This window comes from Diceros bicornis, chromosome 7 (assembly GCF_020826845.1).
Source record: "Diceros bicornis minor isolate mBicDic1 chromosome 7, mDicBic1.mat.cur, whole genome shotgun sequence".
Lineage (NCBI taxonomy): Eukaryota > Metazoa > Chordata > Mammalia > Perissodactyla > Rhinocerotidae > Diceros > Diceros bicornis.
Window position 1 is genome coordinate 69,332,304 of NC_080746.1, and position 72,089 is coordinate 69,404,392.

General features: G+C 42.1%; 1 protein-coding gene across 2 annotated transcripts; it reads right to left on the minus strand.

Moving 5' to 3' along the window:
- Positions 1 to 4,349: 4,349 nt before the first annotated feature.
- ZBED5 (zinc finger BED-type containing 5) lies at positions 4,350 to 9,824 on the minus strand. Of its 2 annotated transcripts, XM_058545983.1 has the most exons (3): positions 9,640 to 9,824; positions 7,739 to 7,853; positions 4,350 to 6,671 (listed from the first exon to the last, which is right to left on the minus strand). In XM_058545983.1, exon 3 carries the CDS (start codon positions 6,496 to 6,498, stop codon positions 4,417 to 4,419), a length of 2,082 nt encoding a protein of 693 aa, XP_058401966.1. In that variant the 5' UTR covers positions 6,499 to 6,671; positions 7,739 to 7,853; positions 9,640 to 9,824; the 3' UTR covers positions 4,350 to 4,416. The 2 variants fall into 2 exon arrangements, with proteins under 2 accessions (XP_058401966.1, XP_058401967.1); XM_058545984.1 differs by having other exon boundaries at positions 4,350 to 6,639; positions 7,739 to 9,824.
- Positions 9,825 to 72,089: the final 62,265 nt, after the last annotated feature.

Below are 72,089 nucleotides of genomic sequence, written 5' to 3' on the forward strand. Positions count from 1 at the left end.
TCCAATATAGTTATAACCAAACATATTTTAGTTTTCGCAATGCTTGCTAAATTTCAAAGTGCATCTCCATTCCAAAAAAGCACTCCATTACTTCCATCCAATGAATATCCATGATGGGGCAATTTATAAATTTTGTCATTTAGCTGGGGGCAAGTATTGTGGTAAAAGACTCATTGAAATAGCTTGGCTTCTAGGGGAAAAAAACATATATTTCAAGTAACTGAGCACATCTTACCAGTACCTTAAACTTTATTTAGGTTTAAATTTTGATCTTATCTGACAACAACTTTAGAGCTCATTCTAGTTCAACCCCTTTCATTTAATAAGTGAAGAAACTAAGGCCTAGAGAGGAGAATGACCTAAGGCACTTAGTTGCAGAACACAAGTCTCTTGACACCTGCTTCAGAATGCTTTCCACTGTACTAATTAACAGTGGTTATACCAACTTTAAAAAGTGAAAGTAAATAACAAACATGCATAAGTTCCAGAGGCACCTAATTTACAAAGCCAATGGATTCTTTCAAGAGTTGTAGGTGAATTATGTTTTGGGGAATAAAATTGCATTTTTAAGGCAACAGGGGAGTTTATTAAAGAAATACTGCTCTTGAAGTCTTTAAAGGACAAAGAAAAGTTACCACCTTATTTAAGTGAGGCTAAGGATTTTAAAGCTAATTTTCATGTTACAGTATGAATTGTATTTCACCTTAATATTTTACCTTTTAAGCTAGAGAATTCAATTCATTGAGTACTTTTTGTATGATTAGAAATTTGCTAAGTTCTATGAGTTCTTCCTAAAGAGGTCTTAGCTCCAAGAGATTACAGTTTGTGTCTTTACGTATGCAAGGTACTAGAGCAAGACTGACATAGGAACAATCCTCACTAAGAAATGAAGGCGGGGCCGGCCCCGTGGCTTAGTGGTTAAGTGTGCACAACCCACTACTGGTGGCCCAGGTTGGGATCCTGGGCGCGCACCAACGCAATGCTTGTCCAGCCATGCTGAGGCAGCGTCCCACATACAGCAACTAGAAGGATGTGCAACTACGACATACAACTATCTACTGGGGCTTTGGGGAGAAAAATGGGGGAAAAAAAAAAGAAATGAAGGCAATTTCAATTACTTGAAATTTAGGGATTAAAAGCGGGAAAGTCCTTTCGGGCTGGATATATTGGGGGAACTTTACTATTTTGTGCACATGCAGGAAGGGGAGCTTTCATTTGACGGTGCTATATTATTTAGTTCCCGAATACCTCTTCCATTATAAAGTAGAATGCCACCTATTTCCTCCTTTAAGAGCTGTTTTCTCTTTTGTGTGAAAAGGTTTGTCAACCTGGAGCCTTAGGGAGTACCAGCAGAAGGGTAACCAAAGGGTTTTGGAAGTACAAAAGAAAGGGAGTCTGACAGTGCTCAAGACTAACTTTGTTTGCTTTGGTTTTATTTAAGGAGGGCTGGTTCTGAAGGGTAAGTAGGGTTTAAACATAATAGAAAAGAATCTTCTCTTTTGGGGTTCAGTCCTGGTAAGTACAGTAGGTTAGTCTAATATAGAAGTTGCTGTCTGGAACTAGACTTGCCTATCATCCAGCAGGTATCAGAACCACCTAGTCCATTCTTACTAGCCAGGCACAGTATCCATAAACCTGATACGTTGTAGAACAAGTGAGCAGTTACCATCAAGAACCAAGTGGGGTAGTGTTGGCATTAAAGAGGTCTAGTAGCCCATAGCAGGGTCCCAGTCAACAGATGGGTTTAAATGCAAGAATCTAGACTCGCAGAGCAGGTTAGGGGTAAAGGATTGGAAAGCAAGAGGTCTTATTTTCAAGAGGCTGATATCGTGGACAAATGACCTAATCAAGCGCTCAGGTTCAGTAATCACATGAGTCTAGATATCAGACTTAGGGGATCAGCCAGACTTAGACATTATGACACTGTACATGCTTCTCAAACTAGGCAGATTTTTCTGGGATTAACTGACAAAAAGTATTGCATGTATGAGTAATCACGATGAATCTTTTTGGAGAGTTAATTTTACTTGATAGCAATTTAATCCCTATTTTCACATATTTTTATATTAAAATAAGCAGTCATACTTTGAAGTAGATGGCTAATTTTGGATGAATCTAAAGAAAACAGGATTTCAAAGAAACGTCGATTTTAGTAGGGAGTTTTAGCTATATTCCCAAGTCACTGATGCTCTTAGAAAAGTCTGAAAGGCAATGAGTGCAAAAAGTAGTCTTTGGAAAAGACCTGTTTTAAACTAAATTCTGCTGCTTATTGTGTGACTTTGCGCAGATTCAAAAATTACCTAATCCCATAAGATTGTTGTAAAGATTACTGATAACATACAAGCATGTAGTAAGGTACCTGACAGATAAATAGGTACGTAACAATGGGACAAAGAGGAAAAAACCTGGGCTAGAAATCCCTTATCTCACCGCCTCAGATTAGGTCAGATCCTACGGCCTGGAGAGCTATTGAGCCTCTAGAGAGAATAAACACTCGGTCTACAAGTGTGAGTGCGGGGTGAAGTTTAATTGGAACATGCCTGGATATGGCAGGGAACTAATATGTCGCATATCTATTCCTATCACCTATATTAGAAGAGTTTTATATACATACTCATTTAATCTTAATAATAACCCTTTAAAGGCATAATTATAATCTTACAGATGAGATAACTGAGGTGCAGGAAGGCTCCAATTGCCCAACGTTAAATAGCCAGTTAAGCAGTGGTGCAGGTACCTGAACCTAGTCATTCTACCACATTGCCTTAGTGAGGGGAAGTACTCCTACCCCCCAAAATGGGAGATAGGTTTGAATAAGTGAGATTAAAGCAATAGCGGCTTTCTACAGTAACTCTTGCCTACCGGAATAACAAAATATTTGACACTGAGTTGGTGACCTGTGCTGTGTGATGTGACATGAGAAGCCCAGAGACAGGAAGGTCAGAATTCTTTCATAGTATCTAAGAATAAATTGATAGGGGTTTCAAGTCTAATCATCTTCAAGTACACTAAGGACTCATTAATTTAGATTACGGTACATGGAATTTGCAATAAAGTATATAGGAAACGAGAAACAAAGAAAATATTTGAAATTGTTCTTCAAACTTCCTCCCCTCTCCTCCAGTAGTTCAGCTTGAATAAAAGCTGCGGCATTCCTTGGTGACTTCTGCCTAACGGCCACACTGAATTCTAGTTAATAGAATAACTGAGCCCAAAACACAAAGGGTAGCATACCACATACAAGCAGAATTTACAAATAAAAGTCACCATGCCCTAGAGGGACAGACTGAAGGTGGTTAGGGGCAACTGAGCACATCCCCACCCCCTGCATTTCCATCTCTTCCTGGCTCTTCCCCCTTTGGGAGTCTGTGAGCTCAGGGGAGTACCAAGGAGGGGGCCCGAGAGGGTGGAAAATTTGGAGACCTCGTCTTTATTTGCATGAATTCATACAGACTCACTAGGGCCCCTGGGTCTCCAGACTACCCCCAGCAATTTTTCTTTCTTAATGAAAATCAATGACAACACAATGACAAGTTTCAAAATATATTTAGTTTAGTGTGTCTGTGTGTTTAAAGTAAGAAAATTGTGTGCATAAATGCAATGTGCTTTTTCTTTTTAAGCTTATATTAAAATAATCTCATTTCTTGCTTTCTTTAGAACCTTTGTTCATGTTCTTCATGCTCCAGATAGCCAATAAATAGCACAGACAATGCGGGGGGGGCGGGAGCCCCCATGCCCTATTCCATTTTTTGTTGGTTCACCTTCACCAACACTTTTTCCTTTATTGAGCATCTACTTTAGGAAGGCCTTTTGCCAAATAATAGAGACACAGAGCTGGATAAGACCATAGAAGAGCTCAGTCCAACTAACACTGGGAATCACGAGACCACCACACAGGTCAGTTGAGACAGGCACAAAAAATAACGCCTAAATAGAAATAGAAAGATATAGGGAATGAAAGTACCCCAGATAAATTAAGTCCAAGTGTTGAAAAGCAAATAGGAGTCTGTTAGAAAGCAAGGGAAACAAATAATTTTGTGAGACCTAAAGCATGAAAGAGTGTGATATGTTTAGGGAATGACAAGAAGTTCCACGTGACTGGAGAGCTGCAGAGTAGGCATGGCTAGAAAGACTGGTAGTCATTAGATCCTGAAGAGCTATGTTATGCTAAGGAACCGGGGCTTTATCTTGTGGATCAACATTTCCCAGCTATGACCATAGAGCCCTTTGAAATTACAATGTGAAGAAGAAATACCAACAATACACGTTTAAATTTTTGATACTTTAGCTTTCTTATATAAGTATAAAAAATTTGAATCATTTTATTTAAAACCCCAGTATACCAGAGATGAAGTAAATCACCTTTTATTTTCCTCTTATATTTGGTTATTAAGAGACATGCAAAACCCTCCAATTTCAATGAGAACAGTGTTTTTGTGTCTTTTTATCACATATCCGCTTAATATTAGGTGTAATGTTGCTAAGTCGGATCCGCATATGAGGTGCAGCATCAAGTCTTTTCCTATATTTCGTTTTTGTTGCAGCATAATATGAAAATCCTGTTTCACACAGGTGCATTGTAGCAAAAGGAAGAAGTACACGAACTGCACGCCTTGCAATGCTTGGGTACTCTTGAATTAGGCTACTCCAAAAATCATTTAGTGAAAGTTCACTGAAATTTTGTTTCACCTGAGAATCAGACGTTAAATCAATCAGGCTCTCATAGTCCCGTGCTACTAATGACGCTGGCTTAACAGTTACCGTAAATGGATTTCTAACCCAAGCATTATTGTCATTTGTTACAGGAAAATATTTTAACAGAGTAGAGCGCAAACCCCTTAGGTGCTGCACAATGGCACTGCAAATATCTTTATCAACTGTAGAATTAATTTCAGTCAAAAAGTCACTGAGCGTAGGAAAACAATCAAAGTTTTCTTCTTCTACAGATGAAGCCCAAAATTCCAATTTTCTTAACAATGATGACATTTTATCAAATACTGTAAAAACTGTCACATTTTTCCCTTGCATTGACAGATTAACCTCATTTAATTTAGTAAAAATATCTGCAAGATATGCAAGTCTTAGCAGCCAAGATGAATTTGTTAAACAATCAGATAGTCGAAAAGCAGAATCCATGAAAACCAATAGTTCACGACGAAGCTCAAAAAGTCTTACAAGAACTTTACCTCGAGAAAGCCACCTCACCTCTGTATTTAGAAGAAGTGCTGTGTGCTGGGCACCCATTTCTTCACATAAAATTTTTAGTAGTCTGGATTGATGTGGTCGAGCTTTAATATAATTGATGATCTGTACTGCCTGATCTAGCACATTTTTCAGAGATGTAGGCATTATTTTAACTGCTAGTGCATGTCTATATAATAGGCAGTGACTACTGGTGCTTTCAGGAGCCACATATTTTATCAAGGTGACAGCCTCAGCAATTTTCCCATCCACTGCCCTAGAAGCATCAGTACAAACATCAACACATTTTTCCCATTCAATTTCATGTTTCTGCATAAAACTGTTGATGCAGTTGAAAATCTCTTCCCCAGTAGCATTACTTTGCAAAGATTCACATAAGAGTAGGTCTTCCTCAATAGACTTATTAAACCTATAACGAACAAACACAAGCAGCACAGCAAGTCCTGAAACATCAGCTGATTCATCTAGTTGCAGTGAAAAACCATCACAAATTTTCAGTCTACAAACAAGCTCTTCTTCAATGTCAGCAGCTAGATCCTTAATTCGACGTGCAACGGTACTGTTAGATAGTTGAACTGCATCTATTTTTTTACTATATTGTTCATCAAACATGCGCATCACGACATCTTTCGCACAAGGCTTGATAAGCAATTCTCCAATAGTATGAGCCTCTCCACTCAGGGCTATATGATAACTTACATTGTATGATGCCTCTGTAGCACTTTCATTATCTGTATTGACAATTTTAGGTGTTGGGGGTTTATTATTTTCAGGTGAATCAAGATGTTGCTTGAAAAAGCTGATGTCTTTGTCTTTATATGCAGCATGTTTAGTTTCCAAATGTCTTCGAAGCTTACTAGGGGCCAAAGAGCTATTTGATAAAATTTTCTTACATAACACACACTGAGCATGAGGTGCATCTCTATTTCCAAAGTAAGTAAATCCAAAAGACAAATAACTTTCATCATATTTTCTTCTTTTTGGTTTCTTACTAAAGGTTATTTTGTTGGAACTGGACATAAATTTGACCCTGGAAAGCTCACCTTGTGATTTTTTAGAAACTGAAGGCTGCAATTGTTCATCTTCACTTTGTAATATTCCAACCTTTTGATCATTCGATTCAGACACAATTTGATAACAAAAAGATTCTACTTCTTGTTTAAGACTTCCTTGTTTCAGCAACAGATCCATAGGCAATGTATTTGTGGTACAAAACATGGTTAATTTAGAATAAACATTGAGTATCACAAATGTGTTGAAATTATAAGACAGGATACATAGAAGATGAGCAATCATCAAAGAGATGATATATAGCAACACATCAGTTAATTTGTAAATGCTGCCTATGCATCAATGCGCAGATGGAACATCACACGTTCGTCTATCAGGTGATCTCTCACGCGACTTCCTGGTGCTCTCAGGTATGGCACACCTTTTCTTAAAGGTAGATTATCGCATAAAAATAGAAGCTATAGAAATGAGTTTAGTAGTCTTAAACTTCTATTTTAAAATAAACTATAAAGAAAAATTATTGTTAGCATTGATCTTTTTCTCAGAACACATCAACTTAGAGAATATTAATATTCTATAACACACAATTTGGGAACCATTGGGCTAAGAAGTAATGAATTGATAAGTGTATTTCTAAGAAAGGAACCTTGAGGAGCAAGTCCCATGGCAGGGGTTGGCAAACTTTTTCTGTAAAGGGCCATACAGAAAATTTTTTTACATAAAGTAAATATTTTTAACTTTATGGGCCATGTAGTCTCTGTTGCAACTGCTCAACTCTGTGGTTGTAGCATGGCAGCAGCCATACATAATACGTAGAAGAATGGACACAGCTGTGTTCCAATAAATCTCTGTTTACAAAAACAAACAACATGGGCCATCATTACCAAGCCCTTCTCATGGTATATAGGACCTTGGAAATCTCTTTTAGCTTTCTAACACCTACTGCCATTAGAGACATTCATTGTTGATACTCTTACAAATGCCAAGGCTCCTTCCAGAGCTAGCAACTATTGTGAGGAGCCATATTAAAAACACAGAAACACAACTCAAAGTTTTAAAAGACACAGAAATCTGTTGTATCCTAAATACTGTGTGTTAACATTGAAAATAAACCGCAGACCAAAAGTTAGTTACTATCCTCTGGAGTTAAAATTACATAAATATTTATATTATCCAAATTAAGACTCATTCAAAGTAATGTATATTTTACTGTTTACTCTGCACCCCATTATAGTATAGGTGAAGACTTAACCAAGACCTAAAGAGAACATAAACTCTCATTTTAACAGATTTATTCCTCATATAATTAAAAAAAACATAATTAAAAGGGAAGGGTAATGCAAATTTTAGGACCTCTAAAGGCTACTAATAGCTTTATAAGTTAAGGCATACAAATTTAGCATCTATCCAAATACATCCACTTTTGATTTAAACCTCATGATTGGGCTACAGAGTAAGCTTTGTATTTTCAGGTTAGATTCTGAATCAAAATGGTTTTCCTATTAACAGCTGGGGGGTAAGATACCTGAAACGATGAGTACTCCCTTCTGCAATCACATTCTCCACCTTGACAGCTTGAAACGCAGACTCTTCAAAAGAATAAAATTAAGGGATGGGGTGGAAGGGGAGTAACCAAAGGCCTAGAATGAGAAAAATTAGAATTAGACGCTGCAAAAGCAGAACTACAAACCTCTAAGGTGACCTTTCATTACAATTTATTTTAGATCCAGGCAGTGCAAATGATTCTCCACTGCAGTGCAGATCTTGGACTGAAACAGAAGATACCTAGCATAGTAAAAATGCTAAAATCTCATCTTGTTTAATACACTGGTAATTTCATTGTTGTGAGATGCTCTCTTGCCCACTGACTTCATAGAAATACATTAAAAACTTGCAAAAGCTAAACCTCTTAAATTTTTTTATCGATGTCATAATAGTTTTATAACAATGTGAGATTTCAATTGTAGATTATTATTTGTCAGTCACCATATAGATGCACCCATTCACCCCTTGTGCCCACCCCCCAACTCCTTTCCCTCAGGTGACCACCAAACTGTTCTGTGTGTTAGCTAAACCTAACTTTTAAAAGTACAGCCACATCTTAATGTCTCTAAAACTAAGCATTGAAAGTAATCTAAAATGGAATCACACATGGAAATGTTACATAAAACATGTCTTTTTGCTATAACCATTTTTGTCCCCTCAATAACCAATCTCCTAAGGTTACTAATGTTTTATTGAGTGATCATTGTTTACTATGTGCCAATAACTGTTAAATCCCTTATAGATTATCTCATTTAATCCTCAAAACAAACCTGAGAGTCCGGGACTATTAATAACCCCACTTGAGAGATGAACAGAAAGACAATGAGGTTAAGTCACCTGCTAAGTGACATCTTGTAAGGGAAGAACTAACAACAGAACCCAAAAAGTTCGACTGCAGAGCCCATGTGCCTAGCCATTACTTGTGTGTTCCTGAACACTCTTTTAATTTCCCAAGCCCTAAAAAATCTGGTATGAGGAGCTGGGCGGTGCAGAAAGAAATGGATTACAATGGGTTACAACTGGCATCAGCAGACAGTCCTACTTCTCCATTATTGGGAGCAAAAGAGCAGCAGATTCTCCTTCCACAATCCCGATTTGGATTTAGCCAGAGAACTTCCTGGAGCTGCTGGTTGACCTAAGAGATCAGGATCCGTCTCCCTTGCTGCCAGAGAAGGACACAACAGAGAAGGAAGCTTTGTTTCCAGGAAGGAGGGCCTCATCCCCATCTCTCTTAGAGGTGCTTCCTCGCATCTCTCGAGGACAAAGAGTCTGGACTCCCTTTAGAGTAAAGTTTCTTTTCCACTCCCCGAAAAGGGCTGGTGGGGGGCACCCTCATCTTGCCTCTGCCTCCAGTTAAAGTGACAGGGGACACAACCCATCCACCCCCACCCTCGGGTGGTTCCAACTTTGAACAATACCCTCAAAGGCAGGAGGGCTGGGCGGGAGTGCAGTCCAGTCAGCAAGGCTAGGCAGGAGGTGGGTAAGGACACCCCTTCCAGGTCTGAAATGCTTTTTTCACCGGGTCCCTCGATGTGCGGCCCGGGCCGGCTCTCCCGCAGCTCTGGTCACAGGTGCGCGCTGCCCCCAGACCGCCACGTCGGGGGCTCGCTCCCCGTGGGCGGCCGCCCTCGCCTACACAACTCTTCTCTCGCGTCCCCGGGCCGTCGCCTCACCTAACTACCCCATGAACTCAACTCAGCACCCAACACTATCCTTCTCCTCCAGCTCCATCAGTGATGGAGAGCGCGGTCTCCGCTGCGGCTAGGCTGCAGAGCAGCGCCGCGGTCCCCGGCTGAGCCTGCGGCCGCCATTTTAAACAGCTCAAGGCAGCGGCCATTTCAGAGCGCACCACTCAGCCGCCGTGGCGGCTCTGGTCCTCACCTTCACCGAGGCCTGAACAGGGTCAAGAGCCAGTCGTCGCGGACTGGAGGGGACAGGGAGGAGGGAGGAATGAAAAACAAAACAGAGGAAAGAAGGATTCAGGGACAGGGTGATGCTCTCAGCTCAGGGATACCGCCTATACCACCTCCACAGAGATCCGATTCGCGGCTGGCGCGGTCGCTCGTCTGAAGATAAATTTAGCACCCCGAGGCACCCGAACTTACTGTCTTCGCGAGCGACTCCTCCGCTGCCCAATCAGCGCCAGAGTTTCTCCCCGCCACCAATCCGCGCTGAGCAGCAGGGCGGGACCGAAAGAAAGGACCAAGCTCGGTTGAGGCGCGGCCCAGCCTCGCCGCCGCGCTGGAGTCGTGCGAGCTGTGAGTCCAGGCTGGTGCCACACGAGAAGCGATTGTTTTCAAACTTTCCTGGGCCTGAGGCAGCCCGGGCTTTTGGGTAAAATGCAGATTCCTGGGTGCCACCAGATAGCGTTTGTGATCCTGTAGGGCTGGACTGGACTCCAGAATCTGCATGCACCTGAACACGGGCGCTCTGCGCAGGCGGCGGCGATTTGAGTGCATTCGCGGTGCCTCGGCTGCCGATGCTTTCACGACCTCTTTGTTCCCCGAGCCGCACCGCAGGCCCAGGCCACTGCCTCCTCTTTTCCTTGTTTTCCCACTGGAATCGGGGCAGAAAACGCCCTCTCTCTTCCCTGCCTCTCCCGTGCGCTGGCCGGGCCGAGAGCTGAGCCTGAGAGCGCTGCTCCGGCCCGAGCTCTCGGTGACCCTAGGTGGGGTCGGGGAACGCCGTGTGGGAGGATGTAGGGATAGCGGCGTCTCCGCAGTGTCAAGGGGAGGGATGCGAGTCCGCCTCCTCTGTCTTTGCTCCTCTTACAAGGGGCACCCTCCCCGAAGGCGCGCCCGGCCCCCTGCACCGAACGGCCAACCCTCTGCAATACTCTGTTTATTAGCTGCCGCATTCGGGTGTTTTAAGCCTAGTTCTCCTACGCCGCTCCCCTCTTTTTAAAAACAACACAACAGAAGGCTGCGAGCTGTGTACTTCCATTTGTGTGAGATCCGTCCTGGAGACCTAGAGTCGGTTTTTCCAAACTGGTACTTTGAAATATATACACTTCTCGGAGGTAATTTGTTAAAGTACGACTACCATTAAACAGTAGGTCCCGTTCTTTGCAGTATTTTAGCCTTTCGAGGCCCCGTGGAAATAGCTCAATGAAAATTGGATCATGTTTTCAGGCACTGCGTCAATGAGCAAGTCCCCAACTTGTGGTCAAAAGCAAGGGCAGCTTTTGTTTTTCTTAAACATGCTTCTTGGATGTGTGAACAAATCTCTTAGGCGTTGAAAGAAACCTAACTCTTAATTTAACAATTTTCGGGAGGGCTGCCTAGACGATTTCCTAGGACTGATAAATCGAAGCCAACGTTTGGTCATAAATGTATTAAAGTCATTTCAACATGTTCAGATCTTTGCCCTATAGTAGGCTATCCGCATGTCTTTATTATTTTTACGTTATTCCTATTAAATCAGTTTCAGTTGAACTTTAACCACAAAGGTGGAAATCATTTTTGGAAAAGGGGTGCAGTTTTACTTGAAGAGCAAAGATTTTCATTTTGTGATTGCAGGAGTCGGCTAGCTTCCTAATAATATTGGAATAATATCACATATTTTTATATGTTTTATATTTCAGAAAAAAACTTTTACATATATGTTCCTAGTTTAATCTTCACACATCTAGTTTACATCTTCATGAATTGGGAAAATCCAAAACATTCAACTGATGGGAAGAACAGTGTTTGAACAAGTTCAGCTAAAGTCAAGTCTAGGATTTAACCTAAGTCCTAAAAATCTGAAGAGTCTGGTAATTAAGGGTCATGAAACATAAGAACTTTTTCTGTAATTGTTTAGTCCATAATTTATTATAGAATGTTGGTTGATGAGACAGATAAGACAATATATAGACAATGTAGAACTCAGGCAGACCAACAATGATAATAGCTAGCTAGCATTTATTGAATACACAGTATGGGCCAAGGGCTGTTGTACATGCTATTTAATGTATTAGCTCATTTATTCTTCACAACAACCCTATCAGATGATTGTTCCTATTTTACAGATACGGAAATTGAGCACAGACTGGTAAATAACTTGCCCAAGTTCCCAAAGCTAATTGGTGGTGGAACCTAGATGAGGTGTGATGCTGATTGTGGGAACTGCAAGCCATATGTATCAGGGTGGGGTATCTGTGTGTGTATGTATGTGTTTGTGTGTATGTGTGTGTGCACGGGCGCACGCAAACATATTAGGTTGAACACTATTGTCAATAAGATTACAATACTATGTTGAGTAAGCAGGTAGAGCCTCATCATTAGAAAGGAACTCGGTTTGTTACCTGGGGCTCAAGCAAAATCATCATTGGAAGCACTGACAAGAATTTCGACTGATATCCTGAATTTGCAGCCTCAGTTGCTGTAAGAGGTCTGAGATGGCAACTCACGTTGGTTGCGTGAGTTAATTTGCATTGCAGTTAGGTTTGCCAGAACAGATGATGAGACAGGGAGCACTAGAGGCAGTATTGTAGGTCAGAGTGTCCCACCCCTGCCCTTTATATTCCTCCATCCCTCAGTTTATGTTGGCTGCCCTGGGAAGAGCAGGACTGCAGCCGAAGCAGACCCTGAATAAGCTGACAGCTGGGGGCCATGTGCTGATCATGCTATTAGTCCCTGAAAGGGCTGCAAGTCTTTTCTTGAAGAAGGATCTGAGTGGCACATCTCCATGTCTGCCATAATGTGTAACCTTTAATATAAAGGTGGCAAATTAATACAGTTTTCATTATTTCTCTGAAAGTTATCTTTATTGTGGTATCATATGCTTTGTCAACTTTTAAGATGTATGAAACATTTAAGAGAATTTTGTGACCACATGTATGAGATTGATTTATTGGTATTAGATTTACAAGAGTTGCATAAGTGCTTATAAAGATTTCACTGGCTAGATGTTAGATATATTACATTTGTAATTATAGTTTAAAATAACTAAGAAAATTTGATTGAGTATGCAAATGATGTTAAATATTTAAGAAATATTTAGTCTGTTAAGCTTGTGAATTTATTAAATCATAGTCAGAGAATAAGTAAAAGTGATTGTCCATATTTTTGTGCAAAGATTATGAGATTTATAAATAGACTAACAAGATTTATAAATTGAGCTTAAATGCTTAAGAAACACAAGTTTACAATTTTAACATATTTTTGCTATTAATAAACAAACTAATCATGTCAATTATCAATGTTTATTGTAGCTTTTATTCACTCCTAGGACTTTCACTATTCCCATTACGTTCAGTGATTCTCAAAAATATAACATGAGCCCTGACTTCGCACTTGAACTTCAGTTCCATGTTTTCAAGTCTGTGGACTTTCTATTTCAACATATACTAACACCTCAGACTCAGCATGTTCAAAACTTTATTAATGCTCTCCGAATACTTGTACTTTCCCAATGACCTTATTTTTGTTAAAGATTTTTTCATTCTTTTGATATCCCAAACTAGCAAACTTGAAGTCAATGGTTACTCTTGACTCATCTTCATATCCACGTATATAGGCATCAAATTGTTACTTACTCTAATGTCTCTTAGATTCATCCCCTTCCCTCCATCACTCTTGCATGTTTTCTAGACTAGGCTCAAGAAATGTTCCTTCTAAATTATTGCTACAGTCTTGCTAGCTTCCAGTCTCTTCCCGTTTAATTGGTTTTGCATACCAGCCTTCCATATTTTACAACCTTCAGTGACTCACTACTTCCTCCGTGTCATGGCATAGAATCATAAAAGTTTAGAGCTGAATAAAATATTTAGAAAATAATACAACGTAATCCCCTTTTTCCTCAGTTTTATAGAAGAAAGAATCAATCCCAGAGCTATTGCATGACTTTGACGTCACATTGATAATTGATGACAAAACTGGAATAGACCTCAAGGTGTATGGGGCATGTCTTAGAATTCCTTTTTATCTCCCATTGTACTAGAGATTAAACTGTGCGTTTGGCAGATACACTGCAGATATTGGTTGATATGTAAATTAAGCCATCTTAGACTCTCTGTTAATAAATCCTTTCTGTTGCAAATGATAGAAATACAATCCATAAGCAAAAAGTTAATTTCTTGGCTCACGTTACTAAAAAGTCCATTGGTACAGGTATGGATGGGTTCAATGGTTCAAATGATATTGTCAGGGCTCTGTTTGACTCTCTGTCTTGATAGGCCGTCTCTGAATGGCAGTGTGATGGCCTCTGTCATCCCAAAGCTTCTGGTGAAAGAGCATCTTCCCCAATAGCATTGGGAGAAAGGTTCCCAGAAAGCTCTTTCCTTCAGTTTGGGTTATGCCTGTGAACCAAACATATATCCCAAAGAAGGAGTCCTCTAAGCCGTCAGCTTGGGACACATACCTCCTTTAGTTTTGAGAATGTGCGTTTACTCTGATTCACCACCAGATCTCATGGAATGGGTGAGGAGTGGTCCCAAAAAAGGAAGAGATTCTGGAAAAGCGGAAGATACTCACTAAATTTACTCTTTCCTTGCCCCTCATATCTGATCAGCTACCAAGAGTCCTCTATTGTTCTATCTCTTTGTCCAAGCTTTTCTCTCCAATTCCACTGCCATCACTTTAGTCCAGGATCCTCTTATTAAACTCCTAACCAATCTCCTGGCTACCTTCAATCTCTATCAAATTTATTCTGGACACAGATAAGTACTCTATTTACACACATTGAAGTTACTCCCTTACTTGAAGCTATCCCTGTTGCTGGGGTGATCAACTCCTTGGCTTGGTATTCAAGGTTTTCACTAAATTGGTTTTGATTTTTAAGTTATTTTTTCAATTTTACAGCAGTGGAGGTGCTAGGTGGGAAGTGAGGCAAGTAAGGGCTGGATTGTCTGGAGCTCCCTCTCTTCAGCTAATGGTCATGTGACATGTAGGTTAGTTGTTCTGGCTTAAAGGCCCAAGTTTGGGGTATTCATTTTGTTGTTTTCCTTTTAATTTTAAAATTAAAATATTACTAAAAGGATTATAAACAACAAGAGAAATTCCTTGGCCCCTTCTTCAGATGCAATCACTTGTAACATTTTAGGCCATATTTTTTGGTATTTACCTTCATATTTCTCAATGAATATTGTGTATAGTGCTATTTGCTTACACATGACCCATCATCCTTCTGACTCCAAATCTACTTAACCTAGAATCTAAAAGTCCCCATTTCATTGGCTCAATGCTTCAGTGTCTCAATCCCAAAATCCTGAGAGAATAATTGGTCCCAAGTTATTTATTTATTTATTTTGGTGAAGAAGATCAGCCCTGAGCTAACATCTGTTGCCAATCCTCCTCTTTTTTCTGAGGAAGATTGGCTGTGGGCTAACATTTGTGCCCATCTTCCTCTACTTTATATATGGGACGCCTGCCACAGCATGGCTTGATAAGCAGTGTGTAGGTCTGTGCCCGGGATCCAAACCTGCGAACCACAGGCCGCCAAAGCAGAGCATGTGAACTTAACCACTATGCCACCAGGCTGGCCCCTCAAGTTATGTTTTTTCATCAGGTCAGCTACAACTGGCCAATCTTTGAGTGGAGTGCCCTTTAGTGGAGTCCCTACTCTAAACTGTTGCTAGGGGTGGAAGAAGATGGGTGGTTGCTCTATGCTGGCAATAATTTGGTGTCTGATTGTAGCTGACATCACAGATTGATGCACTCAACTCAATTACAACTCCCTTCTAGCAAGTCTTACTGCTTGAGGCTGGAAACCTAGAGACTACATTTCCCAGAAGTCCTTACAGCTTGGATTCATGAAACCTAGTTTCTATGAAACAAATGTACCCTAGCAAGATATGGAAGTTAAAGGTGAACATTCTGAAGTGGAGGATGTATTTCTGCCTCTTCTGTTATTTCCACTGGCAGATGTTGGTTTTTCTGAGACAGCTAGAGTGGAGGTCCTAGAGTTCAGTCCCTAAAATTCATGGGTGATGAGAGACAGGGAGCAAGGCATCCATTTTGCTGATTCAGATCATGTCAGAGTCAGCGCTATGGAGATGGCTTCCTGATTCTCCAGCTCTATGGGGATGGTGGAAGCATGGTGTCCATGTTGGGGCAGTTCTGTAAGGGTGTTCTGGAAGTCGTTCCTGAAAACTCAGGCTCAACTATGTTCCACTAGCCCTTCTAGTCATTTTTTGAATCCCTAATTCCTCCTAGTAAATTCCTTTCTGTTTAAATTAGCTAGAGTGAGATGTGTTATTCACAATTGAATTCTAACTGATGCGCCTTTCAAAAGTGTTCTTTAAGTATTTGTTCAACACTTATTTGATGGGGTTAAGAAACGTAATTTTCAATCAGTTAAAATTATAGACAGGTCCCTAAGCAGTGTCAATATTTTGAAGCAACTTGGCATATATTTCACTTTTTAAAAAATAGTTTCTATTCTTTTCTTCACTTTTCTTTTGCAATTTTTCTGAAGCAGACACATTCTTTGAAGACATATTAAAAAGTTTTAAGTTTGTAATCTAACATTGATCACTGGTTCCTGGCCAGCAGCACTATCCATGAATTATTTGGTTTCAGATTTAGTCTGCCTGATTAATTTCATCTAATTATTCCTGCATAAATATGACAGACTTAGCTGGACTTGGGGAGGGCTGTGACGCATAGTAAGTGCAGGACCTGGGGAAAGATCAGTTTCAAACTGCACCTCCACTGTTTGCTACTTGTGCGGTCTTGGGCATATCTCAATTTTCTCACCTGAAAAATAGGTTTAAAAACAATAAGATACAATCACTGCTGGGTTTAAGTGAAATCATACATGTAAGGCACTTGGTATGGGGCCTGATATGTAATAATCATCCAATAAACGTTAGATTAATACTATTGTTTTTTGTTTCCATTTCCCTGTACTGTCTTTCAAGCAGGGGCAAGTTTATATTCCTCCACCCATGTAAGAATTTGCCTGTGGAATCTTCATTGTTTCTATAGTTACTAATTATTCTGGTGTTATTTCAGTCCCCTTGAAGAATAGTGATTTGGGCAACTGCCCAACTGCCCACCTTTAATCCAGCTCTGGTTAAGGAAGGCTCATGTGAGCAGCAGAAGCTGAAGGAGGCGGCAGTTCACTCAGAAAAGGACTATGGCAGATATTGCACTGAGTAACATCTCTAGCATAATCCTCTTTAATTTATAAAAGGCTTAAGTCACTTTGTCATGTTAAATCATGTCATACCTCACAAATAAATGCTACACACTCCTTTTCTAGACACTGCAGTTGAGACCTGAAGGTCTAGAAAAAATAGATTATTCAGCCCCAAATTAAGAGGCTTGAATATGGCAAATCAGATGTCTTCTCACATTCTGATGGGACAGGAAGTATACTTGTATCAAGAACTCAGCTTTCATACATTGGTGATAATTTACCTGGAACTTCATACTTTACAGAGCACCTTCACAATCTCTCTTATTTGAACTTCGGGACAACCCATTTAGTTAAGCAGGGAAGTATTCTTATTTCCATTTTACAGATGAGGAATCTGAGGTTCAGAGGAGTTTTGGAGTTACGTGTGGTCACATGTATGGTCATTGGCTGCAGCGGTGTTTAGATCAGTTTTCCTGATTCAGATCAGTGTCTTTTATGCATCCTTTTCTTTAGAAGGTTTTCAGAATCAGGGTAACGCAGCTATAGAATACTTCTGCTAGGTTATTGATCTTAGGCTAAATAATATGATCTGAGCCACCCTTTGGAAAAGTACTACGTTCTTCCAGGGCTGTCCTCTTATAGAAGGTGAAAACTAATCTTCCTCTCTCACTTTCTTTGTAAGGGTGATGTTAAACTTTTAAAAGCCATTCCTTTAAAAATAGTGCTAGACATAGGCGATTTTTAAAGCCAAAGTGAAGGTGTGCAAGTCATTTAAACACTCAATTACTTGGGGAGAGACTGAAATGCCAGGCGATGGGGTTATTTATGGTGCTGTGGGGAGAGCCAGTATATATATTTATTTGTACCAGAGTGGAATCCTGGCTCTGCATCATTTCCTGCCTTGTTTGAAAATCTGGACAAGTCATTTATTATGTCGGTATTGTGGAGTTATAGCCTTGCTTCAAAAGTGTGCTCTGTGAATAAATGAACCTCTATTTGTAATCCTGTTCAAATTTCTCTGATGAAAGCATATCAGTGTTGATAGTTGTGAAGGGTAAGGACACTGACAATAATAACAATGATAATATCAGTGTCTTGAATTTATACCAGTACCATTGCTCTGAGAAACTTTGAACACTTCCCATGTGGCATGTATTCTTTTTTTATTTTTTAAAGATTTTATTTATTTATTTTTCCCCCAAAGCCCCAGTAGGTAGTTGTCTGTCATAGCTGCACATCCTTCTAGTTGCTGTATGTGGGACGTGGCCTCAGCATGGCCGGAGAAGCGGTGCGTCTGTGCGCACCGGGGATCCGAACCCCGGGCCGCCAGCAGCGGAGCTCAAGCTCTTAACCGCTAAGCCACGGGGCCGGCCCATGGCATGTGTTCTTTAAAAGACTGTAATTACAAACATTTCACAAGAAATTATTCTTATTATAATTCTTGTAGTGCAGAATTGAGCAAAAAAATACGTATGATCTCATTTTATCTCCTCCGATCCCTCCCATTCTCCTCACTCGTCAAAGGTAATCACAGTTAATAGTTTTTTATATGTACAGATACATATGTATACATACAGATGTATATAATTGCTTGATATACATATTTTATAAATTATTCTGCAACATGTTTTGGCCTTATCAATATGCCTTGAAGACATTTTCATGTCAGCATATAAAACTCTATTTCTTTCTTTTTAACAGTTGCAGAGTATTCTACTTAATTTGTTTGATTGTTCCCTTATGGAAAGATATTTAAATTGTTTCTAATCCTTTAGCATTAGAAACAATGCTACAATAAATGTCCTCATGTATACATCTTTGTGCATCTATGAGTGTACTTCTGTGGGTTAGATTCCTAAGGAGGAATCACTGGCTTAAACTTTAAGCCTTAAAGGGCTGTGTTAAATTGTGCCCCCAAAAGCCTGTACCAATTTTCACTTCCATAAATAGCACACGGGAGTTCTTATCTCCCATACCTGTGCCAGTATTGTTTTGTATATTATCAATCTTTCTAATTTTGCAATTTGATAGATTAAAAACTCTCATGTTAATTTGCATTTCCTTGGTAATTAATGAAGTGAAACATCTTTTTATAAGTTTGTCAACCATTCATATTTACTCTTCAGTGAATTGCCTGTTCAGAGACTTTTTCATTTTCCCTATTGGGTGGTTTTCTGTTTCTTATTGATTTGTAAAATCTCTTGAAATATTCAGATTATAAATGCTGTGTTAGGCATGTTTCCCCCAGCTTATTGGTTATCTTTTAAGACATTGTTAATTTTTTTCCCTGAGGATAAGTTTTTAATATTTATGAAATCAATCTTTCCCTTTATGGCTTCTGAGACTTGTGTCTCGCTTAAGAAGGAAATTCTTCCACCACTTCTACCCTAAGATTAGAAAAATAGCTGGAAGAAAGGGACCTACTTCAATATTTTTCCAAATGTTTAGCCAATTGTTTCAAATCGTATGCTAGCCAGTTCATTTTATTTTTATTTATTTATTTTTCTGTGATTAAGATCAGCCCTGAGCTAACATCCGATGCCAATCCTCCTCTTTTTTTTTTTTTGCTCAGCAAGATTGGCCCTGGGCTAACATCCGTGCCCATCTTCCTCCACTTTATATGGGACGCCGCCACAGCATGGCTTGACAAGCGGGGCGTTGGTGCGCACCCGGGGTCCGAAACCTTGATCCCCGGGCTGACGAAGCAGAGTGCGAGCACTTAACCGCTTGTGCCACCAGGCCGGCCCCTGGCTAGTTCATTTTAATCTCAACGATTTCAGATATACCATCTTTCAAAAATATCAAACATTTGTAAGTCTTGATTCTCTTTCTAGACAGAGCTATTTTCCTATTTCTGCTTTAATATTGCATTACTTTACTTTTACTATTTACACAGCTTTATAATCTATCTTGATATCTGGTATGGAAAGTTCCCCTTCATTATTTTTTTCTCCGCAAAATTGCAGGGCTATATCTTGTACATTTTTTATTGGATAATAAACATTAGAATAATCTTTTAAGATTCCATAAATAATAATGTTGGGATTTTTGTTGGGATTGGACTTTGTAGATTAAATGTAGGAGAGTTGGCATTTTTATAATATTGACTCTTTTCATTCTGGAGCAGTGTGTTTTTTATTTATTTAGGCCCATTATTTAGGTCTTCTTTTAGGATTTTCAGTGTATTTATGTAGTTTTATTTATCTAAATCTTAACATTTCTCACAAAGTTAATTCCCTGATATTTTATAGCTATGGTTGTTATTATGAACAGGATTTTTTCATTATGTTTTCAAATTGTTTATTATTGGTGAGAGAAGAGTTATTTATTTATTTATTTACTTACTTGTTTGACTTGTTTATTAAATTTCTTCTCTCTCTCTCAGTGTATCTTTTATTTTCCTTTTGTTATGGAAGATTTCAAACATACAGAAAGTAAACAGAATGATTGTGAAGCTCCAAGTACCCATCTCTAAGCTTCAATAATTACCACCCTTCTGCCATTTTTGTTTCTTCTGTACACCCATCCACTTACCATTTTCCACTCCCAAACTTGATTGCTATTACTTTTTACAGTTCCTTTTTCAGATTAAAAAAAATTAAAGTTTTTTCTTGTAATAATTACAGATTCACATGAAGTTGTAAGAAATAATACAGACAGATCCCACGTACCCTTTACCCACCTTTCCCCATTGATAACACCTTGCAAAACTATAGTGCAATATCATAACTAGGATATCGTTGTTGATGTAGTCAAGATAAGAGCATCTCCATCACCACAAGGATCCCTCATGTTACTCCTTTTTAGCTCTACTCACTTTTCTTCTGATCCCACCCCTAGTTGACCCCTGGCAACCACTCAATCTGTTCTCTATTTCTATAATTTTGTCATTTCAAGAATGTTATATAAATGGAAACATATAGTGGGTAACCTTCTTGAGATTGGCTTTTTATCATTTAGCATAATTCTCTGGAGATTCACCCAGATAGTATATCTATCATTTGTTCCTTTTTATTGCTGAGCAGTATTCTATGGTATGAATGTACCACAATTTCTTTAACCACCCATTGAAGAACATCTGGGTAATTTCCACTTTTTGGCTATTATGAATAAATCTGCTATAAACATTTGTATACAGGTTTTTGTATGAACATGTGTTTTCCTTTCTCTAGGATAAATGACTAAAAGTTCAACTGTATGCATAGTATCCAATGTATGTTAGCTACATATCTAGTTTTTAAAGAAACTGCCAAACTGTTTTCCAGTTTAGCTGTACCATTTTACATTCACACCAGCAACGTATGAGTGCTCGTTCTTTTGCATTCTCGCTAACATTTGGTGTTGTCTCAATTTTATATTTTAGCCATTCTGATAAGTGCATAGTGATAGCTCATTGTGGTTTTCATTTGCATATCCCCAGTGGCTAGTGATGTTGAACATCTTTGCATGTGCTTATTTGCCATCTGTATGTCCTCATTGATGAAATGTCTTGTCATGTCTTTGTTCATTTAAAAAAAATTTTTTTAAAGTTGAGTTTTGAGAGTTCTTTATATATTCCTCTTTATATATTGTAGATACCGGTACTTTGTCAAATAAGTGGTTTGCAAATATTTTTTCCCAGTTTGTAGCTTGTCTTTTCATCCTCTTCACATGGGCTTTCACAGGGCAAAACTTTTTAATTTTGACGAAGTCCGATTTAACAAGCTTTCCTTTTACGGATCGTGCCTTTGTGTTGCTGGGAACTGTTTGTCTAGCCCTAGATCCTGAAGATTTTCTACTATTTTTTCTAAAATTTTTATAGTTTTACATTTTATATTTAAGTCTATGATTCATTTTGAGTTAATTTTCTCATAAAATTGTGAGAATTAGGGTAAGGTTCTTCTTTTCCCCTCCATGTAGGTCCACTTGCCCCAGGACCATTTGTTGAAAAGGATATCTTTCCTCCATTGAATTGCATTTGATCCTTTGTCATAAATCATTTGGTCATATTTGTTGTGGGTCTATTTCTGAGTTCTCTATTCTACTTCATTGATCTCTGTGTCTATTCCTCCACCAATACCCTATAGTCTTGATTGCTGAAATTGGGCAGAATGATTCTCCCCATTCTATCCTTCTTTTTCAAAATGGTTTTAGAAGTTTGCCTTTTCATGTAAATTTTAGAATAATCTTGTCTATATCTGCAAAAATATTGCTGGAATTTTGATAGCAATAGTGTTAAAACTGTATATCAATTTGGGGAGAATTGACATCTTTACTATGGTGAGTCTTCCAATTGATGAAGATGGCATGGCTCTCCGTTTACTTAGATCCTTTTTGACTTCTTTCATCAGCATTTTGTAGTTTTCAGCATAGAAGTTCTGTGAATATTTTGTTATATTTATACCTAAATATTTCATTTATTTTTTTCTTTGAGTGATTATAGATAGTACTGTATATATATATATATATTTTTGGTGAGGAAGATTGTCGCTGAGCTAACATCTATGCCAATCTTCCTCTATTTTGTATGTAGAACACCACCACAGCATGGCTTGATGAGTGGTGTTTAGGTTGGCACCCAGGATCTGAACCCATGAACCCTGGCCCGAAGCGGAGCAACTGAACTTAACTATTATGCCATGGGGCCAGCCGCAATAGTACTGTATTTTTAATTTTGGTGTCCATGTATTTATTGCTAGTAAAAAAGAGATAAAATTTATGTACCCCAAAGTGCAGTAATCTTTTTTATTTTTTAAAAAGGAAAGGCTTTTTATTTAAATGCAAAACAAATAACATAAACACACATACAGACCACAGCGAGAGAGTTCACTGCACTTTGTGGATAGAAAACTTCTAGTATCCAGGACACACTAGACAAAGCAGTGTGACTTATGACAAAGCAGTAATAAATGACTAGGGTTACATTATGGTATTTCCAATAACTGAAATATTAAATCATCTTTCCAAGGAGAGGGTACATAGGTTAAAATGTAGTATTTTTGTTTTCATAATTACCCAAACGATTAACTCCTTACACTTGGAACTCAAAAAGTTGTTACCTTAATAATTTATGAAACGCTATGCTCTACTTAATTTTTATTTATTTATTTATTTATTTATTTATTTATTTATTTATTTATGTGAGAAGATCATCACTGAGCTAATATCCATGCTAATCCTCCTCTTTTTGCTGAGGAAGACCAGCTCTGAGCTAACAGCTATTGCCAATCCTCCTCCTTTTTTTCCCCCAAAGCCCCAGTAGATAGTTGTATGTCATAGTTGCACATCCTTCTAGTTGCTGTATGTGGGATGCAGCCTCAGCATGGCTGGAGAAGTGGTGCATTGGTGCGTGCCTGGGGTCCGAACCCGGGCCACCAGTAGCAGAGCATGCGCACTTAACCGCTAAGCCACGGGGCCGGCCTATCTACTTAATTTTTAAATGTTAAACTAATCTTGTATTCCTGGGACAAATCTCACTTAGTCATAAAGAAACACTGGACATAAACACCATCTGTGGGAATCATTTACCTATTGTGTCTCAGCTCCAAATCCACCCTCTGTACTCTGTGGTGCTGGGGCTAGTTCTCCACAAACTCTGTTTCCCAGACTCCTTTGTCAGCTTGCTTCCTGTTAGGTTCTGCCAATAGGGGGCACTAGAGGGAGACTGGGAGGCAGGATGAGGGGAGAACCAACTTCCGGCTCCTGCCGTTCTTGTTAGTGTTGCTTGCAGGGCCAGCAGCACTTCACCCCGGCCGTGGCAGTTGGTTCCAGCCTCCAGCTTCTTTCAGCACTCCCGGAACCAGCCTCATTGCACCCCTTAAAGATTACCAGCAGCAGTCAGATGGTTCCACCCTCCCCAGAGGTTTGAGCCCTAGCTCTACGGGGTCTCTATTCTGGGCTTCTCAGTTCTGGTTACCTCATTCTCCTCTTTTTGCTCCTCCAGCCCTAGAGGTGGTAGCTGCTTCCTGAGTTATTATTTCTAGGTGACCTTAGCATTTACTTTTTGCTTTTTCAGCCGTCTAGCATTGGTATAACCAGTTTCCCTATAATAAATCCCCTCTGCTGAAATACCTAGTGTGGTTTCTTTTTCTGACTGGACTCTGACATAATGAGGGTCAGCTGTACTGCCAGCTCAGTACTACTAAACTGTGCAAATATTAGAGGTATTTCTTCTATTCTTCAAAGAGAATTCTGGGATTGGTTTGTAGACTTCCTTGGCCTCAAGTGAAGTGCTTGCTTCTTTGTCAATGGAAAATGGGATTCTGTTACTCTATAACAGACAGTAGGATCATGATTAATTAAAGTATCACCTGTGGTTGCTTGGGAAGAAGAAACTATTGAAATTTGCCTTAACCATTATGATGTATTGATGACAACAAGGACTGTGGGTGGGATGATACCTTATGACTGCACTGGAAAACTGACAGAAAATGACAAACTCAAGGCTTTAAAGTCTAAGCTTAAGTCACAATCAGATAATCAGAGAACTTATGGCAACCCTAAAAAAATAATATCATTTCTTATAGCTGTAAGACCAATTTTATTAAAAAGGTGACTGGGTGGGTTGCAGAATTATAACAGAAATTGAATTCACAGATGTGCCAAATTGTTTATGTGACAATCAGGACATTGGGAACCAGTGGGATTCTGCGACTTAGGTTGGACTTGGATGAAGCTAACTTCCCCAGTCTCGCTGAACAAGCAGAAGCAGCCCCTTTTCTTATGACTGAGAAGACTGACCTTTCCTTCTTGAAGACTCTATAATCACCTTATTTGAGGCAGTTGTCTTGCAAGGGGATGCTAATTCTCCTCAAGACCAATCCTCACTGTCCATAATTTCCTGTTCTAGACCTAAACTAGAGTCAATCTCAGCATGCTCAAGCAGGACAAATGAAGACTCTGACCTGGAAAGAAATTGCTTATACTTCAAAATAAATGCAGAAGTTTGATGATTCACATTAGTAGAAACCCAGGAAATATGTTTGAGAATAGATTCTAAGGATATTAGGCCAAAAAGAACAGAATATAATTTTGTATCAGGATTAATATATTGATATGGGTACATTTACCAGATATTCTGGATTTAGTGTTTTGGCTAAAGCTAGAAATGGCTCTAATAGCTGGCTTGGATGACTAAATTTTGGACTCAGTGATGGCCTACTTTCAATGAAGTTTGGTGTCTGAACTTCCCTAGCATAGTAGATGGAAGGACTCCAAAGGCTAAGCAGGTGGGAATGTTGGAATAGATTTTCATGTGTGACCTGCTGTGATATTGTGACTTATAATAATAAACATATCGGTCTTCATCCCTGTTTCTGGCACAGAGCTCCTAAAACCCTTGGAATTTCCTAAGTGATAAGAGCGATAAAGGTGTCTCAATATTTGTAACAAACTCCTTTCAACCACACCTGAGTTTACGTTGATGAAGTGGCTTTTGGAAAGCACCTAAAGATGGTGGCTGGTTGCCAGGAGAATCAAACATGTGATTAGAGGGTTGGAACTTTCAATCCCACCTCTAGACTCTAGGGAGGGGAGAGGGGCTGGAGACTGAGTTCAATCGACAATGGCCGATGATTTAACCAACCATGCCTATGTAATGAAACCTCCATAAAAACCCAAAAGGATGGGGTTTGGAGAGCTTCCAGGTCGGTGAACATATTCATGTACTAGGAAGGTGACACACCCCAATTCCATGAGGACAGAAGCTCCTGTGCTTGGGACCCTCTCAGACCTTGCCCTATGTATCTCTTCATCTGGCTGTTCATCTGTATCCTTTATCGTATCCTTTATTATATAATAAACTGATAAATGTAAATGTTTCCCTGAGTTCTGTGAGCTGTTTTAGCAAATAATTAAATCCAAGGAGAGGGAGGTCAGGGGACTCTCTGATTTGTAGCCAAGTCAGACAGAAGTTGTGGGTAACCTGGAGACCTACCACTTGCGATTGGCATCTGAAGTGGGGGCAATCTCGTGGGACTGAGCCCTTAACCTGTGGGATCTATGTTATCTCTAGGTAGATAGTGTCAGAATTGAGTTAAATTGTAAGACACTCAGCCAGTGTCACAGAACTGCTTGGGTGGGAAAAACCCCCAAGAGTCTGGTGTTAGAAATGTTGTGAGTATGGTAGTAGTGTGAGAGTGAAGGAGAAACACAGAAGTGAGTTTTTCCTACTCATTTGGTCTCACCTCCCTCTTACATCTCCCAAGACGTCCCAAAGGAGACTTCCTCCCTTAGAGTAGTAAGAAATATATTAATGAGGAAGATATTAGGATCCATGACAAGCTCTGTGGAAATGTCTGTCCTCTGTAGCCCAAGAGTGACAGTGGAAGATATTGGCATTGAGATGGACATAATACCACCTTATATTCACCTTTCAATAATCTCCCTCCGCCTTTTTTTCTCTCATAAACACGTATGTAGTCTTACTTTCCTGGAACACACAAGTAGCCTTACTTTCCTGAAATTGCTAAAGAAGTGAGAGGTGTTTGCATTCCAGATCTCTAATGTTTTTCCCACTGATTGCCATATAACTCTGGCAAGTCACTTTAGGGAGGGGTGGGAATTTCAAAGATTTCTGAGGGTAATAGCAGACCAGGGCCCAGGTGTTCTCAAACCCTAACTCCTAATTACCAAAAGTAAAAATGAGAAACAGGGGCAATTAGAAACTAAGATAGTGTGTTATCAATTAGGACTGTTAGTTAGCCATATTTCCAATTCTCCCAGGACTTATAACTCCATCCATGATGTGCTTTTTAAAATTTCAAATTAAGTCACCAGAATTGAGACAGAGAAAGCAGTTAATTTTATCACTCTTCAAAGAAACTACATCGCATATTTTTGGAAAGTGAAGTCATTTCACTGATGATTTTAGTAGAATGATTTTTGTGTTCTCAGAATTAGTAAACATTATCGATTTACTAAAATGTCTTACCTTATCACTGATTTAGTAATAATTTGTTTACTAGACTGAGAATAGCAAGTCACTTCTAAAAGGAAGAGAAAATTTGTGCTTGTCTGAAGGAGATTGTATCTTGTAGCAGATCCGTTTATATCTATACTTTTTTTTTTTTTTTAATCCAACACCAATCTTTTCTTGGCTGTGAATGCACCAAGCCTTGGTTAATACACTTGGCTCTTGCTGATTAAATAGATGACTAAAGGCATAACCATAATCATCTGTGAGAATCTGAATCTTGTCCTGAGGCTCTGCCTGTGGCTTGAAACCCTGAATATCACCACTTCCTCATCTTTACAGCCAGGGCAGGGCCCTGGCCTGACCTTACAATTCCCAGAGGAAGAGAGTGCCTCCCACAATGCACAGACTCATCTGTGTTTCCCTATGGGGGGATTCAAACTGAAATCAGATGATTTCTTTTCTTTTCATTATGGGTTTTTCATTTGATCCCCCCACTTTTCTCAAATTTGTATGGGGCCAGGCCAGCCGGCTCCATATATGAATGGGTTGTATGGAAACCCTTTCATTTGCTTCCCCAAACCTGCTGTCAAACAGGCACTTTTCCAGCATCTACTGATGGATCTTAGGGTGTCCATGTTCCCTCAGGACTTTAGCCTCATGAAAGGTAGGAGGAGATTTACCTACATAGCAGATACAGTTAAAGGACTTCACTGCTGTGATGTGTCATCCTCCCTCCCACTTCAGTTGCAGCTGGGACACTATCAGAGTTCATTTTCCCACCTGTCTGTTTTCTTTTTACCCCAGAATGTAGAAACCAACCACCACAAACATGGAAGTGAATACAGCACTGATTCTCCAAAATTTTAGTATCAGGACAACTTTACACTTTTAAAAATTGTTGAGGATCCCAGAGAGCTTTTGTTTGTGAGGGTTATATCTATTGATAGCCCCTGTATTAGAAATTAAAATTAGAGAAATTTAAAAAATATTTATTTATTTTAAAATAACAATAATAAAACCATTACATGTTAATGCAAATCACATATTTTATGAAAAATTACTATGCTTTTCAGAATAAAAAATTAGAAGTGTAACACTGTCTTACACTTTAACAAATTTCTTTAATAGCTACTTAATAGAAGATGGTTGGATTTCCACATCTGCTTCTAGTCAGTCTATTATAATATATTGATTTGGTTGAAGTATATGAAGAAAATCCAGCATCACACAGATATGTAATTGGAAAAGGGAAGAGTATTTTAATAACTTTTGCAAATAAATGTGGATAATCTTCTTTGATATTACATCAAAACTTGACAAGTGCAAGTTTCTTCAAGGAGAGTTCACATGTGGGAATCGGAAATCCTAGCAGTGAATGTTTTATATTCTATCACATTAAAATCAAATGGTCTATTTTGTACCTTGAACTTTTGAATTACCCATGCGTGATTTTTTTAACATCATACTTTGGTCATTTGGAAAATATTGGCTTGCTGAATTATGCAGATCTTTCCAATGTTGTTACATTTGATTATACAACGTCAAAAAATCACGTTCATTAATATTACTACTGATCTCATCAAGAAAGTCTTAAGTTGGGATGATGTCAAGCTTATGGCGGCTTATACAAAGCAGCTATTTCAGCTTGCAACTCCAACAATGTGCAACGCTTTTTCTCAAGACAACCATCATATTTTGATATTCAATACAGGTGCTTTATACCTACTTCCGATTTTGTCACACAGAATATTAAAAAGACCCAAAGGTTGACATTTTAATATCATTAATAATTTTTACTGTGTCATCAAGGACATTCTTATGTGACACTGGCTTTTTTCTGCTGTGACTGTCTAGTGATGAAGAATACAATGACTACTAGGACCAGTTAGATGCCTAAGGCATTGGCAGTTTTACTCACAGTTATTTTTGTTTCGTCAGTGCAAATGTCAACACAGTGAAAAAGGCAAATAACATCTAAGTGTTATTTTGAAAATAGTTTTTAACTCACAGGCCTCACACAAGGAGAACTGCTGGGCTATAGGACAAGCACATGAGACAGTGACAGTTTTAAAATCTAAGCCTTTTAATATAATTGTCTTGAGCGGACCCAGCCTACTCCTCTTTATGTGCCTGCTGTGCTGACTCTGATTTTTGCCCTACGATTCTTTTGGGGAAACCTATCCAGTTACTTCCCTATCCTCTTCTGCCTGTGTTGGGTGCTCACCGCTGGCACTAATTGCTTTTTTATCAGTGTGATCAGTAAGTCAAACATTTACGTTTAGATATAAATTTTTAAATATACATCAAGTTATATTTATCTTATCTGCTTCATATCTTCTAGAAATTCATCAACATTTCTTCGGTGGTAACATTCCTCTCGATTTTTCTAGTACTACTATTGGTTTTTTCTTTTTATAGCTTTGTTATTTCAATGGCATTTTTGGAAGGAGAGGTGGAAAAAACTTTGATTCCATTTGTCAGTTTCTTAAATCCAGAGGTATTCCTTGTATTTGGAAATCACAGGAATTTGGACTTTCCACTAATTTAGATGGATGTTTTTCCCCCAACTACCGTTGGTTTGAGGTTTTGGGTACTTATGACTTGAGGATGCACTCTTCACCTTGCTGTCAACTTTGGCCATGCTGCCTCCCTCCAGAGTTCATTTCAAGGGCAGGGAGGTTATACAAGCCAGAGATGTCATAGTGTATCGGACTTTCTAGTTGGCTGAATCCCAGAGCAATGTTCTGTTCTTACTCCAAACAATTCTTCACTGAATTTGGCAACAGGCTTTGGGCCTGGCTCTTAAGGTCTCATTTAAAAAATGTCTGTCCTTTTCAGTATGTTTTCATGACTTCATTTTTTTTATGGCCTGAAATTAAGATAAAAATATCTTTTTTCTCACCAAGTTCTAAATCAAACAAATAGGTTGGAAATCTTTGTGGGAGAGCTATTTATTGGAAGAGGGGGTTATAGCATAAGAGGAGGCTACATATCATCAACTGACTGAGTAATGCAGAATTCAGAATAATGTTATCACTCACAATCAACTTTTTTTGCGTGTGAAAATATTAGCAAGATATCAAGATCTCCAAGACCCAGGAAGATAGACTCTGTATTGTATTTATATTGGATATTTTTTACTTCAGTAGAGAGAAAGTTCACTAAGATTCCTTCCAAGGGTTGAAGTTTTCTACAATAAGACAAAAATTCATATGTCAGAGGGATTTTTCTTTTAGGAATATTTTCAAAAAAGGTATATTAATTCAGTTCCTATTGATGTTGCCAGATTCACTTTCAGTGCTTTGATCTATCATACAGACATTTTAAAAAGTTCCCATTCAGTACTAGAAAAGAAATTGTGTTGAAGTAAAAGTTCTTCTTGGGGTGATAATACTGCTCAGCTAAGAATAAATTAGTAAGTCAATTCTTGTTGACTGAATCTGGGTAAAATGTCTTTGAAGAACTTGACATTTCTATATGGCTTTTAATAGTTACAAATACATCAAGAATATGAGTATTAATCATTCATTCATAATACAACCAACAGAAGACATGATTGTTCAGCATCCTTAGTAGTAACAACAGCACCATTTTCAAAGCTCTTCTCCAAAGGGCTGTGGAAGAGTAGATTATTTTCAGTGAACAGACCAGAGGAACAATAGTAGAGATGGAGAGAAGTGTAGACTTTTGAGATGTATTTTTGCATATAGAGTGGATAGAACTTGCTGATGGGTTTATGTAGGCAATGAGAGAGAGGACTCAAGGATAACGCTTAGATTTTTTTTTTCTGGCTTGAATAGTGATAGTCTTTCCCAAGACAAGGGGAAGAGGTGTAACAGGTCTTTTTGTTTGTTTGTTTGGTTAGTTGGTTGGTTGGTTGGTTGGTTGCTTGGGGTGGAGAATAAATCAAGAGTTCTGTTTGGTCTTGTTAGTTTGAGGTGCCTATTTTAGACAGCCTTTCAAGAAGAAAGGAGTGGTCAGTTGGGTCAAATGCTGTGTGACATCAACTAAGATGAGGACCAAGAAGTGACCATTGGATTGGCAATGTGGGGGTCGTTGATAATTCTGAAAAGAGTGGTATTTGGGAAGTGGTGGGGGCAGAAACGTAATTGGAGTGGACGGAGGAGAGATTATGAAATGAGGAGTGGAAACAGTGTATATAGATAACTCTATCAAGAAGTTTTCCAGTGGAGGGTTGAGAAGTAGTTGGTAATGGTTGGTGCAGGTTGTGAGGTGTAAGGGAATTTTCCTTTTCTAATAAGATAGAACACAATTAGTATCCCTGGCCCCCACTAAATGCCAGTAGGGCTGCCTGGTCACTGTGACAACCATAATACACTCTTGTTCATTTCCAAATTCTTCTTGGAGGGGAAAACCCCTCTTTCTCCCCTCTCCCAACTACAACATGTTTGTGTAATAATGCAAATGATCCAGTAGGGAGGGAGAATGCAGGAGAGAAAAGGGATAGTCGCAGGAGTGAAGATGGAATGCAAGAGAGGATGGGACCTAGATGAGGCAGGACTTGTTGCCCATTGTAACAGAAAGGAAGCGAAGAGAATGTGTACTGAGTGGGTAGGTTGGTATTTTATTGGTGGAAAGATGAGGGATACCTGTTTGCTGTGCTTTTTTTTTTAATGAGGTATGAGGGGAGGTTATCAGCTGAGTGTAGGGGCAGATGTATTGAGGTTATGGATTTGAAGAGGGAAAAGAAGATGGGAAATAGTTGTTTTGGATGGTAGAAAGTGAACATGCTAGGGAAGTGTGGTCAGATTGAAAGAAGATTGAGTGTCCATTTGAGATTCAATTGTTGTCTGTTTCTACCCTTCAACTCTGAGCTCCATGAGTGTGGAAACTGTATCTCTTTTGTTGTGCACCGGTGTATCTGTGGCACCTGGCGTGGTATCCGGTGCCTAGGAGGTACTCAATAAATATTCAATGATTTAATAATGCTTGACTCCCTGTTGAAACTGCTATCCTAGGAGATACCTGTCCACCAACTTTACCAGTATTCCATAGTCTTTGCCTTCCAGACATCTTTAACATTCATTTATTACTCCCTGTTCTGAGACCTCTGTGCCTTCTGCAGGTCTTGAGGTGATCTGCTTATCCAAGTGGCACATCCTGGGCACTACCCTACTTGCTCATCAACTTGCTGTTGATGCTTTTCTAGGGCTTCCATTGTGGACCTACTTGTCATCTACTTAGTTCCTTGTCGTCTCCTCCTTTAAACTCACATATTCTCTGAAGAGCTCCCAGTTTTTTGCATTCTTCCTCTCTCACTAATTCCATCAGCATAGCCGCCCTCCTCTTTCCAGGTATCAGCTTGCTCCCTCTTCACGGATTCCCAATATCTATAAAACACACTAGCATTTTACAACTTTTCATTTTTTTATTACACATATCTTAGTGTATTGTAGAAAAAAAATAAGAAAAAACAGATACAGCATCTTAATACTGAAAATATCTTTGGCAAACACCATCTGGTAGATTGCATTAATTGCAATTTTCCACTCCCTCCTTCCCAGTAAGAAGATTATACATCCCCTCCCTATTGACTTGGGGCTTGGCCATATGGCTTGCTTTGACTAATGAAATGTGAGTGAGATGACTTTTGCTATGTCTGAGCAGAAGTTTTAAACGTGGTTGTCTGATTTGGCTTGGTCATTTGAGTTTCTGCTCTTTGTCACGAGCACAGCACATCCCAAATGAGGTCTGTTCCTCTTGCCTGGGTCCTGGAATGAGAAGAAATGTGAAGCAGACCCAATCCAACCCATAGCATGACCCTCTGTGTGGTGAGAAATAAGTGTTTATGTTTATAAGCCACTGAAATTGTGTTTGTTGTTGTTTGTTATTGAAGCAAGAGCTAACATGCATTCCTTCCTCCAAGAATTGACTTTCAAGCTCAATGCTCTCAGTCACTACAACAGGGATGTCATGCATGGTGCCAGACGCTCCTCTTGTACCCATTGACTAGGGCATTCTTTCTCACTGAACCCAGATGTGAGCTTAGATATGACCTCAGAATCCTTTTGAATATGGTGTTCCAGGGCGCTACTACAAATCAAGCAGAGATGGCTGCTGAACCTTTTGGGCATGCTTCCACTACTTTATTCTGTCCTCTGAGTTTATTGATAAGTTTTGCTTAGGTGGGTCCTTCAGAGCAGGAATGTCCTTGAAAATACCAATCAGAGCTGCCTGGGCTCAGAGAACTCATTTTTAATTTTTAATGCTTACCATATCATTAGTGTCTTGGAAACAATAATACTAGATGAAAAGGAAACTCATAGTCACAAAGGTGTGACTTGCTCAAGGTCACACACTAGAACTTGAACCTGGTCTGTTTGCCTCTAATGCCCATAATCTTTCCATTATACGCACAGGGCCCAGGTGTGGCTAAGGGGGTCCACCGCTTAAAGCCCTTGGATTTCTTCTCTCTCTGGGCCCCACACTCTCCATTTCCTAGACTCCAGAGGCACTGAAGCAAATGGATCCTTTAGATCCCTCTTTCCCCCAAAGTGCTGATATCCAAAAGTGTCTTCATGGATAGAGAAAGCTGCGATTGAATTGTATCACAAGAGTTATTAGTGGGACTAGGAAAGGCACACAATGGCTCAGGAGGCCTGTCCTCTGGCAAACGTATATACTCCAACCAAAGCAGCACCTGGGGCTTTATTGAGAAACTGACAAGGAAAGACAAATATTCACAGCATGTTGTTGAATGTCAACCTGTCAATTAAAAAAGCACAGTGGAGGCTCCATCAAAACATGAAGTTGGGGGACAAGGTAACTAACATCTGCACTACTAGTTTTCTGGGTAATAGTAAAGGACTGAGATTCACTGGGGTAGTAGTTCATGGTTTTACCTGCAAGGTGACTCATCCATGGCAGATCCAGTGACTATAATGGGGGTTAACTATACATAAAAAGAATTCACTGCTAAGATATAGGGGTTTCACAAGGTATCAAGCTAAATGTTCATCTAACCATTTACAGCTCTGTGATGAGGTTGCTATTGTCCCGTTTTATGTTTACCCTTCAACTGATGTCATTTTAAAAAAGTGGTTATGATTTTGGCCTCATCATTTCTGCCACTAGGCGGCTTCCAAATTGTCCACTCTTGGCAACATTTAACGCCTTGTCTCCTGTCCTGCTGTCAGGGGGAGCTCATTTGAGCTGCCAAGAAGGCCTGCTTTATTGCTCAGCCAGCCAAGGCCTAAACTGCTTTATGACATTTCAAAGTGAATCGATGATAGAAATTTCAGTTTGTTTCAGAAGAGAGTTGTCAACAGGCCCAGAGCTCAGAAAATGAGTGGCCAGTTCTTTTGGAGGCGCTGGTTTGAGCATAAGTAGATGAAAGGCACCCTTACTGCTGTTTCAGCATTTACTCTCTGAAACACCCTTACTTATATGTAGGTGCTGCTTCTGAAGAATGCTTGGGTAGTCTAACACTGATGACTAGAATTCCTTCTTATCTACTTTGCTAAATGTAGTGGTCATGTGTTGTTTTTGTCTGTCCCTCTGGGAGACTACCCATCCTCCACTCTTAGTACTTGTGGTTTGGATGGAGCTGATTTCAGACCTTTGTTTCTGGGGTGGGCATGTGACTCAGGCTTGTCCAACAAGAAACATGGATTTGGTTTAGGGATGGGGGTGTTAGCTGTATCAGTCAGGGTCCTGGAAGAGATGACACTCTCAAAGTGGGCTATTAAATAACCTTTCCAGAAAGGTGTGGGCAGAGAATAGGAAAACCAGAAGAGATAGTACAGTTCCTGGGGCTACTCATAGTGGGGTATTGGTACCACTTATAGGCTGTAGAGGCAAGATCGAGGAGCAATTACTGGAACTCAAAAAGAGAAAGACATGTGGAGACAGCTGAAGCAGGACCTGTGACTACAGGCCAAGAGACATAGCTAATCCACGCAGACCTTTGCAAAGGGAACCGCGGGAAATGAACATCCTGATCTCATTATTCTCTCTTCCTCCAGGCTCCTGCTGGTCTTCACGTTGACAATATCCAAAGGAAGGCATAGGGGAAAGGAGCCACTGATGCACCCACACAGGCCAGCCTCTCAGCTGTAGAGCCAATTCAGGCCAATTGAGAGTCAGTCCTGGGACTTTTGATGGAACAATGGGGAAACAGGTACTCTCTTCCCACTGGGATTTCTGTGGAAAATAAGCCTGGAACTACTGTTGGTTATCTTGTCATCACCCTGGAGAGAGGACAGCAGAGCAGAGAGATAGGGAAAAATTCCCGATGATGCCATTTAGTTACACTTGAAGACTACCCTTAGAATTTTTATCTAGGAACCAATAAACTCCCCCTGTGCTTCAGCCAGTAGAGTTTCCCTAACTTGCATCTGAAAGAGGCCTGACTAACGCATGGTTGTGCAGTTCAGCGCACTGCGGAACTCAGCTCATGGAGCCATTGAGATGATCTCCTGCCACACCCAGCAGTGGCTCCTACTCTATTTATTTCACTAAATCTGGTCTCCTCAGTCTGTGCAGGTGCCAGGCCCTGTCTTTCCATAACCCTCTCCAGCTGCAGCCTTTTCCTTGGTAGTCCTAATTAAGATAGCCAGGAGATCAGTGGCCCAGATGCACCATGAAGCAACATCTGGAATTTTATGAATTCAATGTGTTTGGGAGTGACAATATTTCAAAATATGAGGGAAAAAATAATACAAGTCCCCTTTGGCAGGGGAAAAAAAGGCTAGAATGAATAAGACTGAAGAGAGATGATTTACTTGAGATATTGAAATGTATGCAAAATTGGTCAACACTGGGCCAGATCAAATGATTCCATGGGAGACTATTTTAACATAAGGATACGTTCATTCCATGTGCTCCGTCTTAGCAATGACTGTTCTGAGAGCCAATTAGCCTCAAACGACATTTGATAAGTCCTTGGTCAGCATCTTTGATAAGTGCTGGGTCCTCCATTTATAGGGAGCCCTTTCCTTAGAATGTGTGTGCGTGCGTGTATAAAACAGTCACCTTTGATATTATGCTTTTCACTGGCAAGAAAGAAAAGGGAAACAGTTTGTGGGCAGAGGGGCAGGAGGGTACAGTTCTCTTCAGAGCAGTCTTGCTGCTTGGCCCTCCCCTGACCCCCATCTCCAGCGTTCCCTCCATCGGTACACAACAGAGGGTGAAAATCTCATCTGTACATTCAGGGCTGGGAGGGCTGGGACACGGCATGGCTGAGCAGACAGAGCATAAGCTTGGACCTAGGTTCTTCCATTCATTAGCTGTGCAACCTTGGCTTAATCTCTCTGAGTTCCTGCTTTCTGCTTTGTAAAATGAGGATAATAACATCTTCCTCTGAGCACGGCTGTGAGGATTAAATGAGATCGAATAAACAAAGCTTCTAATGTACTGCTTGGCAAATGTCTTCATAAAAGGCCAAAACAACATCAATGAGACAAATCCGAGCAGGTCAGGTGGCAGCACATCAAAGACTTATTTTGAAGTCAGCATGATGCCTGGCACTCAACAGCAAATGCTTGCTCCTCTCTCCTTCCTGCTTTCCCCAGGAGTGTTTTGTCCCTTGGATAGAGTCCTCTGCTAACTGAGCAGGGATGCTCGAGATGATGGAAGCAAGTATAGCTTTACACAGCCTCAGTCTGCCTCTTTGACTCAGGAACCCCATCTCTGAAAATTAGCCTAAGAAATAATCTAAAAGAAAGAAAAGTTCACTTGTGCTAAGATGTTTGCTACAGAATTATTTATAATAGTAAAAATCCACCAATATCCAAAAATGGGGTCAATTCAATTCTAATATTTAACTAAAGGGGTTATTTTGCAGTCATTGAAATGATAATTTCAAAGACTATACAGCAACATGGAAACTGTTTATGATTTAATGTTAAATCAAAGATACATACAGAATTATGTCTATACTATGACGCAGCTTGTGTCCACAATAGGGGAACAGCTGGGAATCTCTATCCTCTAGATGCTTCATTTTTGTCATCTTTCCACACTGAGTTTGTGTTCAGATGGAGAAATTCTCTAACTTTTTACAACTTATGTCCATGACAGACATGTCACTAAAGTCAGATGTGGAGTCTGGCAGACAAGGAAAAGGATCTGGACCATATGGGGCCACTGTTAACTTCCAGGGTCTTAGAACGGAAGGTTGTCTGAGATATCATCTGGAACAACATACCCTCCCCCTATTCCACACACACACAATTTAGAGAGTAGGGAGCAAGGGCCTGAGATGGCAAGTGCCTTGCCTTCTGATGCCCCGTTGGGTTTCTCCTCATAAGTAATCCTCAAATCCATAGAGACAAATGTTCCTAGACAGATGTGAATCTCTCCCCAGTCTCTGCGCCCTGTGAGGGCTCCGCCTGAGGCAGTGTGGCCTTCTCCTCTCAGACTCCCACTCCCCCAGAGGCTGAGAGCCTCCCCACTCTGATCTCCATGAGATAGTAGGGGGATGGGCCTGGTGTAATCAGAAGCTGAGCCCAGACCAGAGCTGTCCCAGGTGACAGAGGGACTCCAGAGATCAGGACCCAAGTTGGGGCCAGTGGCCAGGGCCTGATCGGGGCCTGAGGGGCAAAGCCAGGCTGAGGGTCAGAAGCAGGCAGGGACCATAGGAACAAATCCTCACCGTCTGCCTTTCCTGGGGGTGATTCCAGCTGAGGGGGTACCCAGGGGCTGGGGCTGAACCATGGGTCCTCACCTGAGACCAAGAGGGAAGCCAGCACCGCAGAAGCGAGTTGAGTCAGAAACATGTGAGAAGCTGAGGTCTAAAAAGGGAAGTCCAAGGGTCATCAGAGTGAAGGGGCCAGAAGCAGCTATGGCAGCTGAGATGTGGAGCCAGGAATCTGAGAACCAGGGAAGGGAGAGCAAAAATAGTATGTCCAGGGTCAACAGGATTGGCCTTGAACAGGTGCTGCTTGTGGCTCACTCTGGTGGGCCAGCTGGGCATGGTGGGATGTGGGCCAACTAAATTTAAAGGGCCAGAACAGACACCAGTGTCTAGGAGACCTTGAATCTGTCGCAGCCTGGAGGTCAGAGATGGTCTAGGCAGTTTGCCCTGGACCTGGAGCTGGTGGGCCAGGCTGAGTCGATGCGGCAGGTGAAGGCAGTGTTGGAGATAAGGCTGAATTCTGACAGGCGATTTGAGTGCTGGGGCCTCGGCACTGTGGGGCCTGCATGCTCAGACCTGCATGAGAATGTAGGGCTGAGAGAGACAGAGACAGAGAGAGAGAGAGAGAGAGAGAGAGAGAGAGAGAGAGAGAGAGGCTGATGAGTCGTAAGTCCCAGCCCCAGATGTGGAGCAGACGGTGCAGGCAGCTTCGGGCTGCTTGTCAACAGATTTGACCACACCTGGACCAGCTGTCAGGCTCAGGCCACCACTGGCCCCACTCCGAGCCCGCAGAAAGCCTAAGAACTTTCTCCTCTGTGAGTGTATCCTCTTTGAAATGTTTCCTAGTCCCACAGAACCACATCTGGGTGAGCCAATGTATTCTCAGAGCCAGGCTTTACAAGTTGATTTTATGACGCATCTAGGCAGAAGGCGAAACGCCCCAGTCATTAACTCATTTCCCCTTGTGGGTGAATTCCGCAATGAGTCGTTCATCTGAGCTGTGAACAGGCTCTTCCAGCACACACAGACCTGTCTGTCAGTGTACATTTGGCTGCTTAGACAAATCCTTGGCACCTCAGAGGATGTCCCCAGTTCACCTCTGAGGCCACGTGCTTTCTCTTGCAGGCAACTTCGCTGACTGCTTCCTGGAACAGGCCGGGACACAGGGATGATGTTCGCGGATAAGGCTGTGCTGTGTCAGGAGAGTCTTAGAACATACATCTGGTTGCTTAACCCCCAGCATACCACGGCAGCCGATGGCTTAATCTGTCCTTTGCGTATGTCTGTCCTTTTAAATTCTAGCTTAATGCCCACATGTTTTAGGCCACTTCTATAGTCCTAAAATAGGGCTCTGACCATATCTCCAAAGGAGGGCCCCTGAAGCCAATGCAGTGGGCTGGCTGCCAAGGCTGGCAGAATGAGACACAGTACTTGGAATAAATGCAGGGTGTTTGCTTACAGATTCTTCTCCACCGAATCAAGGATGAGTCAGATGACTTCTCACCCCAGATTCTGTTTTTACCCACTTTCCTACTCAGGGGGCTGGTGGGGGGGAGGATTTTATAAAGCTTAAAATATATCCCCAAATTATATTCTTCTGTCTTTTGAGTGTTAATGTAGAATAGGGAATCTTTCATTCTTGGATGCAGTAGGGAATTATTTTTGACTTTTCCAGTTTCATTCTGTTTTAATTCATACTTGTTCTGGAAGTGAGTCAAGAGGCTTAGGGTCAAGCCTCTGCTTTGCTCATTAGTAGCTAAGATTTGGAGCAAGCCAGTTCACCTCCCTGAGTTCCAGTTTCCTTGTCGGCAAGGGACTGGCTTCCTCCTCTCTGTAGCCCCGGACTCTGAACCCCTACTTCCGCCTTCGCCTCCCAGGCTTGTTATGACAGCAAGTGACAACGCTCCTGGAAGTGCTTTGAAAACTAAAACGCTACATTCCTGAGAGCATAATTACTACTATATGCCATGTAAAAAAATAAATCAGTTTCTCTTCTCTTCAGCCTTCTTCACACTCAACTGAGCCGTGTCTGTGGGTAGCACTTCTCCAGCGTCCCAGGCAGTCACTTCACTCTGCCTTCCTGAGGCTGGACCAGCCCCTTCACTCCATTCACAACATCATTGGATCTGCTTTTTTCTTTTAGGGTGGTCTATAAGTTAATTTATTTTTTATTGTGGTAAAATATACATAACACAACATAAAATTTACCATTTTAACCATTTTTAGGTGTATAGTTTAGTGGCATTAAGTATATTCGCGTTGTTGTGCAGCCATTATCATCACCATGCATCTCCGGAACTCTTTTCCTTTTCCCAAACTGAACCTCCGTACTCATTAAGCAATAGCTCCCCATTCCCCCTCCCCCAGCCCCTGGCAACCGCCATTCTACTTTGTGTCTCTACAAATCTGACTACTCTAGGTAGCTCATATAAGTGGAATCATTCAATATTTGTCCTGTTGTGTTCGACTTACTTCACTCAACATCATGTCCTCAAGGTTCGTCCATGTCTGCTTCTCTTCAGTGAGAGAAAATTCCCGGAAACTTTTAGGCAATAGATTAAAAAAAAAAAAAACCCAACATTTTCTTCCAGAAGCTATTGTAAATTAGGAGCAAAAGGCTGCCTGGACGTGTCCACTTTTTTGTTTGTGCTGTTTGTAGCTGTGAAGTTACAGCTGTATATTTATAGTTAAAGTTTGCAGGTGCTGTTTGTAGCTATAAAGTTACTGTCTTAAATGAGCAATAAAGTACATGGCGTTTTGGATCTGAGAGTCAGCTGGGGAGGAGCTGAGTGAGACTCCAACATCTGGCGCTGTGTTGTTGGGCAATACCCTTCCTTCCAAGTGTTTATATGTATCTGATGATTTACCTGGGGACCGAAGAACTCCTGAGAAAGAACATTTCAACTACGTCCGCTAATGGGCTTCAGGCATATGGCGTCACAGCTGATGGTTTGGGGGTTCTGACTGAAGCCAGGTTTCAGGAAGGCAGTTGGGCCCCTTGAGGGAGAATTCACTGAAGGGGAAAATGTAGGCTGGCATGGTGAGTCAGACCCAGCGGGTGGCCTGTGCCCCTGTGGGGAGCAGCATCGAGACCCCTGAGCACCTGGGAGGAAGGGCCAGGTGTGAAAAGTAGAAGACCTGTGTGACTAAACTCTATAATGCTTTGGGACTCAAAGCAAACCTGCTGAGGGAAATTATAGCAGGATGAAGGAGGCCATTCTCCCCTTCCCCATGGCAGTGACTGGGGCACGGTGACTCAGCAATCTGATATCAGAGAGAGGGTCTCCAGCCTGCTCAGCAGAGTCAGCGCAGTGACAGTGGTGGGCCAAGTCACTGTGATGATGTGAAGCAGGCAGGAATCCCAGATTTCAGGCCTGTGGAGGGCACATTAGCAGCTCTGGTTTGCATGGACAGAGGTCAGCAGCATGGGGAGGCCTGAGCTGATTCATGCTCATATGTAAGCCCTCCTGGAGACTCCTGGAAAGTCCTAGGGGAGAACTTTGTAAGAGCCTATAATGCTTGGCTGACTGGACAGGGGGCTGGGCCAATGGGATTCAGATATTAATGTGAATGCAACCCTACTTGTACCTACTGGCTGGTGAGGGTCAGAAACCTTCATGTTACATATGTTTTAATTTGTTAATAATGCGATTATTATATGGTTTATTCTGATGATTACCAATTTATTAATCTCATTTAATTTAAAATGTTTTAAGCAGAGCTACAAATTGTCAATATGTAGGGACCACACACCTCTTACTTTTGGCTAGTTTATGAAACTCAGGGACCCTGAAAATAGATGAAATCATCATTATTATAGACTTTTTTTTGGATTTAGTTACATTTTCAGAAAACAAAATGACATTGAGAAAACAGGAGGCAAGAGGGCCTTGAAATCTATGGAACATAACTTTTCTGTGTGGAAGTCGGTCAAATCCATCTCCACTTCTGAGTGGGCTGCACCATCAGCGGTTTCTACTTTTTCCAATGCTTCATTTATCAGTATCCTGGACCACTGGGAACTAAAGGGGTGTTTGCTCAGAAGTGACAAGTTTTTTTTAAGCCATTCTGTGTTAATTTCCTTCAGAAATGTGTTTGGGTATTTCTACATGTCATGTGGGTGGGTTTTAACTACTCTTGATCCCAGAAGAAATCTTGAAATGGTTCTATTCAGTCCTACCCAAGTATAGGTACAGGAGAGTAGGACCTGTTCAAATCCCCATCCTCTGTTTGGTGGGGCTTATGGGTGTCCTGAGCCATTGAAAATAGGATTATTCTCATAAGGTTGGTCTCTTGGGCTAAGAAAATATCAAGGCATGGGTGGGCCTTGTTCCTGTTGGACCAGGGATGGCTTCACAGAGGGAATTCCTGGTGGGCTGCCCTTACTTGAGGGCAGCAAAAGGGGCTCACCAGTACAGTCAACAACTGTTGGCCAAATTCTGGGCAACTGGCTCCTTGGCACTGCCCACTGCCGTGCTCACTTGGGCCAGTGGGGCAGTTTCCTGATGCCGACTTGTCTTCACATGGCCCTTGCAGTCCTGGAGGCTCTCCTGACTTCCTTTCTCATGCCCTGCCCTCTCACGCACGGCAACCCCAAGGTTCACCCTTGGGGTTGGAGAGTCTAGATCTTCATCTGTTCCCTTTTCAGGGGAACAGATATTTTCTCAACTGTTTATTACAGAAATTTTCAAGCATACAGAAAAGTTGAAAGAACAGAACCGTGACACTTGCATGCACTTTATCTTGATTAAACTATTATTAACATTTTGTCATATTTACTTTAATAGAAAATTTTATATATGAAACACTTCAAAGTAAATTGTAGACTTCACTCCTAAACACTTCGATATTCAGTATGCATCTCCTAAGAATAAGGTTATTCTTCTACATAATAATACCATTAGCATACCTAAGAAAATTAATAATAATTTTCTAATATCATCTAATTTAAATTACATATTTAAATTTTTCTGGTTGTCCCTGACATGAATTTTTTAATTAACACTTTAGAACAAAGATCCAATCAGAGTTCATGCATTGCATTTATGTTATGGTTTTTAATCTCTCTCATTCTAAAACAATCCCCCCACTATTTTTTCTTTTTTAAATTACATTGGCATCTGAGGAGTCAGGCCAGTTGTCATGTACAATGTCTCATTTTCTGATTTCTCTGATCATCTCCTTGTGGTGTTATTTAACTTTTTTTTTTTTTTAATATAGTCTGTTTTTTTTTCTTTTGTAAGCTGGAAATTGATTTTAAAGGCTTGATTATATTTGGTTATCAATTTTAGTAGGATGCTCACTTTTTTTAATGGACAAACATCATGCCTTATTCCATTAAGGGTTTGCCCTTTGAATTTCAACAACTTCTCTTTCTCCTTTTTTCTCTCAAAAAGCTTATCTTTGGCAAAGTGCAGTTTTTTTCACAGCTATTACTACCGAATGCTTTCATCAACCCATTTTGAAGTCTTCTCTTTGTATTCCAGATGTACCATCCTAATCTTCCCTGTGGTGATGCACAGTTCTCACTGGGGAGAAATGGAGTCCCAGAAAACGCAAAAAGGAAAAGCACCTTGATTACGTTTTAAGGATTATGGCACCATGCCTTTAAAGAACACTGTCACCCACTGTGGAGGATGAAGCTTCTGGAGCAGGTGAGCAGTAGGAGGAAGCAGAGGTTGTGGCCTCAAAGATCTTGCCCCACAGAGCTGGAAGGACACACTCTGCAGAATCCTAGACTCCGTTCCTTGATCTGTATCGCATGGAAACATGGGATTTGGGTTCTTTTTCAACACCAGGTCCCAAGGATAAGGCTCATTTTGCAGCCACTCACTTTTATTAGCAGTGTCATTATCCTTAGCATTTTTTCTGTTGGTTCAGATCTTAGAGATTAGTAGGATAAATTATCTAACTATGAAATTCATCTTGATTCTGAATAGAGTCTTATAATAATCTCTATCCTGTTGCAACTTTCCCAACTGTCTCGTGAAATCAGTAGGGAATGGACCATTTGTTTCCATTTTATAGGGGAAAAAAATCAACCTTGAATTTTTTCTTTCTCTTTTTTCAGTTCAACAAATGTTTATTGAACTCTTATTCTACATAGGAGCTGTATTAGGCTCTGGGAGTACAAAGTTAGCTTGAGCCCATATGCTGCTTATAGTGGGGAAGAAGACACAAAAACAGATACTTTCACTATAAAATGGCAGAGATGAGTACTAGGTGTCAAGGGGTCAAAAAAGAGGGGCACACCTTAGCCTTCCTGGAGGAGACGAGGCTGAGTTGAGACTTGATGGATGAGCAAAGGCCAGATGCCACATGGTGAGAGGAGCCCCCTTGGCTTGTTCACTGTGGTATTCCTAGCATCTAGCACATGGTAGACATTCAATACAGTGAATTTATAAAAGAAATCTCAGCAGAGGAAACGTTATGAGCCCAACAAAGGCATGGGAAACTACAAATAGTTCAGAATTGCTGGAAGATTAATCCTTACACTTTATGGGGTCACAGAGTCCTTTGAAAAACTAATGGAAGCTACAGATCTTCTCTGTAGTAAAGTAACAAACACCATACCAAATTGGGTGGCTTAAGACTACAGGAGTCTATTGTCTCACAGTTTTGGAGGCTAGAAGTCTGAAATCAAGGTGTTGGCAGGGCCATGCTCCCTCTGAAACCTGTAGGGGAATCTTTTCATGCCTCTTCCAGCTTCTGGTGGTTTGCCAGCAATCTTGGTGTTCTTGGCTTGTAGATGCATCACTCCAATCCTCCATTGTTATGGTGTTCTCTCTGTGTCTCTGTCTTTCACAAGACTGCCTTCTTATAAGGACACTGTCATGCAGGATTAGGGGCCCATCCTACTCCAGGATGACCTGCTCTTAACTAATTACATCTGTAATGACCCTATTTCCAAATAAGGTCACATTCTGAGGTACTGGGGATTAGGACTTCAACATATCTTTTTGAGGAGACAAATTCCACACATAACAGGGAGGATACAGTTTATAGCTCAAGGAGAAAACAGAGGAACATTCTTCAGAGATTGAGGAATGGGAGTTGTGTTTGCTGCAGCCCCCAGACACCCAAGTGAAATGGTTGGGAGTGGAGTGGTCAGAGGAGAGGTGAAAGGAAGAGCTAACTGACGTTCCGGGTGACAAGACCGATGGAAATGTGAGCCTTGGGGTTAGCATGAGGAACCACATGAGCTCTGGTTTGAGGGCAGCCCTGCAGATGTGACCCTGTGGTGGGGCAAAACCACACTCTACAGCGGGGACTCTGGGTAGAGAAGCAGCCAATGGAGTACCTCTTATTGTTGTTGCCAGCTCAGTTACCACTCATTGAGAGTAGTTTGTTCAAGAGTCACCTGCTTTTAGCAGATTCTCAGAGTTTTCTCCATCATGGTTGAATTTTCCTAAAATCTGTCGATATCACTATTTTGTCATTTTAATTATTTTCTTCTGCTGCTTCTGGCAGGCAGGAAGCAGTTATAGTCTGAGAGGCACTTCTGGGCTCATAACTTTTGAATTTTCTTTGGAATTTTGGAGGTTTCTTCTACTCCCAAAGAACCTAAAAGTAAACCAATGAATAAATCTGTTATTGTCTGAGAAAATCATCTCTATTTATTCCTTTCTTATTGCCCTTATGAATTTCGAAACAACAGCATGCAAAGTAAAAGATGTTAAGTCAAAAGGCTATTACCATATTGCAAAAACATTTGGGGTATGGGCCCTGTATTGTATGCCCTTCTAGAAAATTCTATCATGTGAGCAAGCAGCAAAGAGAACTAATGCTCTGGCTATTGCTCTGTGTTTCACTTGCTTGCACTCTTTATTGAATAATTTCTTGATTATAGCTCCAGCTTTATGTCATATTTGATTCATTTTCATGAAGGATTACACAAATATTCTCTGATATATAGTTTCATAACAAGAAGCCCCTACCCAGGGGTACAAACTTAAATGCCAAAGCAGGAAGAAGTGTTAACTAAGTGAAGCTGAGTGGCAGTGAGAGAGACCATGCGTCCGTTGAGCAGAGTGGTGAGTGGGATGGCACAGATATGGAGTTAAGCTTCTTTCTTTGTTATTGTAAAAATGATGGTTTGTTAATTGTGAAAATGGATACACACTTTTCTATAGAGCTATTTTCAAGAAACACCTAAGAAGAGATGATTGTACATAAGTGAGTCACAGTTCATGTACACAAATGCAAAGACTGGTGACTTAGCGAGGCTGACTGCCACTCACAGCAGTTCTTCTGAAACGTTAATATACATACAAAGTGCCTGGGTGCTATGAACTGAATGTTTGTGTCACTCCAAAATTCATATGTTGAAATCCTACCCCCCAAGGTGATGGTATTAGGAGGAGATGCCTTTGGGAGTTGCTTTCGTCATGAGAGTGGAGCCCTCATCAATGAGATTAATGTCCTTATAAAATAGACACCACAGAACTCCCTAACCCCTTTCAGCCTGTGATGACACAGCAAAAAGATGGCCATCTGTGAACCAGGAAGCAGGCTCTCACTAGACACTGAATCTGCTGGTGCCTTGATTGTGGTCTTTCCAGCTTCCAGAACTGTGAGACATAATTTTCTGTCGTTTATAAGCCACCCAGTGTATGGCATTTTGTTACAGCAGCCCGAATGGATTAAGACACTGGGCATCTTTTTAAAATGCAAATTCTGATCCAGTATGTTTGGGATGAGCCTGAGAGTCAGTGCTTCTAACAAGCTCCCAGGTGAGTTGATGCTGTTGGTCCAGAGACCACACTTGGAGGTGCAGGGACCTAGGGAGCCTCCAGGAAGACATGCCTTGATACCATTATGGTCTGGTCCTTGACTTTGTAAGCCCAGAGTACCATAGTCTAAATCTGTCGTCTGCAATTTTGAAATCCAGAAAGAAGCTCTGAAAACCAAAGTATTTTCATAACTCCCTTGGAGGCAAAACCGGAACTCACATGAGGCTATTTATAATCCCTATTTCCTATTTTGTATGAATATTCACGTTTTCATTGTAAGACTACTGATGTACTTGACTATGGGAAGCTGCTTTAGACTCTGCTGGGGGTGTGATGTTCCATGAGGTACATAACTGTATTCTAGAACATAAAAAATTCCAAATTCTGAAATACCCCTGACTCTCAGAGTTTGTGGACCTGTAGCAATTTGGGAGATGCTTGCCCCATCCATAATCTTCCTTCTCCTTTTGGGAATTGTTCACAATTTCATGGAGTTGGGCCTGACCCAGTCCTCCTGCTCCCAGCTCCCCCCACAGTCGTAGAGAAATCGATCCGGCGGGATACCTGACCCAAATTGGGCCAATTGGATTCTCTGTGGGAATTCGGAGTTGGGACTCACAGATGCTTGTCTCTCTTGGTTGCTGGCACTGAGGCGGCTGAGAGGGAGCCTTCTTCAGCTGCGTTTCTGAGAAGCCGAGAAAGCTGATCCGTGGAGAGAGAAAAAAGGGGCAGGTGTGAGGACAGAAACAGAAATGAGTGTCAGTGAGGCTTGGGGTGTGAGAAAGAAGGGGCATGGCCGCAGGAGTGTGAGGTGCAGACCAAACGTGAGGGCAGAGGCTTCAATCCCAATTGCCCTCTGGTTTCTGGTCCAGTGCTAACTGCCCTTTCTGCCCTCAAGCTCTGTGACACACCACTGCCACCTTACAACAAATGTCTACATTGTGCTAATGCTAGGTAAAGTGGGTTTCATTGAATTGCCTAAACTAAGACACGAAGGTAACTTTTTTTTAGTGCAGTAACATTGTTTAGACTCTGGAGAAGGGACATGCAAATCAAATTCCCAAGAGAATGCTGCTTTATTAATTTCCGTGCAGAGTAACTGCCAGTGGGACCCGAATCCTCCCCTCACAGGTCAGCCTGTCCTCTCCCGGTGGGAAAATCTACGTGGGAAGCCAGATTATAATGAGAAAGCTGCTTGGTGAGCGCAGACAGCACCAGATAATTAGGGGATCTGAGCAGACTGTCTTCACGCTAAGATGGCTGGAGGCACTTTTCTCCACTTTTAGAATTTGGCGAACCTGCCACGTGGTGTACATCTGTGTGTGTGCTAGGGCATGCTTGGAAAATAGGCCAACTCACTAAAACCGGCTCATCCATAAGCCGAGTCAGCTAATGAGCCATTTACCTAAAATAAGGATTTGTCAAAACATTTCATGTATGACGGAATGGTTTCCACAGCTTTCTGATTATTTTCACCTAAGGTGACTGGTGACTGTTTTATGGTGTGCAGTTCTGTCCTCTCTTTATCCTTTTCTCTTCCCTTTCTCTCTCCTTTCCTCCTTTCTTCCTTCCCCTCGATCCTTCCTTTCTTCCTTCCATCCTTCCCTCCCTCCCTCCCTCCCTTCCTTCCTTCCTTTCCTTCCTTCCTTCCTTCCTCCTGCCCTTCCTTCCTTCCTCTCTCCCTCTCTCCCTTTCTTCCCTTCTCCCTCCTTCCTTCTTTCTCTTCTATCCCTATTTCAAAGATATTTTTGCCCACTGGTCTGAGGTTGTCCACCTCCTCATCTTCATCCACACCCCAACCCTCTTCATCTCCTAGAGCCAAGACCGGAGGTTGGGTCTTCAGAGGGGAGCTAGTTAAGACCAGACATAGAGCCCAATGGAGAAAATGTGTCTAGCAGATCTAAACTAGAGAGTGAGGGGATGTTGGAGGCGGGCTGAAGGCCAGGAGCCAGACACTCCAGATGACTTGAAACACCAAGACCAAAGCAACAGGAGCAGGACCGTCGGCTTGAAGTCAAACCAGGAGTCCGGAATGGGACAAGAGACTGGACTGAAGGGAGAACAGGCTGGAAGGAAGTGAGGAGATGATGAGAGTTGTTCTGTATTTCCATTAACCATCTGATGCTTTTCTACTTCTTTAAAATAGTAGTATGTGCCTTTTGGAAAATTTCGTGCAAGGTTGAATTTGCATAAATCTGAAGTTGCTCAACTCAGGGGGTGTTTTATTTATGATTCATCAACTGCATCCTTTTTTTTCCAGCTTCTCCTTCCTGCTGCTTGCTGTCTGCGTCTCAGACATTTGTGTACTAGATTTCATTGTTGAGCAAATTACCCCAAATCCAGTGTTTATGGCTCGGTAGTGAGGCATTTCTATGTTGACAGGGAGAGTGAAAGATGAGACATGTGCATCAGAAACATATTAAGCTCTATTGTACTTTATATTTTGTGACATCTAAATGATGAAGCAATACTAAACTACAAATGTTAACCCACACATTATTTTTAAAGCTTTTTTAAACCAAACAAAGCCAGTTTTAACCAAATAAAGTTTGTTTCCACCAGAAAAATGGTATATATTTGTATTTGTTTCCTGTCGCTCCTGTAACTTAAATTACCACAACTTAGTAGCTTAAGACAACACAAATTTATATCTTACAGTTCTGGAGATCAGAAATCCTAAAATCAAGGTGTTAGCAGGGCTGCATTTCTTCTGGAGGCTCTAGGGGAAAATCTGTTTCCTTGCCTTTTCCATCTTCTAGGGGTCACCCACGTTCTTTGGCTCGTAGTCCCTTCCTCCATCTTCAAAGCCAGCAGTATAGCATCTTCAAATCTCTCTCTCTCTGACTACAACCTCTGCTCTGTCATTACTCTGCCTTCTTTCTCTGACCCTCCTGCCTTCCTCTTATAAGGACTCTCGTAATTACATTGGGCCAGATAATCCAGGATAATCTCTGTAGTCTTGAGATTCTTAATTTAATCACATCTGCAAAGTCCCTTTCAGCGTGTAAGGTAACATATTCACAGGTTCTGAGGATTACGATACGGATATCTTTGGGGAGTCTGCAATAATACTCATTTATACTATTTGGCCTACCATAATACTCATTCATAAGGTATTAATAAGATGCAGTTCAGAAAAATAGAAAGAAGGAAAATATAATTCATGGTTCAACAACTGAAACATAATATAATGAACATTTACTTTCATCTTTTTTTAAACGAACAGTTTTTACATAGTTATAATCATACTGTGTATACAATTTGAAATCCTGGTTTTTCACCAAATACTATTTCATAGTCTATTTTCCATGTTAGTACATAGTCTGAGCAAACATTTTTATTGACTACATAATATTCCGTTGAGTGGATACACCATCTTTTACTTAAGCCTTTCCTTATCTTTTGGTAATTAAGTGGTTTTAAATTTTTTAATATTACAAATAACTCTGTGACAAGTATTTTTGCTCATAAGGATTTTTAGGTTTGTGTTATGTTTTTCCTTGAGGTAGAATCCCAGATGTGGAATTTATCAAAGTCGTTTTACAGCAAATGGTTTTCAAAGGGTTTATAAACTTTTCAGAACCATCGGATATGTTAGTACCCATTTTACTACATTCTCACCAGCACCAAATAAAATAACAATCATAATAATATCTTTCCAATTAGGTAGGTGGAATAGATAACTTACTTTTATTTTAATTTGCATTCATTTGTTTACAAGAGGGAGTGAATATTTTTTCATGAGCTTATTTGCTAGTTATAATCATTTTTCTTTGATGAATTATTGAATCAGGCCTTTTACTTTCGGGGGTCAAAGTATTTTTAAATCAATTTGTCTAAGATCTATACATTTTAAAAAGTTTATTTAATGTTTGTGATATTTGCTATAATTATTTTCTCTTGTCTCTTGTTTCTATACTTTTTTATGTCTAGATGTTTTAAATTTGTATATGATCTAACCTCTCCATCCTTTTTTTTCCCTTCTTCTTTGCTTCTTTAAAAATCCTCCTGTCCCAATGGTTAACTACATAATATGTTTAATATTCTTCTGGTTTTTCTTATGGTTTAAAAAGTGTCTCTTTAATCCATCTGGAATTTATGTTGGTATGAAATCCATGGAGAGGATCTGATTGCTTGCTTAAATTTTATCCAGAGAAGGGGCCTGATATGCACTTCTGAGTTCTCTGCACCTGCCTTCTCCCTCTTCCTTGAAAAGAAATAAAAGAGGTGGTGGAGAGGTGTGAAATGCTATGTTCCCCTCATCACAGGGAGCAAGTTTCCCTTTTTCTGACTATGTCTAACTTTCTCCAAATATTCTCACCTCGTGATTAGTGTTAGCTAAAATTGAGAGAGAAGTAGCCTTGGATACATTGGCTTAAATATACTGGGAGTGCTCAAAAGTGGGCAAATAGGAAAAAAAGCTCAAACTTTTAAGAAGTGTTAGAAACCGTTCTATCAGATGTAAAACATTGTACATTTGACAAATATGAATTCTAGATGAATTGGTTTAAGTAAATTATGCAAGAGCTGACAATCTTTCCTCTGGACGATAATTTAGACCAGCCCTGTCCAATGGAAATAAAATATGAGCCACATATGGAATTTTAAGTTTTCTAGTAGCCACATTGAAAAAGTAAAAGGTTACAGGTGAAGTTAATCAAAACAACATATTTTATTTAACTCAACATATCTGAAATATCATTCCAACACATAATGTATGTTAAAGTTATTGAGATAGTTTACATTCCTTTTTTTTATATTAAGTCTTTGAAGTCCAGTGTTGATGCTCCACTTACAGAACATCTCATGTGGATTAGCCTCATTTCAGATGCTCAGCATCTCCATGTGGCTAGTGGTTGTCCTATTGGATAGAGCAGCTGTGGACACAGTGACACATTTTGGCTACTTGATTCCTTTTTTTCTACATTCCACACTGAACAACCTTTAAAAAAATAGCTTTTCTCAGGGCCTAATATAGTTGATTAGCCTTTGGTATTGTTTGGTTACAATCATTTTGAACAACTCTTTTGACAGAACTTGGGTGTTTCCCAGTCTCTACAGCCATGGTTTACAGACAACCTCTTGGTCACTCTGCAGGTGGTTAATTAGTAAAAAGAAAAAAGAAGAAAAAAAAGAGAAAAAACAAAGAAATTATGGTGACACAGAAGGAATACGGAAATGGGAGTCAGATGATTTAGGTTTGACTCTCAATGAATGTGACCATGAACCGGTCCTCTTGCTGCTTCATGCCTCAGCTTCCCATCTGTGACACGGGGATAATGATAATATTTACCCCCATAGGTCGTGGTGAGTCTTATTAATGAAGACAAAAATGATATAAGAAAGGATATGTGAAAAGTTGCTAAGAAAGTAGATCTTAAAAGTTCTCATCACAAGAAAAAAATTTGAAGCTATGTATGGTGATGCTGTTAACTAGACTTCTTGTGATGATTGCTTCACAATGTATACAAGTATCGAGTCACTATATTGTACACTTAAAACTAATATAATGTTATATGTCAATTATACCTCAATTAAAAAAAAGAAAGAAAAGACAGAAAGAAAAGTAGATGGAGTCATGGGAATTGAAGTAGAGTCAAGAGAGCTGACATCTAAGGCTGCAGTGGGAAAAGCTAAGCAACCAGTCAATAAAAAAACAAATAAAATAAAACAAAAAAATAAAAGATCTTCCCCCAAATAATGTACACTCAGTCCATGTCACTGAACCTAGAAATATGTTGAGCTCAGTTCATTTCACCACTGGGAGGAAAGCAAAAGACCCCATTTCTCTCCCCTAAAATGATTTCTCTTAAGCTACCTCCTCTAGTCATTCCCCACATTTCTATCAGCTGTCTGCCCATTGTAAAATAGCAACAAAATCTTTATAATATCCAAACCACGATCTATGTTTCTATGAACAGTCTACGTCAAAGCCAAGCACTTTCAGAGCTGACAGTTACAGACAAATTGAATAGTAAAGTCTATTTACAACAAAGGCACGGTTTTCAGTGCACCCAGACAGTGAACTAATGAGACTGACAGAACATTTTGAAACTATGTAGAGAAATAGACTAGTTCATCTATTTTGGGGAATAGACACTAGAACACTTCGTCGTTAACAGATCTGGGTAGTGACTTAATATTTCTATTTTATTGTTATTGCAGATTACTTAAGAAATACAGAAATGTGCAATGTAAGGGCCATCACAAATTCAGGATAACAAATGTGGTAATTTTCTACCAAAAAAATAGCTTTATTACTTTTTTCTGATTAAAAAAGTAATACTATATGTTTATTATAAAAAAAGAAAAAAATTAGGCACTCAGAAGGAAAAAAGAAGAAAGTGAAAATCAATTGTAGCTTGTTACAGAAAGATAACCATTTGGCACATTTAGGTAGCTCTTTCAGTATTGCAAATATATATTTATGAAAACAGATTCATACAACATATGCTATTTTACTTTGCCTTTTATAAATAATGTATCACGGATATATTTGTATTCAAAAATATGGATTGACCTCCTCATTCTTCCTAGCTGCACAGTGTTCCATATGTGTATTTACCATGCTTTATATAACTAGCCTCCTACTGCTAGACATTTAGGTCATTTCCAATTTTTCACTCTTACGACTAGTACATGAATGAACATCCTTACACATAAGTATAAGTATACATAAGTCTTTGCATAAGTATCTCATAATTTTCTAAGAAGAAATTTCTAAAGTAGGTCAAATTTTGATAGGCAGGGCTAGATTGTCTTTCAGAAAGCTTATGCAATTGACACTCTTTATGGAAGTGTATGAGACTGTCATCCTATGTCTTCACTGGCACGGGGTATTATCCATCCTTTCTAACCGTATCCATTTTATTTTGAATCTTCCTAATTTTACTTTTAAAATTCTAGATGTCCCTTAACACTGATTGTAATAAATGGAGAGGTTCAAAAGTTTAAGCAAATATATAAATTATATAATTTAATTATATACCATATATCTCTAAATGACTCATGTACATGAAAGGGTCTAACCTGGTATATCAGACAGGATGGGCTTGGTTATGCCAAAGTAAAGAACAACTCAAAATCTATTTCTCACTCATGATTCATATCCAGTGCAGTTCAGCAGAGGAATTTAGTTCATGTAGACACCAGGCGACTCAGGCTGACAGAGAACCAATCTTGACACTTGCTTCTAGAATCACCTCATCAGGTAGAAAGGGACCTAGCAGATCATGCTCTGGTTCTTAAAGCTTCCACCTCAACAGATACAGATATGTGAGATTCTGCTCACATTTCATTTCCCAAAGCACATCACAAGAACACACCCAACTTCCAAGAGGGTAGGGCAGCGCAGACCTTGCATATACCTGGCAGGAGGATAGGACTACCTGTGAGCTTCCCTAATGACTGACACACCTGGTAGAACTACTACCAGGTACATATTATTATGTAAATGTAACAGATAAGAAAACTGAGACAGAGAGAGTTTAAGAAATAGCTCAAGGTCACTTAGCCAGTAAGTGGCAGTGCTGGGATGGTAATTTAGGCCTGTATGACTTAAAACACATGTTCTTTGTACTACGTTATCCTCTTAGGAGCATCTGCAACATTTCCAAAAAGTCTGTGTTTGGGGACTGTATTGGAAAAAAAATCCAGTTTTTCTCCCTTCTGTGTTTTTCCTTTACTACTCACACAAAACACTTCAGTTCTGGTCACCAACTGTGGGTGTTTTTCCCCACATCAATAATTCTCTGTGACACCAGCTGGGTGTCCTATAATTTAGCTCAATTTGAGACTATCTACCTGGAGATAGCGTCAGTTCTCACAGGTCAAGGGCTCAGTCCCACAAGACTGCTCCCCACTTCAGATGCCAATCACAAGTATGAGGTCCCCAGGTTACCCACAACTTCTGTCCAACTTGGCTACAAATCAGAGGTTCCCATGACTTCCTCCCCATTGGATTCAATTATTTGCTAAAACAGCTCACAGAACTCAGGGAAACACTTACTTACATTTACCAGTTTATTGTATAATAAAGGATACAGGCGAACAGCCAGATGAAGAGGCTCACAGGGCAAGGTCCGGGAGGCCCTGAGCACAGGGGCTTCTGTCCCCCTGGAGTTGGGGTGCATCACCCTTCTGGTATGTGGATGTGTTCACCAACCTGGGAGCTCTCGGAACCCAATACTACTGGGACTTTTGTGGAGGCTTCATCACGTGGGCATGATTGATCATTAATTCAGTTTTCAGCCCCTCTCCTTTCTCAAGAGAATGGAGGGCAGGGCTGAAAATTCCAAGCTTCTAATCATGGCTTAGTCTTTCTGGTGACCAGCCCTCATCCAGGAGCCATCTAGGAGCTCACTCAGAGTCACCTCATTAGAACAAAAGATGCTCCCAGGGCTCTTATAACCTAGGAAATTACAAGGGTTTTAGGAGCTCTGTGCCAGGAACCAGGGGCAGAGACCAGTATATATATTTTCTATTATCTCACAGGGACATATGTCTACTTGAAGTCATGTGTCAATGTGGGTCCCTCAGATTCTCTGGAGCTGTTCACATGCTCCTTGCTTTCTCAGTCAGCGCATCAAATGCATCACTGTGCCTGGTCCTTTGTAGGCCTTCCTGCTTCCCATCTGACAAACTCTGCTCAGAGTCAGTTCTATTGTGGTGATTGTTCCATAAAAGTGCCCACCGTGCTGTCCTCCTCATAGGCATACACTTTGGTCCATCAAATGATGGACCAAATATAAATATAGCAGTATCATTGCTTTGGTGATATTTTCTTGCAAATATCCTATGCTCTGATCATGTTTTACTTCAAAAGAGGTCCAAAGAACATTGTTTTGGACAATTGTGGATTTTGTGTGCATTTTTTTTTTTACAATGATATTCTAGGAGAAGGAAACTAAAATTTGTTGGGAACCCATTGAGTGTCAGACATGGTTCTAAGCATTTTAATGTATTTTTATCCTCATTTATTCTTCATAACAACACTCTGAGGGAGGAGTTATTATTCACGAGTATAATTATCCAATCAAAGAAGATAATGAAAGTCAAAAAAACAAGGCATCTGGTCTCAGATTTCTGAATAGGGATAATAACCTTTTTTTTTTTTTTTTATTTTTATCATGGCTTCCCTTAATTACTCTCATGGAGGGTTTTTCAGCCTCTTCAGGATATTTATAATTTCTAAAAGGTGTGCTTGACTGTCCCTGGAGGATTTGGAAATGGGTATTGAACTTGAGAGCATATCATCTAGGACTCTTTTGGGTGCAAGTAACAGAAAACTCAACCCTTCCTGGATTAAGCAAAAAAAAGAGGAATTTACTGGCTTATGCAAGTAAAAAGTACAGGGATAGACAGATCTTCAGGTATAGTTTGATCCAGGGGCTTAACACTAGGTCCAAATCTCATTCTATTTCTTGGCACTGGTTCTGTCCATATTGGCTTCATCTTCAGACTCTAAGTGGTGGCAAGAAGGTGTCTGGCAGCATCAGCCTTTTGTCCTCCCAGATTTAAGTCCAATAGAAAAGAGCATATGTTTTTCTGTTAGCAGTCCCATAAAAGTTTTATTGCATTTCATTGGCTGTGATTAGGTCAAAGTGTATCCCTCAAGCAATCACTGTAGGATGGGGACTGTGATGCTGCAATTGGTCAGGCGTGAGTTAATGCCCGTCCCTGGAATTAGGGATGTGTCACCTCTCCCTTTGCACACGGTCTTCATGGGAGTGAGGGTGGGCGTGGGTCCAGAGAGGAAGATCCGGGTGCAGTTGCCAGAAGAAAGTTAAATGTATGCTGCATAGTAAAAACCACAGATACCCAGTACAGACAGTAGTTTCAAATCATCTTCCCCTTTTTACCCCTTAGAATAGTTCACGGTATAAAAATATTTTCACGTTATAGAAGCTTAACTCACAAGTTTACCGTAAGGATACAGTGTTCTTTAGAAGATAAATATTTATCCAATAATTACTATGAAACATGAAAACTTTCCATTTTTCCTTAGCTGTCAGAAAGATTAAAGCTATATTAGTGTTCAATTATAGAGACTCTCTCTTCTCAAATTGTTACTACACTTATTTATCTTATCTTTTTTTAAAGTAACTTCTTTTTTCACTTAAAATGACAATAAAAAAATACATATTCTTGCAGAAAAAATTGGAGAATAAAGAAAAAGCCAGGGATAAGCATTTTGCTTTCTATTTTCCTTGTATTTCTGCCATAAACTTCTTTCATGTGCAAAACTGGGATAACACTATGCATGTTATGTAGCCTCTTTTCATTTAACAATGTACTGTGAATATTTTGCCATACTTTTAGCTATTATTATACATGATTTTTAATGACTGCTTAGTATTCCTCCAATAGATGTAAGACAATTTACTTACACATATCCTTACATGTTTTTCCTGTTATGTAAATATAGCAATGGATATCTTTGTGTACAGCTGCCGTTAATTCCTTGGGATAAATTTTAGAAGTGGATTTGTTCCCCAGAAAGGCTGTACCACTGTATACAATTTTTTTGATAGCTAGTAGAGAAGTAAAAGAAATATCAGCAGTATATTGCCACTTGGCACAAGAACACTAAGCTGCAGTTGTATACATCCAGTAGTTCCCTGGGAAAGCTCACCTTTGACAGTTGAGCTGTTCTTGAAAAGTCATGTGGCAGCTCCGATTTTCCATCTGCTTTCTCATCTAATGAGCAAAGGGCATTTTTCCCAGATAACTATTGCTATCTGTCTTGAAGTCACATCAGGCCATTGATGCTCTATGACCGAGTTTTAGAGGGAGCACCCTACAAAGGCTGGGAAAATACTCAGGATACAAGTCAGAGCAGACTGCCTGGAGGAGGCAAGGCTTGAGTGGGAAACTGTATTTGGGTAGCATCAAGTAGGCAGAGGATGAGCAGTCTGTATATACTTTGTGGGGGAAAACACCATTTGGGGCACCTTGCCATAAACCAGTGCAGTCTAAAATCATCAGTACACAAAAGGAATAAAGCTCCTAAAACTGAAAACCTGTTACCCCTACAGCATTCACAATGCCACCTTCCCATCAGTGAACATAATGCTCTTGATCAATAGGAGTTTACCCTACTCAAAGACCTCTGTTTAGGGTCTTGCCAATATCAGGGATGTACCTTCTCTGGGCTAGGCTGACCTAAATTCTTTTTATTAGAGAATGAGATGGATATTTTAGGATATCAAGAGCTAGAGACTAGTCAAAGGAATATTCTTTGTTTCCTTTTATTCTCTATAGAAAGCAGCGCTGAGCAACATTCAGATATGACCTGCGTTGTTCTGCAGATCTTTACCAAAGGTGGGGTTGTCCTGGAAGTTTGAATAGTCTAGGACCCCCCTAGCTGGAATGGCCCACTGGTCTTAGTGGGTGAAGACAGAAGTCATTTGCCTGCAGCTCTTGGCCAAGTCCTATGAGCACCATCAAGCTCCTTTGGTCACCCCCCCCCCGGAGAAGAAATTGGAGTGTTCCTCCATTTGAGGTGGGGAGTCCCAGTGGGCAGGCTTTCCCTAACCTTAACAAGAATACTTAAAGTACAAGTGAATATAATTTCTGGACACAGAGAAAAAGTTATGGAAATCTTGCACCCATTTCATGTTCCATTTGTTGCAAGAAGTATGGTCTTCTGGAAGGGTGCACACAGACTGGGAGTGACTTAAGCACAAGGGTCACTCACTATTGTCTAATCCCACTGGTTTCCCAGAAGGAAGAAAATATTATTAACTGTATGGGGAGTGTTAGGGGGTGTTTGGGCCCATTAAGCAGAACTTGTCTGGGGCCTTCCAGCTCTTCTCTATCAGGTTAAGCCAGTAAATGAAGAAACACCAAAGACTTGCAAGGTTAAGCCAGTAAACGAAGAAACACCAAAGACTTGCACTTGAATAGTAAGTGCTTCAGAAATACTGCTACTAGTGAGTCATTTAAGGCTGTAGCCAGAAAGCAATTCCAGACAGGTGGAAAGGAGAGGTTCTGGATTACTCCACTGTTTGAAGTTCCCCTGGGGTGAACATCTAACATGGGATCAACAACGCGGCCCTCGGCCCTGTGTTCTGGACTTTGCATGACCCAGGTTGCAAGAGCCAATTTGGCCCAACCCTAAACCTCCTGGTAAAGATGATGCCTGGAGGTAAAAGTGAACACACATGGGCCTCAGACTGAGCAGCCTCCAGAATAGGTCCTTGTCTGCCTTCGAAGTCCTCATGCTAAGGTGGGACCTCTGCGCTGTTTTGCAGCACCTGGCCCACTGTAGTTAGCAACATCTGCGGGGTGGATGAACAGATGGACGAACGAGGCTAGGCGAGGGCCAGTTCCAGCCACCTGCAGTCCTGCCCGCCTCGTCTTCACGTGTGGGTGTGCAGTGCTGCACCTCAGCAATGGAAGACGACGTGACAGAGGCCACTGTAGAGCACAGAGGTGACAAGCTTGGGATTTGGAGTCAGACACATCTGGGCACTAGTCCTAGCTCTGCTGCTTGTTAGTTGTGTGACCTCAGACCAGTTACTTGATCTTTGAGCTTCCACTTCCTCACATATAAAACAGACATAATAAATCTTCCTCATTTGGCTATCAGGAGAATAGAATAAGATAATGCCTATAACATGCTTAGCCAAGTCCCCGGCACACGGTAAGTGCTCAACAAATGGGCCTGTCTGGGATCCTATGCATCGGTAGATGTGATGCTGTAGACCCAGAGAGTTAGCTTCGGGGGAACAGCACATGTCACTGTTTCTAGAGGCAGCGGCATCGTGGATTCTGGACCCTGCAGTGTCACCTAGTGTAGTGCATAAGCACTCAGGATTATTCTGTCAGGGGTGTGGGGCATGAATCATGAGTGAAAGGCTCTGAGGTCACATGTGTGGGGACGAGATCAGGGCTAGGCTTGTGATAAAGTCACCCTGAGCCTGAAGCAGATCTGCTTGATTCTCAGGATAGGAGTTACAGCTGATTTCATGGAAGATGAGGGACGGAAGGGATCGTCAGCTGGGTCTAGTCTGAGTCTCACATTAGATGGGGCTTCCTCATCAATCAAGGCATGTTTCTGCTCAGCGGGGATGGCCCTTCCCTGCCAAGTGCCTTTATGGGGCCATGATGACTGTTAAATTTGATTCAGGCATGATGCACCACTGGGCAAATTTTATTGTGAGTTCTACATGCCACGAACTCCTACAATCTGTCATCTGAGAAAGCCCTAGAACATTGAGACAGAGTCAAGCTCTGCCCTTTAAGCCCAGTGGGTGATGATCTTGTTTGTGAAATTTTAATTGCTCAGAAATGACTGATGGTGCTGTGGGTAATTACTGAATTGCATCTTTGGTAATTAGTCATTCACTCAACAAACATTTATTTCCCTTCTTTGCTTTTCTCCTAGGTGAGACTGTTGCAGTGAGAGACCACATAGTTTGGCCTACAATGTGCCAGGAGCATGGCATGCTTCTATGCTGGCTTTTTCATCCTGTTTGCTTCCGTACACAAAAGTGTCTCCACATATGAATCCCAGGAGGTTTGGTGACTCTTTAATATTCCCCAGAGCTAGCTCTTAAAGCGGTGAGGTGACTCAAGTTTCAGCAGAGAGGCTGGATTAAAATGCTGAGCATGAACACTTGAGAGAAGATGCACATTACAGTTGTTGTGTAGCATCTTTGCGCTTTAACTATTCTCACTATCAGAAAATGGAATACTTAGATAGCAGTTACTGGAGGAGGCCAAAGGTTTTAGCAACAGAATTGTTTTACGTTTAAAAGCTACTGGACCAGTCACACTCTTTTTCCTGTAATTTATAACTATGGCCACTCAGTGCAGCTCAGGGGAATAAACGCACTTGGAGATGGAATCCCAGTGCCCCATACAGCTGCGGCACAGATCTCCCAGAGCTGCACTTTCTCCAAGCAGTCAGCACGATGTGGTGAGCGCTGAGCTCTGAACTGGAGGTCGGGATGTTGGGGTTCAAAATTCTGGCTCTGCCACTTACCTGCTAGGTGGCTCTGAGGGCTGTGCTTTCTTGTCTGTAGAACAAGCAGCAGACCCTGGAGTTACTCTAGTTCCAACATTCTAGAAGACTGAGTGAACCTGGAGGGTCATTCAGAAATTTGGAGACAACATAATGACTATTCAAATTAGTGTGTCCTTGGTAACTCTGAGCAGGGGTCACAGACATTTGGCACCGGATAGTGGAATCTCAGAGCTATGGAATCCCACTCAAATGCAAAGTCCCTAGAACCACTCAAATGTCACTAGTAGTTCACGTGAGATTCTTTGATGCATAATTTCATCATATTGGTGGATAATGACTTTTATTAAACTAACGCTCTTTGAAATCTATTTGCAAACTCTTTAGTCTCCTGTTATTTTTCATTAGTATTAGTAAAAAAATAATAGCATCAATGATGTATTCAGTGCTTATGAGGTACTAAGCACTTTTTATGCTGTGCTAAGCATTACCTCATTAAACCTTCCTGATAAGTCTATTATTGCCCCCATTTTACAGATGAGAAAACTAAGGCTCAGAGAGGTTCAGAGGCTTTCCCAAGGTCACATCATCAGTAAATGGATGCACTAGGATTTGAATATGGCTCAGTTACTTCCAAGCACACACTCTTATGGCCAGAAATTCTAGTGCGTTGCATCACACATGACCAGCATCATTATAATCAACACACATTTGCGAAATGTCAGGTGTGAGCAGAAAGCAGAAGAAGAGAAATCGGATACAGTGCTTGCCTTTAGGATCTTCAAATCTAGGAGACAGAGCATGTCTGTGATACAACAGCACACAGCAATGAGTGGTATTGATCCCTAGAACCCGAAGGGCTCAGAGGCAGGAAAAATCCCCGAGGATTCTGAAAAAGCTTTATGGACAAATTGGGACTTCTCTTGGATCCTAAAGAATGGAGGCTGAAAAAATCTGAGGGAAGCAGAGAGAAGAGGAGAGGTGCTGGAGTCAGGGAAGCGTGAGAACAAAGACGCGGAGATGCGGGTGTACTTGCTATGTTCTAAGGACATTGGGTTCTAAGGGCGTGGCTGCTTGATGCAGGCAGAAGGTTTGGGGAGGAAGAGGTTCCTCTGGGAAGGAGGCTTCCTCCTTGGCCACCAGGGAAGGACTCGGTCTGCTCTGTGAGGACAGTCCCCCTAAGCAGGTGCACATATACCGGCATGTTTTCTTTGTAAAGCAAGAAACAAATGACTTCTACAGTGATATTAAATTGTTTCTCCTACGTAACAAGAGTGACTCCAATAGAGAAATTTTACTAGCGAAAAAACAGCCTCTTAGAGAACATTTGTAAATCCCATCAAAGACTGTAATATGCGCTTGGTCACACTAACCGAGCAAACTAAGGAAGCTGCCTTCCATACTGCCCATGTTAAGTGCTCACGCATTTACCAACAAGAAATGGGAGGAAACAAAAACGACTAAAAAAGCCATGTTAGGATGGTGGCGTTATGGGTGATTATTGTTTTTCCTCTTTAAAGTTGACTTTAATATTACTGTTAAATACTAATGGACATTTTTTTATGAGCCCAATCATGTTGGAAGACTAAGGGAATTTCTGAATTGAATATTAACTAAGTTACCTACAATTTTTAGTGACCAGAAATTATTTTAGATTTTTGAAAGTTTATTAGAGAAAAAAATTACTACAAACTAAGGGAGCTTGCACACACCATTCCTTGGCCTGGATTGCCTTTGTGCTTTTGGCTGCCAGGGAGCTCCAATTCACCCTTCAAAACCCAAGCAGGCTTCACCTTCTCTTTGAAGCCTTCCCATCCACTCAGCCCACTTCTACCCCTGTTGGTAACTGTTTACCCGTAATACCTTATATCAGTAGGAAGCAGTAATTTGGAGTCAATTAGGCAGTTTAGGAATCCCAGCTCCACTACTTATTAGCTGTGCAATTAAGTTACTTAACTGAGCCTCAGTTTCCTCATCTGTAAAATGGGGATAATAATACCTTTTGAACTGATGAGGATTGAAACAAAATATGTAAAATGCCTAGACCAGTTTATGACATTAAATATGTGCTCAATAAAGGGTCCTTTCATAATTATCCATTTCTATGATTGCATTTATCACATTGTATTTGCTGCTTACGTGTTTCCTCTCCCACCAGCCCCTAGAGGCCAGGGGCACCGTTTTTTCATCTCTGGTACCCAGTACCTGGCACACATCGGGCTCTCAGTTAAGTGTTTATTGAAAGAACTGCTTTATGATTTTGGGGTACCGGGCTCTAGAAGCTTTGCTCTCCCCGGCAGCCGGTTTTTCAAGCTCACTTGCTGAGACCCCCGCGGGGCCCGCCATCCCCCTAGGCCCGTCTAGAATCTCCCCACAACTTCTGCCCCGGGAACAAGGGCTGCTGCAGGCAGAGAGGCGGCGAGGGCAGCAACACTGATGAATTCCCCGAAATCGGGGCCTTTTCCCGAGCCGGCAGCGCTCGCGGGTCCGACGGAGGACAGGCGAGGCCGGCGCAAACCAGGGGCCGGCGCTGCAGCTCCGAAGCGGGCGTTGAGAACGTTCTGGAGCCCGCTGCGGGTCAGTGCGCGCGGGCAGGCGCGTGCACGCGGACGGGGAGGCCCCGCCCTCTCCCTGGGCGGCTTCCAGGCGTGAGCGGGCCCCTGGGGCTGCGCTCCGGCATGTCTGCAGCTTGTCGGAAGGCAGCGGAGGGGAGGCTGGGGCCCCGGCCTGGACTGGCAGGCCGAGAGCGCAGCCGGGGGGTGCTGCCTGCCTCCGGCACTGCGGGGAGCCAGGCAGGCCGAGCTGTGGGGGCAGCGCGGGGAGACCGGTCCCCGCGGGGCCGGGAGGAGCAGCCCTCGGGAGGGAGGTGCGGCAGGGCTCGAGCGGAGAAGGCAGTAACGAGGACCCGGCGGAGGCAGCGGCCTGGGGATGCCACTCAGAAGGCTGACGGGGGGCCCGGAGGCTCAGGCCTGGAGGCTCTGATGCTGAGAGCGGGGAGCCAGGGCAGCCCACTGACCTCCTCTGCAGAGTGTGGGAGAGGCCAGGGCGGCAGCAGTGCCGAATCTGGGGAGCGGACAGAGGCAGGGAGCTGGAGGGGAGGTGCGGGCAGAAGAGGGGGAAGGGAAGCGGGGAGTGGAGAGGAGAGAGAGAGAAGCAGAGAGAGAGACACACACACACACCCACCCCCAACAGAGAGAGAGAGACATAAACGCACACACAGGTCAGCAGAGACGGGCAGAGAGGGAGGGCAGTGGAGAGCGGAGAGAGAAGCAGATGGGCGAGAGAAGGGGAGGGCCAGGAGGAAACAGGGAGGACAACCTCGAGAGAAGCGGGAGGGAGACAGAGGGGAAGAGACGGGGTAGGAAGAATTCGGGGCGGGGGGGGGGGACAAAAAGGCAGGCGGGGTGAAGCGAGAGCCAGAGGGAGAGCGGGAGGGAGAGGCGCTGGGAGGGAGGGGCTTGGCCGGCAGCCGCAGGAAGGAGGAGACTTGGAGCAGGCGAGGCTGGTGGTGGAGAGGAGCTCCTCTCTGATATTACCAAATAAAAAGGCTCAGCAAACAGGGAGAGCACATTCCTTGGTGCTGCTGTCACTTGGCGCCGGGGAGGGGCTGTGCTCAGGGGCCGCTGGATACTTCCTGGTGGAGCCAGGGCCAGGAGGAGAGGAGCTGGCAGTGGGCGGACAGGAAGGAGGGCAGAGGGACAGGGGAGATTTGTTGCCTGGGCGCTGGCTGAGGGTCACAGATGGAAGGAGGTGGTATTTGTTTATTCTTTTTATTTATTCAACAAATATTTACTAAGCAGCGTCAGTGTGCTGGGCACTGCCCCAGGCTCCAGGGCCAGAGACATAACCTCAGCCTCATATTGTGAGCAGTCTAGTGGGGATACAGACAAAACACACATCCCAGCAGTATGACTGTGGGCCAGTCACTTAACTGCTCTGTGCCTCAGTTTCCACATCTGTAAAATGGGGTTTATTAGGAGGCCTAATCTATAGTATTTTGAGGATTAAATGAAATAATCTATATAAAGTAGTAATTTGGTGCCTGGCACAAAGTGATACTCTGAAAGGGTTTACGTATCAGTGTTTGAGCTGCTGGGTCTTGAAGGAGAAGGCATTTGCCAAGTGGGAGCAGAATGGGAGGAACCTTCCAGGCAGAGGCCACAGAGGCCATAAGGAGGGGTGATTAGGAGGATTGTCGGGTTGAGAGGGGTGGCTATGTGGATTACCTGCAGTACCATCCTCCTGGGGGAGGGATTTGCTAAATCTTCAGATTCTTGGGCCCCTTCTTAGACCTGCTAGACCTGCGTCTCTGGGCAGGGCCTGGGAATCTGCATTTAACTTGCCCCCTCAGGCAGTTCTGATGCCCTCCTGCCCTCCACTCTAGTCCAGGTCCCTGTCCTACTTCAGGCCTTATTGTGTTCAGTGTAATAAAGAGCTTTCTAATGGATCCAGCTCTGTTTAGTCTCATCACCTGTAATCTGATCATCCCTCAAAGGACATCTCCTCTGTGAAGCCCTCCCTGACTGTTCACGGCAGAATTAATGGCTCACTTCTCTATTCCCACTGCACCTTGAGCATCTGTTTATTCTAGCACTTATGAAACTACCAGAGTTGTTGGCAGATGTGTCTATGTCTCTCCCTATGCCTGTCCCCTACAAAAATGAGTGCTTGAGGACAGAGGCAGGGCCTAATTTATCTTGTGTCCTCTGCCTGACCCCTAGCAGGGGTCTTGTGAAGACTTGTTCACCAAGTGGCTGTCTGGCTTTCTGGAAGATACCACTGAGAGAGAATCCCCATAAATACTCTTCTAGAGGGTCTCTGGGTTTTTCTTCCCTCTGTTTTCTTTTGTTCACTGGGGCTCACTAAGTAGCGAGATGACTTCCCGTAGAAAGAAATTTCTGGGCAGAGTACATAGCAAATTTCAGGCAGCTGTAAGTCAAGTTGTCCTTGAATGAATCTCCAGTGCCTTGTGGGAGAGAAAATTCTCTCCTTGTCCTGGAGAGAATCCCAAGCTTGTTCCCGCATTTCTGAGTGCATTGTGGTTTAGATGAAGGTGTTGGTTGGTAATCTCTTTTTTTCTTTGCAGTTGAGGAACCTGAGGCCAGCAGCAACTGGGAGGAGCTGGGACCAGGGACATATATGTTGGTAGTGACGCTGAGGAGTGGGGACAGGGGGACCTGGGCTGGAATCCCGTTTACCTGTTCCAAGACCCTAGTCTCTGAAGTCTAGGCTGCCTTATTTTATGTTTTTCCAACTATGAGTCAACTCATGGGTTTGCAATTTCAGGGGTCCTGTCCAAGGGAGGTCTTCAGCTGGCATCAGTTGCAATGGGGGCGCTTTTAAAATGATAATAATGATGCTAATGTTAGGGCTCTGGCCAGGCCCGGTGTTAAGTGTCTTCTCACACATTGTCATTTAGTTCTCATAACAACCCTGTATAGTGGGTAATATTCTTCTCTCCCCCGGTTTGACAGATGAGGAAACACGTACAGAAGAGTTAAGATACATGCCCAAGATCACACAGCCGGCAAGTAGCAGACCTGTGTTTTGAACCCCTGCCTGTGTCACTCCAGAAATGGAGCTCTTAACCACATGCTTCTCAGACAATTTAATGCCTTTTCAGTCCATTTCATTGCACTAACGTTTACTGAGGGTCTGCTCTTGACTATCATTGAAGAGAATGATTGCAAAAACCTCGAATGAGCATGGGAAATGCTGAAGATTAGATTTCCATGGAAAAGAAAGGGATGCTTAATAGAGTGGGTGCTGTGGCTGTAATTGTCAGAAAATATTTAAGAGTAGGAACAAATAAAAATAATCGTGTTAGCATAATCGTGGGTGAACTTCAGTTCTTTTTTTATTCTCAAAAGTATCCTTAACGTCATTGTTTTCATAGTCTTTACAAAAACACCACCACATAAAGTAACAGAAGCCCCTGGCGTGATGAGTAATACCGAATATGGCCACATGGTGTCCCTCCAGCTCAGTCTAAACCTCTGAGACTACTGACTTCCAGAGTCTCCTCCTGCCTGAGCCGCAGGACTAGTCTGAGCTGAGAGTCGCTTCTAGGTGCTGGGGCTGAAAGGGCGATATGGCCCGAGGGGGCAGAAAAACTCACACTGTGTCACACATCAATAAGAAAAAAGGTTGTCTAAAGAGACACTTTCCCCCAATACTTTAATTTTCTTGCCAGTCTGGCTTTTAACCTACATAGTGGGCAACTGTTAATTTTTTGGTTTGATGGCAGACATTCAACCTTTTTAGTAGCATTTGGATTTCCTTTAGGGCAGTGGTTCTCAGGCTAGCGTGTATCACTGTTACCTGGGGCCTTGTTAAGAGAGTTTCTGATTCAGTAGGTGGGAGGAGGCTGAAATGTGCTTTTCTAAAAAGTTCTCAGATGATGCTGATGCTGCTTGTCCTGAGACCACACTTTGAGAACCACCAAGGTAAAGGAATTCCTTTCCTCACATAGTATGAATTGTACCCTCCATCTTAAAAGCTAAAAGCTCAAATCCAGAAAGCCCAAGTTCTTCCACTGGGTGGGCTGTAACCTTAGCTCAGCCAATGGGGCTGATGTTGTCAGAGTCTGGAGCAAATGTTGCAAGGCTAAGTTGGATTGGGGAGGTTGTTAGGGGCTACAGCAGCCTCCTCTGATTGAGTCGTCAGTATCAGTGTGCTGCCTGGATGTCTGGTGGCCGGGCTCCCTTGGTTTCTTCTAGGTGTAGTCAGAGCCAGGTGTTCCAACCTAACCTTGATTCTGATCCTTCAATAGCCTTACAGTAAATCCCCTTCTGCTTAAATTAGCCGGAGTCCTTTCTGTGGCTTGCAGCTAAGATCTCCGACTCAGCCTCTCCTCTGTGCTGCCTCCCACTCTAGCACGGAGGGAACTGAGTGGACTCCATCACACTCAAGTTAGCAGCAGAGCTGAGAATCAGAGTCCTGAGTCCCCATCTCCCAGGCGAGGGCTCTTCCCCCCAAATACGCAGCCTCCACCGCACAGCCCTGCTCAGAGGGGCGTTTGCGGTATGTATGAAATCCTTCTGCAAGATGATAGGCCATCCAAATATATAAAGGCAAGCAGTAGGCGCTCAATTCTGCAGCCCTAAAATGCTACACTTCCGTGACTCACGTTTCTCTTTAAAAAAAAATTTAGCCCCTTCAGCAATTGTAGGCAGTTTTAGAAATGGTAGAACTCACACTGTTTTTAGATACTTATTGTCAGCTTTTCAGCTTTTTTAGGATTTCAGACCTTGTTGCTATGGATAGTGACTTGCTATTCTAGAGACACTGGGGGCTGGGGAGCAGAGGTTCCCAGAGAAAAATGCTCTTCTGTTCAAGTCGATCCCTCTACTCTTCCCCGTACACCAGCCCGGCTGTGGACGAACAGGAGGCGTTTCAGCAGCAGGGACTGACAGAGGTGCCACCAGTCCACAGCCCCGGAGGGGCACACACACAGCAGGGCTGTCTCTTCTCCCCTTGTGGGAACACTTGGCCTCTGGGTACCCCCGGAGTGCTAGACTGGGAGGAGAGTGAGCTGGGGTCTCAGCTCCTCCAGGTAAGAGCTGCACGACTTTGGGTTTTACCTCTTTGGGTCTTGCTAGTACTTTTCTATTACTGCTGAAACAAAACATCACAAACCCCGTGGCTTAAAACAACACAAGCTCATTATCTTACAGTTCTGGAGATCAGGAGTCTGAACCGGCGTCTTATGGGGCCAAAATCAAAGGCTGTGTTCTTTCTGGAGGCTCTAGGGGAGAAACCTCTCCTTGCCTTTTCTAGTTTTAGAGAATGCTCGAATTCCTTGGCTCCTGGGTGCATCACTCTGACCTCTGCTTCCGTCGTCTCATCTCCTTTCTGACGCTGACCCTCCCTATTATAAGGACCCTTGTGATTGCATTGGGCCCACCTGGAAAACCCAGGCTACTCCCCTCATCTAGATCCTTAACTCAGTCACATCTGCAAAGTCCCTTTTATCATGTAAGGTAACATATTCATAGCTTCTGGGGATTAGGATGTGGACATCTTCTGGGGGCTCTACCATAACAGTCATTTATACTGTTCACATAGTAATACTTACTTATAAAGCATTAATAAAATACAGTTCAGACAAGTAGAAAGAAGAAAAATAGAACTCATGGTTCGACTACTAAAAGATAAACATAATGAGCACTTCCTTCCTTTTTTTTTTTTTTTTTTTTTTGCTGAGGAGGGTTAGCCCTGAGCTAACATCTGTGCCAGTCTTCCTCTATTTTGTCTGTGGGTTGCCACCACAGCATGGCTAGTGTAGGTCTGTGCCTGGGATCTGAACCCGCGATCCTGGGCTGCCAAAGTGGAGCAGGCCAAACTCAACCACTGGGCCACGGGGCCAGCCTCCCTCTTTTTTTAAAATAAATAGTCTTTACATAGTTATAATCATACTGTACATATAATTTTAAATCATGGTTTTTCACTAGATATATAATAATCTATTTTCTATCTTGGTGCATAGTCTGAGCAATCATTTTTATTCTGTCTGAGTGGATATACCGTAATTTACTTAAGCCTTTCCTTATTTTCAGAAAACTAGGTTGTTTTTAATTGTGTAATATAAATAACTCTGTGACAAATATTTTTGCTCATAAGTATTTTTGTCTTTATGTTTATAAGTTTTTCTTTGGGATAGATTCCCAGATGTGGAATTACTGTATCACAGGCTTTTTACAGTAAATGTTTTTCCAAAGGTTTATATGAATTTCCAAAACCACCAGACTCTGGGGATTAGGATGTGGACATCCTTGGAGGAGTCATCATTCTGCCGACCACAGGCCTTGAGTTCCTCTCCTGCAAAATGGGAATAGTAATCACTGCTTCACAGGCAGCCGAGGAGATGAAAGGCACTCGTCTCTCTGAGGGGGGCTTGATGAACAGCAGCGACCTGTGCAGCTGGTAGTTGTTGCTCTCAGGACCCTAGCTCGGCTGGGTGGGCCAGCTGGGGAGAGATGCCCGTGCTCATGACTCAGTTGTACCACCGTGTGCTCCCTATACTTGTGTGTGTGTGTGTGTGTGTGTGTGTGTGTGTGTGTGTATGTGCGCACATGAGAACATAGGGGTTAGGGTGGAGAAGTTTTCTACGTAGCAGCTCCTTTCCTTCAGAAAGGCCCAGCAAACCTATGGACAAATGTCTAGAACAGTGGTTCATAACTCTCAGAATCACCTCATGAGCTTTTAAAAAACGCAGGTTCCCTGAGCTCCACTCCCCAGAGGTTCTGGTTCAGTTAGTCCGGGGTAGAGCCCAAGCATCTTGTCTTGCCAAAGCTCCCCAGGTGGTTCTGATATAGTGGAAACCACTGATCTAGGCCAACGTATGGGGAACTTGGGGAACGATGCCAGCTGTGCGGACGGCTGGGATGGGCCGATGGCAAAGGCGAGAGGTTTTGATTAGGTGTCTTCATCTAAGAGGCTAGCGGCTGTTACCTCTCCCTGCTGCTCTGCTCTCTGGCCCCAGTATTAGCCCAGACACGTTGTCCAGTGGGAGCTGGTTAAGGGGCTCTGGGGTTAACAGGACAGTCATGAGAGTTTGCTTTGTAACAACAGATACTGCTTCCGTCAGGCCGCGAGGAAGGCCAGACTGCGCCTCTGAGCAGCATGTTTCTGGAGCCGTCTGGGCTCTGCAGGGGGGATGCACGTCCTTCGGGCTCTTCTTCTGTTCTCAAAGGGAGGGGCGGGTAGTGGAGGGGGTGCAAGCAGAATCCCCCCGAGACGTGCCCCCCATCTCCCAGGGAGGGGGGGGAACAGTAAGCAGTCTCCTGGGGCAGCAGCCAGAACTGTTAATTAGTCTGAGTGGGGGACAAGTGAGTGAGGCAGCGAGAGGGCACCTTTGTCCAGAACCGCTGTTACTGGGATGAGCAGCCTCCTTTGACCTGGAGAAGGAGGCCTCTTGTTTTCTGATTTTCTCATTTCTAGACATGGAGCAGTACCTTTGGGGGCTCCAAGTGCCAGAGGCGGCGTGGAATTTTAACTGTCAAATCGAGGGATTTTAGGACCGACTCTGGATTCTGTCCTGCAGACAATATTCACTTCACCTGCAAGCCCTACTCATTTTCTTTTTTAATAATTTTTTTTCTTCTTTTTTTTTTTTTTTGGTGAGGAGATCAGCCCCATGCTAACATCTGCCAGTCCTCCTCTTTTTTTTTGCTGAGGAAGACTGGCCCTGAAGCCCTACTCATTTTTACGTAAGAGCAAGGGAATATCTATATCTATTTAGTGTGCATTGTGTGTCAGGCACTGTGCTAACCACTTACACTACTTACGTGCGTTACCTCACTTCTTCCTCACAACACCCTGGGCAACAAGTACTGATTATTTTCCCATGTTACAGATGAGGGTATAGCGACTCAGTTTGGTTAGATAATTTGCCCAGCGTTACAAAGCCGATGAACGGCAGGGTGAGGATTCAAGTCCGGCCACCTACTCCAGATCTTCTTCTCTGGCCACACTGCCTTTTATAGCAGATGGGGTGGGGTGCACACTGGCTGGAGGGGCTGGAGCAGGAGTGCCCTCCCTGGGAGGGCCCGGAGGAACAGGTGGACACGAGCACAGTGCAGCATCTGTCTCTGCCCTCCAGTCCTGCCTAGACTCAGCCCACCCGACCCAGGGGCAAGGAGAACTCTGGGGACCTTAGACCCCAGTGGGCGGGGCTGGAATTGACACTTGGAGGCCTGATATTTCACATGCCTGGGAGAGCCCACCACGTCCTTCCCCTGCCACATGGCTTATCCTTTATCACTGAATTCCTCCTCCTCCCTGCCCTATTCAATCAGCGTTCACGCGTCAGATTCTTTGCTGGGTGTGGACTTCTGGGCTGCACTGGGAGCCCTGCCCGGTGTGAATCCATCGGCATGATTGGGTCCCAATTCTCTGCCTGGTCCTCTCCAGGCTCCTTCCTTAGAGAGTCTGGTCCTATTCTCTCGATCCCCAGCCCTCAGCAGGGCCTTACTGAATGGGCTCATTGCTGACTGCTGGATTTGGTATGGCTGCTCCAAAAGGAGCCTGTGGCCTTTGGATATGGTCCTCGTATGGCCCTGCTGACCCTTGCAGGCCTTGGTAGCTTGTGTTGTTTCAGTCTCTGTCCTGTTGGGTCACAGATTTCTTTCCTTCCTTCTGTAGGGGAAGCTGTTTAGCTTTTATGCAGCTGCCAAACTGAAGCCAAGAGAACACTGGCTGCCGAGTGATTCTGCAGAGTGAACTAGCACAGCTCTTCTTTAATTCAGACATTTCGCCCTGCATTTTGCTCTCACCCTCCACGATTTCTCAGATGTTTATAAAGGAGCGTCCACGTGTGTGTGCAGATATTCTGTATGAATACAAGGCTCTGGATCCTGGGATGAGAAGAGCAGTAGCTTCTTTATTATCTCAGTTTGGAATTTGCATATTAAAATACACACTGTCCCCAGGGGGTGCTGGAATGGCTCTAATGAGCCTTCCTGAAGGTCTCAAGGGACACCCACTAACTGGCCATATATTAGTTGGGAATTCGGATATGGAGCTGATTTGGAGCAGATGTGTGCACTTTATGGTCACCGTCAGATCCTAGAAGTCTCCTTAGACTTTACAGGTGAGGAAACCAAGGCCCTGAGGGGAGATATGGCTGGGTTTATATTACCAGGGCCTGACTGCAGCTTTGGGCAACTCCCTGGTTCAGGAAGCCGTCACCAGGGCGAGCATTTGGTACACAGAAAGGCTGACTTGACTGAGAAATCGCCTGCAGCTGTGGGTGAGCGGGTGTATTATGTCCTTGATGGACCAGCAGACAGATATCCCCTCGCTTTGCCTTCCAGACTAGACTGGGAAATGAGTGCTTATCCTTTAAAGGAAAGAACTGAAGTTGCTCATCACTTATCGCCACAAGCAGCGGAGGAGGAACTAGGGAAAGGCGCCTGCTGTGGTTGAGTTGTGTTCCCCGAAAAGATGTGTTAAAGTCCATAGTTGCCTGGTACTTGTGAATATGACCTTATGTGGAAATAGGTCTTTGCAGATGTAATCAAGTTAAGATGAGATCATTAGGGTAGGCCCTAGTCCAATCTGACTGGTGTTTTT

Coding starts and splice junctions, on each gene's coding strand:
- ZBED5 (XM_058545983.1), bottom strand. CDS start 6,498: ATGATTGCTCATCTTCTATGTATCCTGTCTTATAATTTCAACACATTT.